This window comes from Phocoena phocoena, chromosome 16 (genome assembly GCF_963924675.1).
Source record: "Phocoena phocoena chromosome 16, mPhoPho1.1, whole genome shotgun sequence".
NCBI lineage: Eukaryota > Metazoa > Chordata > Mammalia > Artiodactyla > Phocoenidae > Phocoena > Phocoena phocoena.
Genome location: NC_089234.1, coordinates 52,836,058 through 52,908,146, shown reverse-complemented (window position 1 = coordinate 52,908,146; position 72,089 = coordinate 52,836,058).

Below are 72,089 nucleotides of genomic sequence, written 5' to 3'. Positions count from 1 at the left end.
TAAATTGTATTCATATAGAAGAAAAGTTAGACATTTGGTCCTCTATTCCTCCTGAAACAGAAGTTGACTTTTTTCCTTTATTCCATTCTTTTTATTGCTATTGAATTAAACTACTATTTCAGGTTAGAGAGAAGGTTAACGCATTTACCCCACCTAAAATTTAAATTAAATGTCTTAGTTTACGATTTTTGTGCATTCATAAAATTCTGTTAAATTGATGTGCTAATTTTTATCTAAACTGTTTTTATAAACATTTAGTTATTGGTCAGGCTTCTTCTATTATAAGCAATGCTTATATGAACATCCTTGAAGAGTGTTTATGCTATGTCCAATAGACACGCAGAAAAAATTCCTACAAAGAAAATGGCAGAATCAAATGGATTTGCCTTTAAATATCAGACAGAATTACCCTCTTTTCCAACAATATTACCAAGAATCTGTATTATCAATTTATGATGTCAGCCAATCTATGACTTAATAATTAGATTCACTGAAATTTTTTTGAATTAAAAAATTATGATCTATTTATATTTTTTTTATATTGTGAACTACAGTTACATGAGTTATGCTGGGTATTTTCTCTCTGTCCCTCCAAATTCACCTTCTACCCTTTTTCTCCATGTTCTATGTCCTGGGTACCTGACAGCTGGGTTTGACCCAAAGGAGGCAATGGCAGGAGATTACAAGATAAATGGTCCAGGTGTTTATTCCCTCAGTTGCCACCCTGATAGGATGACTGGGGCTGGGTGAATTCCTCAATCAAAGACTAAAGCTATTGTCAGAGTATGTTCTCTGCATGGCTCCTCTCTGGATTATAGTTATTGTATCCTCCTCTTACCCATACAGTCCTGGAGGTGGTAACAAATTCGAGCTACTGCTAGCTCTGCTGCTTTTGGTACCCGTAATGCTGCCTCACCTTTGTAAATAATCTCTCTAAATAAATTATAGAATGTGAAGATTTCTTTTCTTTCCTACCAAGTTGCCCATAAATTTGAAGAACACACAGTTGGTCTCTTTGTTGGGAGAAGTTATTAATTAAATTGTGTCCATAAAAAGGTATGTTGAAATCTTAATCCTTCATATCTGTGAATGTCACCCTATAAAGAAATAATGTCTTTGCAGACATAATTAACTTAAGAGAAGAAGACATAATTAACTTAAGAACCATGAGAGTGGTTCCTAATCCAATATAACTGGACTGGTGTCCTGATAAGAAGAGGAAATTGCCATCTGAAGACAGAGACAGAGAGAGTAAAAGGCTGTGTGACAACAGAGGCAGAGACTGAAGTGATGCAGCTGCGAGTGGAGGAATGCCAAGGATAAACTGCCACCACCAGAAGCTGGAAAAGGCAAGGAAGTAACCTACCCAGAATTGCAGAGGGCGCCACTGACACCTTGGCCAAATTTGAAAATTTAGCCAAATTTCACACATACTCATAAAGAACATAGATCTCTATGGTCAAAACACTAATCACCACTCTACCCCTGTGGCTTGTTGGGATAGTTGCAACTCTGTATTTCTTATAGTTAAGCACAACTCTTAACTTTAACACTTGGGATCTCATTACTTTCGTCAATATCAGGGAAAGAGATTCAGCTGTACCATGCTACATAGTAATCTTCAGCTTAAAGAGAACAAGTACCATAGACAACATGAAGATATTCTGCCTTAGAAAATCCCACCAAGATTAGGAACCAAGATGGCGGAGTAGAAGGACGTGCTCTCACTCCCTCTTGCGAGAACACCAGAATCACAACTAGCTGCTGGACAGTCATCGACAGGAAGACACTGGAAATCACCAAAACAGACACCCCACATCCAAACACAAAGGACAAGCCATAATGAGATGGTAGGAGGGGCACAATCACAGTAAAAGCAAATCCCATAACTGCTGGGTGGATGACAAACAGACTGGATAACACTTATGCCACCGAAGTCCACCCACTGGAATGTACGTCCTGAGCCCCCACGTCAGGTTCCCAACCTGGTGGTCCAGCAACGGGAGGAGGAATCCCTAGAGAATCAGACTTTCTAGGCTAGTGGGATTTAATGGCAGGACTTCGACAGGACTGGGGGAAACAGAGACTCCGCTCCTGGAAGGCACACACAAAGCAGTGTGCGCACTGGGACCCAGGGGAAGGAGCAGTGACCCCAGGAGAGACTGAACCAGACCTGCCTGCTAGTGTTGGAGGGTCTCCTGCAGAGGCAGGCAGTGGCTGTGGCTCACCATGGGGACAATGACACTAGCAGCGTAAGTTCTCGAAAGTACTCCTTGGTGTGAGCCCTCCCAGAGTCTGCCATTAGCCCCACCAAAGAGCCCAGGTAGGCTCCAGTGTTGGGTTGCCTCAGGCCAAACAATCAACAGGGAGGGAACCCAGTCCCACCAATCAACAGTCAAGCAGATTAAACTTTTACTGAGCTCTGCCCATCAGAGCAACACCCAGCTCTACCCACCACCAGTCCCTCCCATCAGGAAACTTGCACAAGCCACTTAGATAGCCTCATCCACCAGAGGGCAGACAGCAGAAGCAAGAAGAACTATAATCCTGCAGCCTGTGGAACAAAAACCACATTCACAGAAAGATAGACAAGATGAAAACGCAGAGGGATATGTACCAGATGAAGGAACAAGATAAAAACCCAGAAAAAAAACTTATTGAAGTGGAGACAAGCAACCTTTCAGAAAAAAAATTCAGATTAATGATACTGAAGATGACCTAGGACCCCGGAAAAGGAATGGAGGCAAAGATCAAGAAAATGCAAGAAATGTTTAACAAAGACCTAGAAGAATTAAAGAAAAAACAGGGCTTCCCTGGTGGCGCAGTGGTTGAGTATCCGCCTGCCGATGCAGGGGACACGGGTTTGTGCCCTGGTGCAGGAAGATCCCACATGCCACGGAGCGGCTGGGCCTGTGAGCAATAGCTGCTGAGCCTGCGCGTCCGAAGCCTGTGCTCCGCAACTGGAGAGGCCACAACAGTGAGAGGCCTGCATATCGCAAAAAAAAAGAACAAACAGAGAAGGACACTACAATAACTGAAATGAAAACTACACTAGCAGGATTGAGTAGCAGAATAACTGAGGCAGAAGAACAGATAGGTGACCAGGAAGATAAAATAGTGGAAATGACTACTGCAGAGCAGAATAATGAAAAAAGAATGAAAAGAATTGAGGACAGTCTCAGAGACCTCTGGGACAACATTAAATGCACCAACATTCGAATTATAGGGGTCCCAGAAGAAGAGGAGAAAAAGAAAGGGACTGAAATAATATTTGAAGAGATTATAGTTAAAAACTTCCCTAATATGGTAAAGGAAATAGTTAATCAATTCCAGGAGGCACAGAGTTTTCCATACAGGATAAATCCAAGGAGAAACGTGCCAAGACACGTATTAATCAAACTATCAAAAATTAAATACAAAGAAAAAATATTAAAAGCAACAAGGGAAAAACAACAAATAACATACAAGGGAATCCCCATAAGGTTAACAGCTGATCTTTCAGCAGAAACTCTGCAAGCCAGAAGGGAATGGCAGGACATGTTTAAAGTAATGAAAGGGAAACACCTACATCCAAGATTACTCTATCCAGCAAGGATCTCATTCAGATTTGATGGAGAAATTAAAACCTTTACAGACAAGCAAAAGCTAAGGGAATTCAGCACCACCAAACCCGCTTTACAACAAATGCTAAAGGAACTTCTCTAGGCAGGAAACACAAGAGAAAGAAAAGACCTACAATAACAAATCCAAAACAATTAAGAAAATGGTAAAAGGAACATACATATCAATAATTACCTTAACTGTAAATGGATTAAATGCTCCAACCAAAAGACACAGACTGGCTGAATGGATACAAAAACAAGACCTATATATATGCTGTCCACAGAAGACCCACTTCAGACCTAGGGACACATACAGACTGAAAGTGAGGGGATGGAAAAAGATATTCCATGCAAATGGAAAACAAAAGAAAGCTGGAGTGGCAACTCTAAAACCAGACAAAATAGACTTTAAAACAAAGAATATTACAAGAGACAAAGAAGGACACTACATAATGAAAAAGGGATCAATCCGAGAAGATATAACAATTGTAAATATTTATGCACCCAACATAGGAGCACCTCAATACATAAGGCAAATACTAACAGCCATAAAAGGGGAAATCGACAGTAACACAATCATAGTAGGGGACTTTTAACACCCCACTTTCACCAATGAACAGATCATCCAAAATGAAAACAAATAAGTAAACACAAGCTTTAAATGATACATTAAACAAGATGGACTTAATTGATATTTATAGGCCATTCCATCCAAAAACAGAATACACTTTCTTCTCAAGTGCTCATGGAACAATCTCCAGGATAGATCATATCTTGGGTCGCAAATCAAGCCTTGGTAAATTGAAGATAACTAAAATTGTATCAAGTATCTTTTCTGACCACAATGCTGTAAGACTAGATATCAATTACAGGAAAAAGTCTGTAAAAAATACAAACACATGGATGCTAAACAATACACTACTTAATAACCAAGAGATCACTGCAGAAATCAGAGGAAATCAAAAAATACCTAGAAACAAATGACAATGAAAACACAATGACCCAAAACCTATGAGATGCAGCAAAAGCAATTCCAACAGGGAAGTTTATAACAATACAATTGTAACTTATGAAACAAGAAACATCTCAAATAAACAACCTAAACTTACACCTAAAGCAATTAGAGTAAGAAGAACAAAAAATCCCCCAAAGTTAGCAGAAGGAAAGAAATCATAAAGACCAGATCAGAAATAAATGAAAAAGAAATGAAGGAAACGATAGCAAAGATGAATAAAACTAAAAGCTGATTCTTTGAGAAGATAAACAAAATTGATAAACCATTAGCAGACTCATCAAGAAAAAAAGGGAGAAGACTCAAATCAATAGAATTAGAAATGAAAAAGGGGAAGTAACAACTGACACTGCAGAAATACAAAGGACCATGAGAGAATACTACAAACAACTATATGCCAATAACATGGACAATCTGGAAGAAATGGACAAATTCTTAGAAATCAAGAACCTTCTGAGACTGAACCAGGGAGAAATAGAAAATATGAACAGACCAATCACAAGCTCTGAAATTGAAACTGTGATTAAAAGTCTTCAAACAAGGCTTCCCTGGTGGCGCAGTGGTTGAGAGTCCACCTGCCGATGCAGGGGACACGGGTTCTTGCCCCGGTCTGGGAGGATCCCACATGCCGTGGAGCAGCTGGGCCAGTGAACCATGGCCCCTGGGCCTGCGTGTCCAGAGCCTGTGCTCCGCAACGGGAGAGGCCACAACAGTGAGAGGCCCGCATACCGCAAAAAAAAAAAAAAAAAAACTTCAAACAAATAAAAGCTCAGGACTGGATGGCTTCACAGGCGAATTCTTTCAAACATTTAGAGAAGAGCTAACACCTATCCTTCTCAAACTCTTCCAAAACATAGCAGAGGGAGGAACACTCCCAAACTCATGCTACGAGGCCACCATCACCTTGATACCAAAACCAGACAAGGATGTCACAAAAAAAGAAAACTACAGATCAATATCACTGATGAACATAGATGCAAAAATCCTCAACAAAATACTAGCAAACAGACTCCAACAACACATTAAAAGGATCATACACCATGAACAAGTGGGGTTTATCCCAGGAATGCAAGGATTCTTCAATATACGCAAATCAATCAATGTGATACACCAGATTAACAAACTGAAGGAGAAAAACCATATGATCATCTCAATAGATGCGGAGAAAGCTTTCAACAAAATTCAACACCCATTTATGATAAAAACGCTGCAGAAAGTAGGCATAGAGAACTTACTTCAACATAATACAGGCAATATATGACAAACCCACGGCCAGCATCGTCCTCAACTGTGAAAAACTGAAAGCATTTCCACTAAGATCAGGAACAAGACAAGGTTGCCCACTCTCACCACTATTATTCAACATAGTTTTGGAATTTTTAGCCACAGCAATCAGAAAAGAAAAAGAAATAAAAGGAATCCAAATCGGAAAAGAAGAAGTAAAGCTGTCACTGTTTGCAGATGACATGATACTATACATAGAGAATCCTAAAGATGCTACCAGAAAACTCCTAGAGCTAATCAATGAATTTGGTACAGTAGCAGGATACAAAATTAATGCACAGAGATCTCTTGCATTCCTAAACACTAATGATGAAGAATCTGCAAGTGAAATTAAGAAAATACTCCCATTTACCACTGCGACAAAAAGAATAAAATACCTAGGGATAAACCTACCTAAGGATACAAAAGATTTGTATGCAGAAAATTATAAGACACTGATTAAAGAAATTAAAGATGATACAAACAGATGGAGAGATACACCATGTTCTTGGACTGGAAGAATAAACATTGTCAAAATGACTATACTACCCAAAGCAATCTACACATTCAATGCAATCCCTATCAAACTACCATTGGAAAACAAACAACCCAATCCAAAGATGGGCAGAAGACCTAAACAGACATTTCTCCAAAGAAGATATACAGATTGCCAACAAACACATGAAAGAATGCTCAACATCATTAATCATTAGAGAAATGCAAATCAAAACTACAATGAGATATCATCTCACACCAGTCAGAATGGCCATCATCAAAAAATCTACAAACAGGGGCTTCCCTGGTGGCGCAATCGTTGAGAGTCCGCCTGCCGATGCAGGGGACACGCGTTCATGTCCCGGTCCTGGAGGATCCCACATGCCGTGGAGCGGCTGGGCCCATGAGCCATGGCCGTTGAGCCTGCGAGTCCAGAGCCTGTGCTCCACAACGGGAAAGGCCACAACAGTGAGAGGCCTGTGTACAGCAAAAAAAAAAAAAAAAAATTCTACAAACAATAAATGCTGGAGAGGATGTGGAGAAAAGGGAACCCTCTTGCACTGTTTGTGGGAATGTAAATTGATACAGCCACTATGGAGAACAGTATGGATGTTCCTTAAAATACTAAAAATAGAACTACCATATGACCCAGCAATCCCACTACTGGGCATATACCCTGAGAAAACCATAATTCAAAAAGAGTCATGTACCACAATGTTCATTTCAGCTCTATTTACAATAGCCAGGACTTGGAAGCAACTAAGTGTCCATCGAGAGATGAACGGATAAAGAAGATGTGGCACATATATACAATGGAATACTACTCAGCCATGAAAAGCGAAATTGGGTTGTTTTTAGTGAGGTAAATTGACCTAGAGTCTGTCATACAGAGTGAAGTAAGTCAGAAAGAGAAAAACAAATACCGTATGCTAACACATATATATGGAATCTAAAAAAAAAAAAATGGTCATGAAGAAACTAGGGGCAAGACGGGAATAAAGACGCAGACCTACTAGAGAATGGACTTGAGGACACGGGGAGGGGGATGGAGAAGCTGGGACAATATGAGAGAGTTGTAGTGTATATATGGACATATATACACTACCAAATGTAAAATAGATAGCTAGTGGGAAGCAGTCACATAGCACAGGGAGATCAGCTCAGTGCTTTGTGACCAGCTAGAAGGGTGGGATAGGGAGGGTGGGAGGGAGGGAGACACAAGAGGGAAGGGATATGGGGGATATATGTGTATGTATAACTAATTTACTTTGTTATAAAGCAGAAACTAACACACCATTATAAAGCAATTATACTCCAAGAAAAATGTTTAAAAAAAAACAATCAAGACAGCAAATGAGTTTTGGTATGTATAATCCAGTGTTTTTATTATATATTACCATGAATTGCAGTGGTGGCATTTGTATGTATTGCAATTTACATGGCATCCAGCAGTTTTAATTTTAGAGGTATAGGAGGTAAGGGAAAAATAGATTTTCTTGTTAATTCTTCTAGTCTCCACAATACTTATCTACTATATGTATTTTGATTCTGTGTGTTTGCAAACACAAGAAAATTGAGAATGTGTAGGAGGAAAGTTTATAGCACAGTGAGATAGAAAGTAACTGAGAATATAAACCCTGATTAAATTAAAAATCATGAAAAGATATTTCAGCAAACAGATATTGGAATGAAGATGTGAAATCTCTCTTCAATGAGTACACTCTAATAGGATCAATTACCAGAAATGTCGCAAGTTAGAACACGTCAGCATTTGACAGGTCTGGAAAACAATCTGACAAATTGTCCAGAGTTGGTCTGCATATGACTATGGCTCTCAACCTGTAGGGAGGATCACCCCAGAAAGAATGTCTAACTCCGTAAGTCTGGAGTAGCGTCTGAAAACTTGCATTTCTAACAAGTTCCCAGGTGGTGCTGATACTGCTGGTGCAAGAACCACACTGAGTAGCACTGCTCTATCATGAGCCAGTCATAAGAAGGGACAAAATATAAACAACTGCCCTCGAACAGGGCTACTCTGATTTGCTTCTATGAATACCACTTAAAGGTAATATATCATATTTGACACTGCATTACCCTTCCTATTAAATTATATATATAATGAAAATCTTCTCTCAATAAATTTTTAAATTTTCTGAGAGTGCCTCTGGAGATGTTTCTTTGAACTTGGATGATATAATTTACACAGTCTATTCTGTGATTAAGGTAAAAGAAAGTTAATGACATTATTTTCCCTAAATACTATGTAGGATTTTAAAAATCTTAAGCATTGTTTTAATTTTTTCAATAAGTTAAGGCTGGATTTTTTTCAGAAAGATTTAATTTACTTTACTGAATAAATTGAGAAAATTTTTTTTCTCAATTTTTTTTTTTTTTTTTGCCAAAAAGCCCTCTAATGCTTCAATGCAAATGTACCCTTTCTGCTGCTTATAATCATGGTTCTCACTATTATGAAAACGATTGCTTATAACAGGATAAGCAGAATTGGAAGGGAATTAGAGAAGGTCTTGTATTTCGGAGAACGGAGCTTGGCCGAAATAAGCTTGAAAAATCACAAGACTTCCTGCCACACACATTACATTCCATTCAGGAACAATGCTTTGTAAAGGGTATTTAGACTTTCAAGAAGGATCGAAGTAAGTGAATATTCTAATTCTCTGTCAGCCCAACTCCCAACTCCATGAAAATAAATCAAAGATGACATAAACTCCTATGCTGATACTAGGAAAAGCCGGCATTTACATACTTCAAAGTACACTAGCTTGCCATAATATAATTTAAACCAACATAGAAGAGGACTCAAGACACTTATATTAAATTCTGTCATTGGTTGCACAGTGCCTTGTGCATACTAAATTATGAAATTATAGAAGTCTCCAGTTAGGGTAGTTTATGTAAAGTCTTTTTTTTAATTAGGGTAAAAAAATAATGAGTTTATTATCAAGGCCCGGAGTTGCATTCATATAATATTAAGGATTCAAAATCAACCTGGATTTCAGTTTCTTACCTCAATCTGTTAAACCTAGAAATGCTGAAGAAAGTTCTCACTCACCCAAACAAACTGTGTAATGAGCACGTACTATGGTGGACCAGTTTTCTAAGCTCTGGGGAAAAAGTAGAGAGCAAAAACTTCAACGCACAATCCTGACAGAATTTATATACTAATGAGCTCTGGGGAAGGCGCTGAGGGAAGATATGTATGGAACTAAAAAGAATATCACAAGGCCGGCCTACAAAAAACACCAATTAGATAGAAAGTGATATTCTAAATAGAATACATTCAATATGTCATCTCTGGCAAGACCTGAACCATAAAAAGAGAGCAGTGCAAAGACGGGGGAAAGCATTCCAGATGCAGGGAAGAACTAATGCAATAGTGTTAAGGTCTGAGGTTTTGATATTCACAAAGAAGTCTAGCAAGTCTGAACCATAACAAACAGTATAGTGTGGGAGATGTATCAATAGTTGGGGTGAATTACAAGCACCAAATCACATCGGGCATTACAGGCCATGAAAAGCATTTAGATATTCTTGTAAATAAAATGGAAAACTATTAGAATTTTCTTTAAATAGAAGAAGGATAAGATTTACATTGGTAAAAAAATCATTCTGACCAATATAAAAGGTAGAAAAGAAGAATCATGCAGCCAGGGAAAGAAGCTAATTTTATAATTTATAAGGCATAATTATCATGATCTAGTAGAAAAAAAGAAGAAATATGTAATGTTAAAAAATGAAGAATCAGTTTAAAATAGTATTCGCTGATTTCAGGAAGCTAAAATTCAATTTAGGTAATATGTTTCATAATTATGCTTACCGCAAATATCTCCTTCAACTTTAGAGGTAGAAATTATTTACAGATTGTTAAGACTGTTCTGACACCTTGTGTAAATGAATTTTTATTATGACTGATCTCTGTATAGCAACTGTCAATGCAAAATAAAACCATTATACAGATGCTGACATAATTGTTTTTTATATTTTCACAATTGATAAAGATATCTTTCATAGTAGTTACAACAAATGTTAACCACTAACAACATTTTTTCCAATATGTAGAATTCATTATTTAAGAACTCACTACTGATTAATGATCAATAGGCCAATTTCAGCTTAAACCAATCTTAACCATATTTCACTGAAATTACAAATGAAATAAAGACCTCTATTATGAAGTTGATTTAGGCCTTGTCTATTCTACACTCTCTAATGAAAAATGATGATGATACAGTGTTCTTCCAGTGTATCTTAGAACTAGGAATAAAAGTGCTTCCTAAACAAGAATGAGTTATAGGATTTAATTCCAGCTCTGGCAATGATTCATTGGATAACCTTGGGAAAGTTACTTCTACACTCTTGTGGTTTCCTAGTTGTAAATAGGGATATTAACCATTTGCCACTGAATTCCTAAGCCTGACTTATGCGATAGCAGTTTCTTCCTAAGAATTTTAAAATACAATTGCAAATTTTGTGATAAACTAGATAGTCTATATAAATACAAGTAAACAAACTGAAATATATAGGATAACTGAAAACATTTTAACAAGACTTTAGGTTCCAGGTACAAGGTTAGGTGCAGGACAGCAAGATGATCTCAAGGACATCATTTTCAAGCCAAAAAAATAGGCTCATATGAAAAGCAAATTTATAACATGGTACATGCTATTGAGAATGACTGACCATTAGAATATAAGAGTCATGAGACAGGAGACCTCGTCTGTCTTGTTCAGTGTTTTTTGTCCACAGCTTGGAACAGTGCCTGGCACTCTGGTCATTCAATATTCATTCATTAAGTAAATATTTAATGAATTTCTACCATATACCAGGCACAGTTCCAGAGCTAGAGTTATTAGCATGGACATGATAACAACTCTGACCTCAAACACTTTACCTGCAGTGGGGGAGACAGGCAATAACAAATAAACAAGACACATAATACTAAGTAGTGGTAAGTGCTCTAAAGAAATATAGTGTATAAGATGAGATAGTGTCAAGGACTGCTATTTTAGCTGCTTTGACCAGGAAAGACTGAAGAGGCCACAACTGAATAGTGACCTGAAAAATATGAGTAACTGAAACATGAGAGTGTATGGGGGAATGTCCTCCAGCAAGTGCAAAGGTCCTGAAGTGGGAGAGACCTTGGTACATTGCAGGGATGACAAATTATTTTAGTTAATGAAACATTAGTTTATGGTGAGAGCTGACATTTGTCAAATGCAGTGGGAAAATGTTGGAGGGTTTTGAACAAGACAGTGACATGATCTGACCCGAGTATTTAAAAGATCCCTCTGACTTCCCTATAAAGAACCGATTGTAGGTGAGTAATAATGGAGCAGTGACACCAGTTAAGACACTATTACAGTGATCCAGACAAGGGGCCCTGGCAGTTCATGTGAGAGGCACTGAGGCGGTAAAAAGTGTTCAGGTTTTGCTATGGATTTGATATGAGGTCCCCTGAAGAATGAGGAGTCAGATAGATACCTAGCTTTATGTCCTGAGCAACTAGATGGATAGGCTGCCATTTGGGGAGGATAAGATTAGGGTGGAGAAATAAACAAGAGAACAACCATGGAAATACTGTGATCAAGAAGCTTCTGAAGGGCTTCCCTGGTGGCGCAGTGGTTAAGAATCTGCGTGCCAGTGCAGGGGACATGGCTTTGAGCCCTGGTCTGGGAAGATCCCACATGCTGCGGAGCAACTGAGCCCGTGCACCACAAATACTGAGCCTGCACTCTAGAGCCCTCGAGCCAGAACTACTGAGCCCGCATGCCACAACTACTGAAGCCTGTGCGCCTAGAGCCCATGCTCCGCAATAAGAGAAGCCACCGCAGTGAAAAGCCCGCACACCGCAACGAAGACTAGCCCCTGCTCACCACAACTAGAGAAAGCCCGTGAACGGCAACGAAGACCCAATGCAGCAAAAAATAAATTAATTAATTAAATTTATAAAAGAAAAGAAGAAGAAGCTTTTGAAAAATCCAAGTGTTGATTTGTTATATATAAGTCAGAGGCTCTTTGGGGAGATCAGGGCTAGAGATGTAAATTTTATAATCACTGTCCTATAGCTGTTATTGAAGTTCATAGGACAGGATGAGGAGGAGTCCAGAGAGAAAAGAAAATATAAAGAGCAGGGAAATTTAACAAGAAAGACTGAGTGATCGATATGATGGGAGAAACTCAGCTGAGGAGTTGTGCCCTGGAAACTCAATGCTAAAAATGTTCCTGGAAAACAGTGCAGGCTGGGATTAGACACAGGAGAGAGATTGTCTTTTTTTTTTTTTTTTTTTTTTCAGGAACTCTTCCTTAATGGGAGTAAAGACACCGAAAAAACACATAAAATTCCAAGGATGAAGCAATGAGAGAGGAAACAAGAACAGCAACAAAATTTTAGGAGCTCGAAAGCAAAGAGATGAGAGGCAACTTAGCATACCAGAAAGAGCGAACTAGCATACTGGAAAAACCTCAAATCCACAACAACAGTGAATAAGACTGAAGCAGGCTGTTTTGTACCACAGAATTTTTTTTTAAAAGCTCAGGAATTATAGACAGCAGTCACTTGTGAGAATATGGTGGCTGGCACAGAAAATGGGTAAAGGATTAAAAGCCCTTAGTTTCTAGATTGAGAAGGCATTAAATAGTGGTTAAAGTATTATAAATAAAAAATACACATATCAAATAATCATGATATTTTAGGACCTTGGAGGAAAAGATCATGTTAAGTTTGCAAAAATAGGAAATCGAGAATCAGAAAAACATCAGAGTTCTCAAGAGGTCATTGGATATCAAATTCAGTGGAGCAGGCTTCAGAAAATCTGAGATAAAACCATTTTCAGGGTAGAATTTCTTACCTAGGAAAGTCCAGCCTAGAATCCGGTTAAACTACCAACTTAATTGGTGAGTGTATTAGTTAGGATTTGATCAAGGGAGTAGAACCCCTTGAGTGATATGAAATAAAGGGATACATTAGAAGGATTATATCATAGACAATTAGTAAACAAATTTATGGGGGACTATTGCTTCTATGTCTGCTGGTGGGCCCGAAATTACTATAGGATTGGCAGTTAGGAAGAAAAGATGGACATGAAGCACAGGAGAACAAGAGAAAAACTGGAACCTTCACTGTCTCTCACTGCCTCCAATCTAGATACAGATAACCTACAAAAAATGCTGGTACCTGTTACCTCAGGTAACATCTGCACATGCACCTGCCCCAGGACTCTGAGCGCTGGAGAGATCAGGTGGGAGCTGGCGGAGCTGCAGACCTGGCTGCTACTCCACAGGAACAAGGTGAGCCAGGAAATAAGTGACAAGGTGTGTGAGCTGCAATGGCACCTGACACCCTACACTGACATAGAGTACAATGGCTGCTTTTCACTGTTGCTCCCAAATCTCACACACATATTTCTTGTGGCCAAACGTACCTAGGAATGTGAGGGACATGAATTCTTATACATTGTTCCAGTTCAGTCAAACTGTCCCAATTAGAAACCACCACAAAGGATACACTGTAGGCACTGTCAGACATTCTAGGCCTTAAAAAATCATTTCCCATGCATCCTATTTCCAGAGACATGTGGAAACCAATAAACTGGAAAAAAATAATATAAAATTCAAAACACAAAGGATCAATACATCAGAGAGATGATGAGAATCCATAGGAAGATGGTGGAGGAAATGTTCAAGGACAACATTATATTCTAGAGCATCTAGTCCAGATCGGAGCAGAGAGGATTCTAGGAGGGAAGGGTCCAGGAGAAATATATTAGAACTTGCAAACTTTCCTAATATGTTTTAATTATGTTGAAAGGAGATAGAAATTTTAGGAATTAATTAGTAATAATTAGTAATAAGTACATTAATTTTAGGAATTAGTAATAAGGAATTAATTAGTAATTAGGAATTAATTTAGGAATTAATTAGTAATAAGGTAATAATAAGTAAGTAGTAATATAAGTAATAATATAATAATATATATAATAATATAATAACATAATAATATATAATAAGTAAGTAATAAGAATTTAGGAATTAATTAGTAATAAGTACATTAATTTTAGGATTAATTAGTAATAATTAGTAATAAGTACATAGAAAACTGATCAAACAAGCAGAAAGAGAGAGAAAGGGCTCCTGAAAAAAAACAAAAAGTTATTTAAGAAAGGCAAAATGACTCAAGTGTGATAAATATTTTAAATTCCAGACTAATGTTAGTGAATATTAATCAACCAAAAATCGTGATTTTTTTTTTTTTTTAATTGGCCACACCACGTGGCATGCAGGCTCTCAGTTCCCCCAACCAGGGATCAAACTGCGCCCCCTGCAGTGAAAGCACAGAGTATTGACCAATGGACCGCCAGGGACGTTCCCCAAAAATCATGATTATTTTGGGAAGATAGTGAAGGTGGAATTGTGCTTGTGTGTGTGTGTGTGTGTGTGTGTGTGTGTGGCACAAATAATTACGAAATAGCAAAAGAGCATGTTATTTAGAAACATGGTGGCAAATAGTAGAATAAACAGCTAAAAGAATTGAAAGTAGCCATCAAGGTGGGGCAGTTGATTGCTGCTTTTTGTTAAAAAGCTTGTTGAAAATATTGAGCTGTAAAATTATATGTATATAAGAGGAAAATGGAAAAGTTTCAGAGTTGGTGCCTGTGAGAGAAGTAGTTTCTGCGGGAACATACAAACCAAAGCCAAACTTGTTTGCAGGAGACAGGAGAAGAGAAGAAAGCTGAGAAATTTGGGGAATTTTTACATAATGAGGAGCAGAGAAACAGGAGCACTGTGGAGTGGGAGGTATTTTATTTAATTTTATTTTTGAAACTCTTTGGTTTAGAAGGGAATATTACAACTTGTCTGTATCTTGATGTGAATAATCCTGAAAATAGAAAATAAAAAAGGATAAATACTGGAGTAAATTGCTTGAATTCACAAGATTGGATTGTATTCATGTGGGGTATAAGTATTAGCCCATCTCAACCACCCTTGTCTAATTCATCAAAATCTCCCCCTTGAAATATTACAGTAACCTCAGAATGTATCACCCTACTTCTTCCCCTGTTTACCACAGTCTTATCCCAACACAGCAGGCAGTGATCATTGTAAAATGTAATTTAGATCGTGTCAGTCTTCCGTCTTGAACTCCACAATACTTTCTCTTCTCACTTGGATTAAAGCCCAAAATCCTACAATTATGTCCATGTCTTTTGGGGGTCTAAATCCAAGTTACCTTGCTAATCATTTCTCCTCTCATTCCTGACCAATTATCCTCTCACTCAGTTGACTCCAGCTTCACTATTCTTCTTGTGAAAACCTGAACCTGCCAAACACACCTCTGAATCTTGGCCTTGCACTGGCTCTTTGCTTTTCTTTACTCTCCTCCTGGATGTCTGTATCTCCTTCAAGGCTTTTCTTAGATGTTACCTACTTAGTGAAGCTTTGTAGCATTATCTTATGGAGATCTGCTGCTAAAACCACTGTTACCATTCCATCCCCAATTCCCCATCCTGTAGACACTTATTACCCTTTGAAAGTTGAACCTGACTTGACAGGTTCATTTAAAGTTTGAGGAGAGATTGATCAGCAGCTTTCTTTGATTTTTGTCAGCTATACTGAGGAACAGAGAGGCAAACATGGATTTAGCCAGGACTGAAGTTTGCCAGAAAATAAACAAGAATAAGGAAACAACAAAGGAGTAAGGCTGAAAACAATGAAATGATTGTAATAGTGGATAATCTAACCTAAACTATGTTAGGAGGGTGAGTATTAGTAAAACTGTGGTAGGGTCAATGGAAGTCCTGGTGGGTGGAGAAATTGTAGGTCTTTGAGAGTTGGTTAAAAACAAGAGAAAGTGGTGAGAGACTGACATGTTTTAAACTGAAGGTCTATATTACTTGGTAGTGGAAAGTTCTAGGGTTTGACAGGATAGCCAAAATTAGAGTAGAGGACTAGGGCATTACAAGTACAGTATGGAGGTCCAAGACAGAGAGGACAGGGAGTTGGATGAATTATATCTGTGATATGGAAATAACCTAAATGACGACAAGGGATAGTGGTGGCTAGTGATAAACAGTTATGGAACAGAATGTGGAAAGAAAACAGCCACATAATAAAAGGGACTGTGGAAAAAATAGTGTGTCCCAGGAGCATGCAGGTTTCTGAGAGAATAAAAAAGTAAAAAGATGTTCAGAAAAGAGTTTGAGGATACAGATAAGGTTTGCTAAAAAAGAGATCTATTTCCAGTAAGCACTTGAGACTGGCCAGAGCTAAGTCAGGTTCGAGCCACGTGGGCCCAACATCTTCAGTGATGAAGGCTGACTGGGGAGGCCTGGCCTCCTCTCAGAGTCTGAGGGCTCCAGAGATGTGAGAAATAATGGGATTTGTCCTGAGAGCTTCTTAGGAGAAGGTGGATGCTCAGTTCTATGGTAGCCTCTTCTTGGTCCTTGTCTCTTAGGCAGTTGTTAAGTGATAAGAAAGGGTCTGTTGGGAGAGGCTGAGACTGATTGACTAGGAGCATGAGGGACTCTTGTAGACCCCACTTTCAATTCTACCAATATGGAGCACAGTTCTTGTTCACTCACATTCCTTTGGGAGAATAGAATCTACTAACTTCTTATATGAAGGGAAGGGAAAAGAGAAACTGAAGAGTAAAATAAAGAGAAAGAATGTAAAATATATTTAAAAATCACAAAATATATAGTGACAGTGGTTTGCAAATATTCATAGTATCCACTACATTGGTAAGATGCCATGGCCATTATTAAAAGCAGTTCTTCTGACTCCAATTTGGTTCCACTATCAATACCCTTCTGGCTAAACAGATTCTTGAAGTATTCTCAATGATCCCCAATTAAACTGACATTAAAGGGTTAAACACCAAGCTGGCAAATGTAAAGTATTTCAAGACTCCTTCAGAAGAGACATCTATAAACACAGAAATTATATTGAAATGACTTACAGGTATTATTTTCAAAGAGCATGATTATTTATATAGAAATGTTCTGGCAGAGAACCACACACCACCTGTTCTCCTCTCCTGACAAACAGGGGCAAAATACTGATGTTGGTTTGCAATTAACCACTTTGATCTACTCCCGGCAAGGCATTCTTCATCATCTTTGCATTATAATACAAGTAGCACCTCTGAATTGAAAGCATTTAACTATAGAAAAGAACATAAACACTCACATACTGAGGGACCAATAGCAAATTAGAGCAAATCATCAGCAAACAGTAAGAGGCTGCTTCACAGAATTGAAATACAGCTTGGCTTAAATCAGTTCAACTTAATTTTATTTTATATTACAGTTTAACCCATACTTATTTCAGTCTTAATTTCTGACTAATATTAAGTGATTCTGCTCATCACTACTAATGCCAGAGATGAACAGCACACGGACAAGTTGATAGGTAAATATATTTAATACCCATGTGCAGTAAGTACCTTTGTGAACTAAGAAGAAAATAAAATTTGGAAAGAAGAAAATCAGAAATTAGGCATTCTATTAAAGCAAGGGTAGAAGCAAAAGTGAAGTTGGGGTAAAAATCTGCCATGTTGACTGAAATCAGATCTACTTAGATGAAGTATGTAAAGCCAGGAAATAAGGCACTAATTATTTCTTTAATAATCTTCTAAAATGCATTTCCACAGTAATCAGATATTATATGAAAATGGCATTTGAAATCTAGCCTTTCCACTTCATTTTGCTATTATGAAGAATAAAAATAATTAGGCATAAAGTTTTTAAAATTATGGCTGCTGAAAACAGCAGCCATATACTATATATATATATAATATATATAGTATAAAGTGCTAAAGATGCAAAACACACACACACACACACACACACGCGCGCGTGCGCGGCTGGGTTGGGGGTGGGTGAGAGAGAGAGAGGGAGAGAATGTTATTATAACAGGCAAACAACAAGAGAAAGCACATCACATAAAAAAGGTTTGCTGGAGCTTTCACCTTGAGAGCTTTCCCAGGTGAAATGTGAAACTGGCCCTAGGACAAGGAGGACAAGGAGAGACCCAAAAAGAGGCAAACCACTCCAGACTGGTGGGTGGCAATTTTAATAAGCAAGGCAATTTACAGCTTGTCTTGGGAGGCCACAAGGTGAGTAGATCTCTGTTTCTGCCCACCGGAATCTTAAAGTTACAAATCTTACAGAGGCCTTAACTGGGTTCAGTCAAATATACCATCCAGATGATTTTAACACCTTACTCTCTCAAGGCTGTGTCCTTGGGGCAGCTTCCAGCTCAGGGAAGGCAAGCAGAACTCACATTCCAAGGACAGGAGAGAGAGTAAGGAGATTTTGATTGGCCCATCTAGCTGGGGGTCATGTCATTTCAGTGACCTCCTCCAATAACGTTCCACTGTGATGCAAATTGATACCTTCACTCCTAAATAAAAGCACCCTTTTTTTGGACCCTGAACCCTATCATGACCTGGGATAGTTTGGAGAATATATCGCTTTTCAAAAGCTCTAGATGCACAAGTGCCTTGCACATAGTAGGTACTCAGTGAATAACCTACTTAGAGTCCTCTTTTAAGTATATGTGTCTTTTAAAAATTATTATAATCTAGTAGACTAGATATAGTAATAAAATCTAAATTGTCAGTTACATGCTATGCAAAAGAACTGATAAACATTACCTCTGATCATATGTAGCCATGCATAAAATAATTGCCTTCCGTAAAGCAAACTTGACATCTCACATATTTCTAAATCTTCTCATTCCAAAATCTTCCATTGTGTTTTATGATTGGCCCAGCATAGTGGAAAAAACATAGTGAAAAACCAACCTGCAGACTCACAATAAAACTAGAAGCTTAAAGAATCATTATATGGTCAATATGTGAATGAATTATTAATATTTAACTAGCTCAATGTGAATTTCTCATTAGTTTCTCCTCAGCTAATGTGTTTCCTTATCTGTATAGACATTAAATTAATAATGAATTAACCCTAAGACATGAGAATAAGTTTGTCATAGAACTAAAAACAGGTGTGGTCATTTTCAAAATATACATCTTTAAATAGACTTTAATACCTTAGTTGCATAAGCTAATGACATTTTATTACAAATGTTATTTGGGGAAACATATTTACAGCCATTAGTATCTATTAACATTAGAAATAGACAATAAAATGGAAGTCATCTGGTGTCATACCCTCATGGTAAGTGAAGAAATCAAGGCAGAATCAGGTTAAATGAGTGTCTGTGGTCACAGAATCCGTAGGAAAAAGACCTAAAACTAATACCCTGACCTACAATCTTCTCACTAACTTGTGCTATAAAATAGATTTTTAGATCAAATTTATGAATGCACAGTCTATTATGAATATCATGATTCACTGCTGAGTTTTCCCCCCACCTTTTACATTTTGACTTGCTGCCTTTTGTATAATCTGAAAATATTAAAATCTTCAGAACCATGTGGAAATAATCAAATGAGTGTTTTTATATTCTAGTGTCATGGAAATGTCCCTGATCCTTTGTATTCTAATTACATTTACATAAGATTTGTATAATGTGCATGTAACCAGATGCAGAGATGAGTTTGACTGGTCATACTATGATAGGCAGGCAATTTATCTCCATCTAAAACTTAAAGCTCTCTAAAATTTAAAACTATACATCTAGCCCAGATCTAAATATGCAGTTTGAATTTAACTTTGACCTCATAAAAATACAATAATTGTAGGTTAATGATATTAATGAGTACATAATTTGGTAAATAACTTAAATTTTTAATAAGTTAAAAGACCCTTGTAATACTCTCACAAGAGAGAGCATTCCCCAACTGGTGTATGCCAACAAGGAATTTGTGATTAAATTATAGAGGCAGGTATTTGAGAAGCTTTTTTTTTTTAAGGTAGAATAATGTAACTGATGTTAATATAGAGAGAAGCAATGTGACATGCAAACACAGGACAGATAATTACTGATTGGGAAGATGAAGGGTGATCAGCACAAGAGGTGCCCCTTGAAGTAAACCACACAGGCTTAAGTGGCTAGTGGTATTTTAGTAAGTATATAAATTAGAAAATAGTGTTTGCATGGTATATGGCTTAAAAATTTTATTAAACTTAACTTTTATATTTTATTTTTAGCAAATAAAGCATATACATAATACAATAGGAAAATATTCCTGCATATATATAACCGTTTAAAGTAATCCACTGCTCTATCACCTCTGGATTCCAGTTAGAGGTAAAACGTAAACTCTCTTAATTGTTAATTCTCACTTATTACCATATTCCTAAATAACATATTCTTTTCTCCTTACTGATTGTAATTGTAGGTAATATCTCTTGATTTCTGATATGGAAGATAAGATCAAATTCTTATACTTCCACCTCTATAACAGAGAAAAAGTATATAAACACATATACACAGCACGCTGTTCCATTCTTCAGTATAATTCTATTACAATGTGGGGGTAAGTCAATAAGAAAGACTTGCATATATTATTTAGAAATCTGGCTGAAATCAGACTGAATAAATAGCCAAGTCCAAATCCTAATAAATACAACATGTCTATGCTTGCTACTGAACAGACTGACAAGCTTTTGCCTTCAAGCTGGCTCCCCTATAGAATTTTCTGTTTTAGGGAATTTTATTTTTCAGGTGACGATCAAGTATCTAATTAGATAGATTCACGGTTTCAAAGAAACTTTAAAAGTATAATCACATTTATCACAAGGGTCTTGAAGATGACTGGGAAAGGTAGGAAAGTTAAAGAGTAGAAGAGTAAAATGTGGATGCATTTACAGAACCAGCTAGTAGCAGAGAGGCAAGATAATCTGGAGTGAATCTGTGCCATTCAGGATTATGGGTCAATTTAAAATCATATCTTACTCCTTCCTACCATCCTCCACCACACACACTGCCCCCAATACCATACTACCTGAATTACTCTAATTTTATAATAGGCTTTAGCTTCTGGTATAAGTCCACCACGTTGTCCTTCTTCAGAAAGTTGTCTACTCTTGGCCTTCTATTTCCATCTCTTTATTGAGATTCTCTTTGTGATATGACATTGTCATTATACCTTCTTTTATGTCCTTAATTAAACTTTCCTTTCATTCTATGGGAAAAAATATATATATATATGGTACACTGAAATCTTTTCCTGTTAAATCCAACATCTGGTTGCTCTCACAGGTAGTTTTTGTTGTCTGCTCTTATTCCCCCCACTATATGGGTCATACTTTCCTATTTCTTTGAATAGCTCATAATTTTTTGTTGGAAATTGGACATTTTAGGTAATATATGGTAGCAAGTATGGATACTAGTAATCCCCCAGAACTTGTTATTCTATTTGCTTTTTAATTTTTTGACTGATTGTCTGAATTATTTTAGTGAAAATATTCCCCCCATACTGTTAAATCCCTGATGTTGCTCCTAAACAAGATGCAGCTTTCAGTATGCCCACAGATATCCTGCAGTGACTGTGGTACTGGTAGGGCTCTCTTCCACTCTTTCCCTGAACATACACTCTCTTTACAAAGGAGGCAGTCCAAAGTCTCATTACTCTCTTTACAAAGGAGGTAATCCAAAGTCTCATTACTAACTGCATCCAGCTCTGGTCCTAGTTTTCCAAGTGATATGTATTATTCTACATTAAGTATGAAAGTGTCTTCATTGCCCGGTAACCTTTGAATTCAAAAGGTATCGCCTGCTCTATCCACCCTCCCCAACCAATATCCAGTAGTGGAACAGAGACAGCTTATCTATAATAAATATTCCAGGGAGAAGAATGGGACACACAAAGCAGTATTAGTGATTATTCTACAGAACAGGAACAAGGAGGGGGAAATTCTTTGATTAGACCTTGATTCTGCCTGTCTTGTCCGTTGTTCCTTAAGATTCCAGGCTCCAGCTTCTAGAAAACTTCGTTGTCTACTATCTTCTCCAGCCACAACTAAAGTGTCATTTCTGCGTATGCCTTTTTTTTTTTTTGACACTGCCTAGTATTCTCGGATTGCTTCTTATGCTCCTTAAATAGTCAGAAGCTTGTTAGATAAGGTTCTTGGTTTCTTTGGCATTGAAATGTCCTCAAAAAACTCAGGATGCTTCTTACCTATTTACTTCCCATCAGTTACATGTACCATTAATCACATACACTATTTTTTTTCAACAAATAATCTTCACACTTGCTTAATATCTCATATATATATATATATATATATACATATACATACTTATAATTGTCAAAACTGTAAATCACCCAAATGTCTCTCAAGAGGTTAATGGATAAACACACTTGGTGTAGCCATGCAATGGAATACTATTCAGTAATAAACAGGAATGAAATTTTTTCTTTTTTGCAGTATGCGGGCCTCTCACTGTTGCGACCTCTCCCGTTGCGGAGCACAGGCTCTGGACGCGCAGGCTCAGCGGCCATGGCTCACGGGCCCAGCCGCTCCGCGGCATGTGGGATCTTCCCAGACCAGGGCACGAACCCGTGTCCCCTGCATCGGCTGGCAGACGACTCTCAACCACTGCGCCACCAGGGAAGCCCGGAATGAAATACTGATATACTCAACAACTCGGATAAATCTCGAATTTTGTTGAGTAAAAGAAGCCAGTCTCAAATGGTTCCATAATGCATGATTCCATTTGTAAGACATTTTCAAACAGACAAAATGTAATGATAGAGAACAGATCAGTGATTGTCAGAGGTTAGAGAAGTTGTGACTTCAAAGAATTCTCAAAGAGAGAATATTTTGAGTGATAGGAAAGTTCTATCATGATCACAGTGGTAGTTAAACAAATCTATAAATGTGCTTAAACTAATAGAACTGTGACTCCTCTCATCAGAGAAAGAGAAAGAGAGTCAATGTTAGTGCATATTATCTTTAAAAACTAGAATTTAAAAAATGATATTAATTATCAAGGCTGGTGTGATACATCAAATACTATCTTGGTTAACCAAAATTCTTGACAAAAGATAGGTTGTACTTGCAATTGGAATATATGAGTCATAATATCCTCCGGCATTGAGACAGTCCAAAACAGAAAGCCCCTTTGCAAGTCTTAAAGGGCTGAAAGCATATATAGCTCTGAAGCTTTAGAATCTTTTAGAATCAGAGCAATCTTTGGGCAAATACTTGCCATTTGAGGCCAAATGACAGGACAGTTACAAGCTCAGTGATGCTCTTTGCAGTTATAAATAAACCTTAAATTTATGTGTTAGATAATGCTGATGACTGTCATCTATGTAACTTGTAATTCAACACACATCATTGATTTATACTTTGCTTGGAGCTACCTGTCTCATCTGGGGGAAAAGTGCTTAAGTCTTCAGAGGAACTCTAATGTTGGGGATTTAGGGTGTTGATTGGAAGACAGAATCTTAGTCAAGTTGGCCTTTTGGCTTTCTCAAACCATATTACATATTTCTCTTACATAATAAATACTGACCTTTTTGACAGTGTACAATTGAGCTCATCTAGAAGCATCTTATTAAAAAGGGTCAGAGTTTAATACAGCAGGATTTCACTTCCAAATTACATACTGCCTGATTGGTAATCAGTCCCAAATGTTAGTCAGCAATTTTTTGAAATTGAAAAATCTAAGCCAGCTTAAAAAATAAAATGCAGTCAACATTTTCAAAGCCTTTATTTTAGAACATTTAATTTTAAAAGTTCTAACTACATATTTCAAGGCAATAAAAATTCCTGGTTTTTAAGAAACACTAACTCATATTGTAAAATTAACATGTGTTTATTATAAAATCATTCAAACATTATGGAAAACTTCAAAGGAAAGTAATGACTGCATCCAAGTTACCAGAATATGAAATATCTATACTAGATTATCTATCTCTCTTATCTATCTCAGAAAGTATATTAAAAGGACTACCCAGAATAGTTCTCACAAAAGACTAAAAATCACCTTAATCTAAGACTTGTCACCTTAATCTAAGACTTGATTTGGGTGATCTGACCACACACTAACTGCCTGCTTGTATCAGATATGGCTCTTTATAAAATCTGGATAGACTGACACAGATATTGATAAAAGGAAAGAAGACAAATAACTACTATAACGTATATCAGGGAATAGCAAACAAAGATCTTGCAACAATTAAAAGGATAATAAAGGAATACAACATGACATTTTTTAAATTTAACAACTTAGAAGAACTGAATTCCTCAAAATAAATAAAGTCCAAAAAGCACCAAGAAGATAGAGTGTTGGTCTTATAACTATTAAAGAAATTGAATTTGTAATTAAAAAGCTTCAGAAAAGGAAATCTCCATGCCCAGATGATTTTAGTGGATAATTTTACCAAATATTTAAAGAAGAAATTCACTTCAATTTCACACAATCTTTTCGAGAAAATAGAAGAGGAAACACTTCCCATCTCATTTTATGAGGCCAGTATTACCCTAATGCCAAAACCAGACAAAGTCAGCATAAAAAACAAACAAAATTATATCTCATGAATTTAGATGCAAAAAACCTTGACAAAATTTTATCAAATTGAATTCAACAATGTTTAAAAACAAAAAAACTGAACTTAGTTTTGAAAGAAGAAATAAAATGGTCTCTCTTTTCAGATATTAGAAAACCCCAAGGTCTGTAGAAAACCCCAAGGAATTTACAAAAAAGGAAATCACCTAGACTTAAGAAGTGAGTTCAGTAAGGTCACAGGACACAAGATCAACACACAAAAATCAATTATATTTTTAGATACCAACAATGAACACGTGGAAACAGAAATCAAAATCACAGTTCCATTTGGTTTTTCCAATGAAAATAATATAAGAGAAATAAGTCTAGCAAAACATATACAGGTTCTGAATGAGGAAACCTATAAAATGCTGATGAAAGAAATCAAAGACTGAAATTTTTGGAGAGGCATTTTGTGTTCATAGGTTGGAAGACTGAACAAAGTAAAGATGTCAATTCTAAGTTAACCTAGGAGTTTAATACAATTCCTTACAAAATCTCAGCGTGTAAACATAGACAAAATCTCTACCAGTAGACATAGATAAGCTTATTCTAAACTTTATATAGAAAGGCAAAAGCTTAAAAATAGTCAAAACAATTTTAATTTCAATAAATAGTGCTGAAGCAATTGTACATCTCTCAACAAAAACAGATCACAGATTGAATGTAAAATATAAAACTGTAAAACTAGGAAATGAACAAAGTAGAAATCTTTGAGACACAGAATTTGGCAAATAATTCATAGGCTTAACACAAAAGCAAGATCTCTAAGTGGGAAAACTGATAAACTGATAAACTAAAAACTTTGCTCTGAGAAAAACCTGTTTGAAATATGAAAAGACAAGCTACATACTGTTGAGTGGTAAGGCATGAGAGCTCCCTCTCTGGCCTCCCGACTCCATTTTATAATGAGGTTTCAGTTAATTTTCAAGGTAAATATAACTATTATTTATTTTAGAAATAATGGAGCTGAGCTTTAGAAAGACTGGATAACTAGATTAAGATTTGAGTAGCAGCTCCTCATGTCCTGCTCCAGATAAGAATCCAGCTCTGTCTGTTTAAAACTTTTAACATTAACATTTAATTTCTACAGCAAAATGTGGGGGGTGTTTTTAGATTTTTATTTAAAAGTTATTATAGATTCACAGGATGTTGCAAATAAATGTGCAAGGAAGTCCTCAACATCAATTGCAGACCTAACAGGAAGAGACATACCTTTGCATCTCCAACAGGAAAAAGATTACTACTTTACTATCCAGCAAGAGGAAGGAAGAGTTTCTCCTTGCCCAGCAACAGCCCAGCCAAAGAGAGACTGTCACAACTCAACCAATGAAAAGCCACTACAATTCAAATTCCCAGTTTTCCTCCAATGGACTCTTTATTACAGCACCTCCTAATTCACCCTTCTCCTCTACAAAAAAACATTTCTCCTTTGTTCTCTGGGCCAACATCCCTCAGAGTGTTGATATCAAGGTTAAATGAGATAATGCAATGTAAAACATGTTCGACATGCCTATGATGTTATAAGTGCTAAAGAAATACAAGTTGCTATCATTTTTATCATGTGTGTTGACTTGGCTCTAAGGCCCCTTGCTATCTAACCTAAAGCCAGGGTCAGCAAATTTTTTTCTATAAAATCTCAGACAGTAAAGACTTCAGGCTTTGACGGCCATGCAGCCTCAGCAGCAACTACTCAACTCTGCTGAGGTGAAGCAAAAGCAGACGTAGACCATGATGTAAGCGAATGAATGTGACTGCTTTTCCAATTAAACCTTTTTTATGGACGTTTGGCTTCCTGGCCTTACAAAAAGAGGTGGAAAAAACCAAAAAAAGTTGGAGGGTGGGAGGAAAGGTTTGGATATAAATAAAACCAATAAACTTAAAAAACAATATATCAGTCCAGTCAGTTTCCTGGTAGAATAACCCAGATTCTGAATTTGATGACTTTTTTCCATCCTCTGTATATCCAGTATACCAGTAGGAGGTCCAGAGCTGGAGTGATTGTAGGCTGCTGGGAAAGGCAGTCACACACCCTGCACAGTCACATAGAATGGCCTTAGGCCTTTATTTGCTTTGGTACAGATAAAGAGGCCTCAAAGCCCCTGCTAAATCAGTTTAGCAAGAATCCCTACCCTTAATATAGGATACCTTATCACCTTCTATATCTGATCAAATTCTTCACCCCTTACCCTTGGGTATCTGATCATTCTGGCTTACATTCAGTGAACCTTGTCAAGTTGGTTTAGTCAGAATGCCCTTTTACCCCTGATGTTTCCTCTTAGTAATTTTTCATCCAGGACCCCGACTCTGCTCCTTGGCTGTAAATCCCTTGCCTATGCTGTATCTGGGATTGAATTTAGTTTTATACTGAGGTCTATTTTCCCCTATTGCAGTAGTTCCTGAATAAAATCTGTTTTTACCACTTTAATTACTGTTTGGCTCTGGTTTTTCTTTGACAAACTCTGCTACTTTGAAAAGGGTTTTTTAACTTTACTTCACACCACTTACTTGGGCATTGTAGTTCCATTCAACACAAAAGTCTATCTTTCTCTTCTCCAACTTCAGGAGTTTGAAAGAGTCCAACTTGGGTCGTACTTACTTCTTTTACTTATTCATATTTCAATAACTACTTGTTGCAAATTTCCCATGTTCCAGACACGGTTACTGGAACTAGAGATATAGCAATGAAAAAAAACAGCAAAACCTCTGCCGTCATCCTTCAAGCATTTATCTACTAAGGTATATAAACAGACAAATAAATGAGCAAGAACATTACAAATTCTGCTACGTTTTATAAAGAAGAAGTAAGAACTATTTGTTGATAAGGAATATAAAGTATTATAGAACTGTTTCTATTTTAGGGAATATCATCAGAATTGTATTGTTTGGGGAGATGACATCTGAATAAAAGAGAGGAGAGAGTCATTAAGTTATTTATAAAACAAACAATGATTGCCCGGGGCCCTGGGGCAGAAAATCTCAGGTTGATTGAGAATACTAAGACTGGTCTGGCTAGAAAGAATGAGTCAAGGAGTGTAGGAGAAAGTCAGAAGTAATATGGGAAGTAGGAGATGGGTTCAGTGAGAACTGGGTGGTAAGCCATAAAACGAATTTGGGTTTTTGTTAAGTGTGTTATTTTTGGAAAGTATTGGGCATGGGAGTGATCTGCTCTGATCTACAGTTTTAAAAAATCATTTTGGCTACTCTTTAGAAAAAATATGAAAAGAGAGGCTAACTAGGAAGTTAATTCAGTGATCCAGGTGAGGGATAATGATGGCTTAGAAGTATTAGGTTATGAGAAAGCAGAGTGGTAATTTTCTTTTGATGTGACTTTTAAAATTATTTGTGGTAGGTGTGGCTGGTTTTAGAAATAGGCTTGGATTTTCTCATATGCAGAATACTTCTCTTAACTTCAGATACTAGAATATCGTTCCCTATTTGACAAGTTTTCATGGACATTTTCAAAGAAAACTTGATAGTTTGATGTTAGATCTCTCTTGATCTTTCCTTTAGTTTATCCTCTCTCTGTGTCTCTCTGTCTCTGTCTGCCTCTCTCTACATATAAATATATATAATTTATTTCTACTCCTTATTTTTAAATATCATATCGTATTTCTATATGTCAAGGATCTGGAGTTCTTGTGTCTCCACCAAATGCAGGCTCCCCTTTGCAAATTACCACTGAGCAATCAGTCTTATTAAAATAATAATTACACCTGCATTTGGCTAATTTGAGGAGTAATTGCCCAATTTCAGCCATAATTAGTCACTTAGCTCTATTTTTCAGGCAGAATTTCATTGTCATGAGAAACAAACAAACAAAAATCTGTGGTAGTTGTTCCTTCTACAATTTGCCTACTAATGAGCCTGCCTTCTGAACATACTTTCTTCACCTGAATACTTCAACAAAGTATTTTGAGTACCTTCAGGAATTTCCTGGACTGGTGCAAGAGAAATAATTTCCCTATGTTTGAAGATATATAAAGGTTTTCTAAATAGCTATAGTTCATTTAAAAACACCTTATTGAGTCTGGAAAAAAAAAATAATGAAACTTTTGATTCTGAAAATGTCAGAATTATCCATTTATAATTAATCATCAGGTTTGTCTATTTCTCCACATCATCAAGACAAATGATTACAGAATTCAACAGTCAATACTTAAATATGTCTCTGATTACGTTATACCACATACTAACAGATGACATTGGGCTCTACCTGAATTCCATGTTCCTGGAAAACAGCAAGAGTTAAGAAATGCCCCCACATTTTTGTGCTTTGGAAACCTCCAATACCCCAACTCTCACATATTCCAAGATAACGCCTGTTTCCATCCTTCTTTGTGACTTCCACAAGATAGGCGAATGATTCCCTTATATACCTGCCTTTATAGATCTTCAGGCCCCTCCTATTCTTTGAGATATTTGTCATTAATGAACATTCATCCTACCGCAACAGCCTGAATAAAACCAGCTCCTTAACTGTCTGGTGCATTTGTTCTTCACATAATAAGTGGAAATCTGTTTCTAAACCTAGTGAACTAAAGTAGGAAAAATTTTAAATCTTACCATTAAAATAGAAACATTGTTGCTTACAGATTTATATGGATTGTTAAAATTGTGAAAAGACATATTTAATGATGACATTTAAAGAAATATCTACATATATTCTATGTAGAAACATTATTTGGGGTATTTTATATAGCTACCAAAGCCAGATGATGATAATAGTATTTTCATTCTTATGATGAAAGCCTGTTTTTATAGATTGAGAGCTTAGGCAGAATTATGTGTCTCCGTTTAAAATTTTTTAATGAATGAAGTGTTACATTTTAACTATTTCCATAAAAAAGTTTTAAAATGAATATTTAATAATGGGAAGCAATACAGAAATACATAATAAAAATTCAGTAGAAATGCTAACTAAAAATTTTAAATATCCACACATATTTATAAAAATACATTTTAAGTTAAAATAAAAAGGCAAACTATTACCACTGAAAAATATTTGCAAGGATGTAACACTCAGGATTGTCAATATCCTTTATAAAAAATACAGTGGAAAACAATCAATGGTCAATACAATGAAAGGGAAGAAACAATAACAGAGGGAAAACTTAAATAATTATTTAACCGATTGAACATATTCAACAGAAATGTAAATTTAAGTAATAATGAAATATTTTCCTACCTATTAAATTGCTGATCTCCTCTCCTCATTTGGCAGACTAAATTAGAAAAACTTCCTGAAGAATAATTTTTAAGTGTAAGTCATCAGATTTTAGCATTTTTAATAGTTAATCCACTAATAGCCATGCTAAAAGTCTACTCTGAAAAAATAATCAAAGCTAAAAAAAATTTTATGTAAAATCAAGTCTTAGTGTAATCTGCAACAGAGAAAAATGAGAAACAAACCGAATATCCAGCAAAAGAGTAAGATGGTTAAATAAATTTTACGATACTTATAAAGATACAATGTGAAACTTTAACAATTAGGCTGTTAATGAATTACTAACATGGAAAAGTCTCAATATGTAATATTAATTAAAAAATAAAATATGTCTGTGTGCATACACATACATGAATTAAAATGTTCAGAATGATCTTGAAATATTAAATTTTGGTTACTTTGTTACATATTTTTATTTTATGCATATCAAACGGAATAACTAAAATAAAACTGTCTCATAATAGATTCCTCAAATATTTAAAAGCCTTAACTGAGTACTTATGAATTCAGGAATAAAAAGAAACGTTTGGTTCGCTTACATGAGGTCTACTCTGACCCACTGAAAATTGCACTGTATAAGACTGGATTTAATAGAATAATTATTTCCTAAAAGTAAGCTGTTATTGAGTGAGTCTCTGATTTTTCTATGAAAAAAAAAAAGTCAAACTAGGCCTGAATCAGAATTTTCAGGTTTAATTCCTAGATTCTATTTTTTAAACCTTAATTCAGTCTTGTTTAATAGATATATCACTCATCTCACTTTTAATTCATAAAATGTAAAGGAAACATAACATAGATTATCTTCTTTGGTTCTGACGGAAATGAGAAACTTGAGTTTAAAGACACTTCTATAGGCTTTCTGCAAGCAATTATGCTTAAATGCAGCATAATAGACAAGAAAGGACATAACTGTGCTTGTTAAATGTCGTCCCCATTTAACTATCAAAGAAGAGAGTAGAAAAGGAAAAAAAAAAAAAAGGTATTGTCAGCCATGGAGATATTTTCAGACAATCACAATAATCTGCATTACAATATTCTCTCCTATGAAAAGGAACATAATACCATTGCTCATGAGCAGCAGCAGTTCAATGATAACTACTCAGATTTGATGCCTTAAATGTGAACATCTGTTTCTATCATTAAAGCTATCAGAGTGCTGTTAATTACTTGTCTTCTTCTATTTTCAGTATCTGTAAATAGATATTTAGGATCTAGAAAAGTAACTCCCATTATTTAAATGATTAATTCCAGCACCTATTGCCACTAAGTTTACCATACATGCACATTAAGTGGCTACTTCCTTCTTGCATACACATGTACATAACTAACATACAAAACCTGTTTCTCATTGAACATTTCCTCTTTTCCCACATTCATTGTTATTTTATATACACATTATATGTGTATGTACATACACACAACACACACACACATAAATTTACAGAGTAAAAGACAAGTATATTTTTGAGTATTCCTCAATTGGAAATTATTATAATTTAACTCATTAAAAAATTCTTTGAATTCAAAGACAAAAAGCCTAGGACCCTTGAATAGACACCCTTTTTTCCTCTTTGTATACATACATACATACATGGGGAGTGAACTCACAATTCTCTGAATACAGGAATGTAAAACCAGATGTTTTTAAAGATTTCTAGACAATGTTCATAAGTTTCTCTTATGTTAATATTATATATTTTACACTATGGTTGGTATAGCATACTTTCCACAGTAGGTGGAAAATGACATACAATATAGTAGATCTCTCCAATAATTCTGTATTATTAGTTGTTAACTTGAGCTAGTCTAGGAAAGAAAAGGGGAAAGAAATGCATTAGAGGGAGTATTATAATGCAAGAATGAAGGAGAAAGGAGGCTTGAAGGTGTATTAGAATAAGGATCCCTAACATTTGGAATTTGTGTTTTCCCTTTAGATTTTTTACTAACTTAGCTCTCAAAAGCTAACAGTTCCTCAGTCTTTTCAATATGCAGAATTAGGTGGGGTGATAAAGGCCAGTCTCCATGGAGGACTGCACAGCAGTAACATGACCGAAATGAGCCATCTCTGTAAGAGTAACAAGCAGCCTAGAAAAATAACCCAAGTGGTTTCCACTATATTAATCACCTTGGTTTGACAGGACAAACACCTTTCTTTTTTTGTAAGTGATGCCTGAATCTAAGGAGATGCAAAAACAACATACAGATTCGGCACTACCCTCACTGAAACTCAAGGACACAAGGAGCTGTTCTCCCTGAGGATGACACTGTTATCAGACTGCAGAATCTCAAGTTGTATCCATTTCCTTCTATATTCTTTGCCATTCTTCTGAGATCTAGTAAATTAGCAAGCCAACAGAGGGAAGAAATGGAAATAATTATACTTACTGATCAATTAGAAGGCAAGAAAAGACAGAAAAAGAAGCACAGAATATGTAATATAAAGGACAGGGGCTTCCCTGGTGGCGCAGTGGTTGAGCATCCGCCTGCCGATGCAGGGGACATGGGTTCGTGCCCCGGTCCAGGAAGATCCCACATGCCACGGAGCAGCTAGGCCCGTGAGCCATGGCCGCTGAGCCTGCGCGTTCGGAGCCTGTGCTCCGCAACAGGTGAGGCTACGACAGTAAGAGGCCCGCGTACCGCAAAAAAAAAAAAAGAGCAAATAACATCGTATTTTAAACTAAATACATCAATGCTTACATTCCATGTAAATATTCAAATTAAGAACAAGTAATGTCAGTCTGACTATATATAGTTTAATACCATATATACATATTGTAGTGTCTATATATATATGTATGTGTGTGTATGTGTGTGTGTGTATATATATACATATATAAAATCAACTTATGCAGTTTAAAAAAGACACACTTTAAATGTAAGGACATAAAATAACTGAAAGTGAAATAATGGACAACTCTTTTCATGAAAATAGGGCCCAAAGTAAATCACTGTATAATGCAAAAGACAATCCCAGATATAAAGAGGGACATTTTATAATGATAAAAGGGTCAATACATAAGAAAGTTATAACACTTCTGAACTTGTTTTCTCTTACGAAAAATAATTTCTAAAGATTTAAATAACTAGTGAATTAAATGGAGAAACTGATAAATCAGTAATCATCATGGAAGATTTTAGCATATGGAATACACATTGTTTTCAAGTGTACTTCACTATCTGTAGATTTATATTCTGACGTCCCATTTATCTCTTTCCTTACTTCACTGAAGTTCAGATTTATGTGCATTAGATTTATAGAGATGAAGACTCTTAGACTGTATACCTGAAGATTCCAATTCATCTCTATTTGGTGTCCAAGAATTTCCATTTTTTAGTAAGCAGCCTGGGTGATTCAGGTAGTATTGTTGGGTTTCCCCACTGGCACATCCCTCCTTAAGAAATAAAATATTTAAGTCTGCATAGGACTGAACTGCAAAATGTATGTTAGACATATAGCAGGATAAACTTACCGAAGCTTAACTGGTAGAGTGACTCACCGAGAAATTAGGGAGATGAATAGAAAGGCTTATCAGGAGGAAAATGAAGTTACCAAAATTTGCTCCCTACCCTCTGACTTCTCCCAGGGAAAATGTAAAATGGGTGTCTGTGCATCTCAGGCCTGAGATATTCCCAGAGTCACGTTCTGTCATCAAAGACAAGGAACGAAGGGGTTACTTTATGTTTGCTATTTTCAAGGGAGCATTCTAGGGTCCTCAAGAGAAATAGAGAAGGAATAGCTAAATAACGTTTTAAACTTGAGATTACCAATGACAGCCTCCCTAAATTTCAGTGGAGTGGAGTCCATTGGCTGTGAGAAAGTTCCATGCAGCAGCAGGCCTCACCATCTCACTCAGAGTGAATCCTCACCTGAGAGACTTCTTGCCCCATCTGGCCTTTAGGTGAGTGGGCCCATTACCTTTCTTGTGCTTTGATATTTATCTTTCAGTATCTATGAAAATGTTATCTTCTCTGTCCTCACCTGCTAGTCATTTGGTCACAGCCTGAGATGGCAGCTCAGTAAAACCTTAAACCAGTTTGTAAGCTTTCGAAAAGCACTGAGCCCTTTACCTGAGGTAAAGGAGGATCTTAATTGTCACTACTTTGGAGATAGACTAGAGCTTATGGAATCACTCTGACCTAGGTAGAAAGGTCAGAGCTGTTTAAACTGAATCTCTGTATAAGCCAGATGTGTCATGAACATAATAACTTTTCTATGGTATACTCAATCGTATCTCTGTTGCGTTATAGCATTCATGTTAGAAAAACTGATCACTGAAAATCTATACAAGGAATGGAGATCAGCTGTCTTTTGCTAGTAATACAGAAAACCAGTAGCTTGTCTGGGGGAAGAGGGAAAGTGGTAAAGCAATGGATTTCAACATTAACTTTATATGAGGATCTTCAGGGGACTTCCTAAAAATTACAAATACCTAGGTCCTACTCAGAAATTTGATTTCAGTTGCTGTAGGGAGGACCTGGTCTTTTGTAACTTTGTCAGATATTCACAGATGATTCTGATGTGCATCCCAGGTTAAGATTACTACGGTCAAGATGATAAAAGGAAATCTAAGTACACTGGAGAGACATGAAGTTTAGGGCTTTATGCACTGAAAACTCAGAGCAGCTTATGTGATTTCATGTAAGGAGCTCAAGATAATTTAACATGAATATACAATTCCTAAATAACTAGGGTAGGAGAGATGGGCATTGTTTACAGTTTGTTATTCCTTGAAATACACTTCTTAAAACAAGAAAAGTTCCTTCATTCCTGGAAGGACGGGTTAACTCCTTTGCTGATGCCATGGTTTTAGTTAGGAATGCCTCTGTGGTCAGAGGAACTCTCTCACTAGCTCTCATTCCTTTGTTGTACACACAATTTTTTGAGCAGCTGCAACGTGTGATGGATAGTTCTGATAATGGAGTGAAAGAACAATGAACAAACCAAAAAAAGCTGTCTTCTTTTGGGAGAAGACAAGCAATAAGCAAGTAAATATATTTCATGTTAGAGAGTGACAAGAACAAAACACAGAACAGTATAAGAATGGGCTCCAAGCTTACAAAAGAATGATCAGAAAGGTCATACAGAAGAGATGATATTGGAGCTGACACCTGAAGGAAGTGGGACATGAGAAAGTGAGCCATGAGACTTCTCTAGCATGCTTTTTAGTTTTTCCGTGTTCATAATTCTTAAAGTTTAAAAATTTTAATCCCATTCATCCATAACTTTTCTTTGTTGATTTTATTTTTATCTTAAAAATGCAAAATCTTCAGTCTTAATACAAATTAGAGTTTTTCTTATGTTTTATTGTTTCTTAGACTAAAATAATTTCACAGCAGGATATTTCCTCTGAATCCTAAGATTCCTCATTTTCCTCCTTAACTGTATCACATGTTTACTGTTTTTACTCAGTTTGCACAACTGTAGATGGGAAATGGGAAAGCTGACATTTACTGTACTTTTACTTGACTAGTCTGTAGATATTCTAGATGGCTGTGAAGAACACAAAGGGAGGGACACACAACTGGGGAGTCCACTGGTTTGCCAACCATGCCTGAGTTAGCTGAGAACTGTTCATCTTCCTTTAAGCCTTTAGGAGTTGGTTGTAGCAATCTTCAGTGTTTACTTCTATTTGTGCTAAAAGAATAATTACTATGTGTGCCAGGGTAAATTGGTTTGTTGTTGATGTGGTACAGTCAGGAACTGTTCAAGTTATTCAAGTTACCCTCAGCTCACCACCCCAAAGTTTCACATGATTCTCAGCTCCTGCTGATTCCCATTTTTTTCTTTGTGTTTGCTCCTATGAACCTAGATCCACTAGGAACTCCTTTAATTTCCTTTCCACACAGTCTCGTTCTGTGTTATGCTATGTAGTGGGTTACCACTTACATTCAATTCCTGAATTTGGAACCTACTGTTTGATGTCTGAAACCCTTCGTTATTAACAATACCTATTTCTGCACATTTATTTCATATTTTTTACTCATTTCACAAGAACTGTGGAAAAAAGTTTAATAAATGAGCTCAAATTGCCTTGCAGAAAGTGACTGCGATATTTACACCCAAACTTTGTATCACTAGTTGCTAGGAGAGCAACGAGACCCTCAGTTCCCTATGCACCCACTCCACCAATATCTCCAACCTTATTGTTCTATGGGACTGACTCTAGAGTTAGCATCTTACTCATGGAAATATCTTAAAAGACCTACAAGGAGAGATAATGCACACTTAATAGTTACCATATATTTCTTTTAAAATAACAGGATACCAAAAATGCCAGCATCTTACATTCATATTGCCTATAATATATATGTTAATAGAATAGGCAAGACAATTAAAATAAGCAACTCATTCTTAGGATAGTTATTGCATTTGACATGTTCTTACTGTTTTCCCATAATTCTTGCATCCTCACAGCTCACGTGTAAAATACATGGGCAAGAAATTGCTTTTTGCGTTCAGATCATGGTTGACTTTTGTCATGTGTCTTAGGCACCCTTTCAGGAATTATGCAAAATGAGTATCAGTCAGTTACCTTGTGAATTTGAAATTTAGCTAATCAATTTCTTATACATCAGGAGAGAGCAAATGTATAACACTTCTTCATTGCCCAGTGCAACATTTAATATCTGGATTTATACACCATTTATCTTGAGTTTCCAGCCTCACATTACTCTTTTTTAATTTAATTTAGTCTACTGTATATATGTGCAACAAATTTCCATTCTCCACAGAGAATTTTAATGTCTTCAGCAGAATACAAGTGGGTAAATACAGATTTTGTCAAGTTGAGCTATTCATAGTTTAGTTATATTCCTGATTCAGCAAACACTGTGGCTCTGGGATATTTAACCCTAAATAAGAATATGAACATCAAAATAGTGTTTTGCAAGAAATTAGAGCTATAAGCCAAATCCAAGTGCTAATATGTGGCTGAAAAGAGATTAGTTGATGTGTGAACTCTCAGCCATTTTACATGCAATTTTAAAGGCTGCTTTCCCATGAACCAGAAACTTAGTAAATCAGGAAGCTACAACTCTAGAAAGAAAATAAATGAAAGAACTTTAAGGCTGCTTATAACTTCCAGTTGCCCACTGAATAAACCTGAAACTCCACTCTCCAGAACTGGGGCCCATATTGTCTTTGCAGGCTCATCCTGAGTTTGCCCCACAAGAACAAGCTATGTTTTAGCCACACCTGATTCCTCCAGGCTTCTAAGATATACTGCTCTCTTCCCTGATTTTATTTTTCTAAATATGTTGTTTATACTTCCTGGATGCCTTTTTCTGATTGTCCAGATGGCGAACTCCTGCTTTTCTTTTAAGACCTAAGTCAAATATCATCTTTCCTGTGGCTTGCCCGTGGCTTCTTCAACTTCATAACAAATTTCATCTCCTTCTCTATGTTCTTGCACCACTTTCTGCACACCTGAATACTGTGAATGAACTCATGCACATGTCACCATCGAAGGACTATGAGCCCCTTAAAAACAGTGTGCGTATTTAACTCATCCCTTGATCCTCAGCAACTAATCCAATGCCTGGTTCCAAGTGGGCATTGAAAATGGTCTTTAAAGTGGGCAAAGAAAATAAGATAAATTACAGAATGACATCATATGGTGGTATGGCAATTTAGTAGTAATGAATACATTAAACTACAGTGGTTAAATTCAAAATTTTCACATACTGGGACAGTGGCAAAAACAACAAAAAATTTACTTGTAATTTCACAGCCATTATTAGTTTATTGAGAATTGGGCAAGTCAGCATTTTTCTGTATCATCAATCGTGGCTCTTTTATTGAAATAAATTCTAAAGAAACAGAATTATACTTCTGAATTTTCACCAGGGGCCATTTGTGTACTTATTTGTTTTATGAATATTTATGGAGCACTGACTAGATCCTATGCTTTGTGTAAGGCACTCATGATACTATAACAAGCAAGACAGACGAGGTGCCTGTCCTCAAGCAATCAAAAAATGAGCAACTGGAAAGAGTACAATTAGTGTTATGACTATGAAAGTACAGAGTGTATGTGGTGAAATAACGTGTGGTCTGGAGTGAGAATACATCAGTCCCCGCACATCTGTATAGCTCCTTGCGATGAGTCTCATTGTATTGGAAAGGCTGGTGCACACGTCTGTGTACCCAAGGAATCCAGGGTCTTCAAGGGCTGAGAATGGGACTTCTGTTTTATCCTCATCAAGTAGCAGAATTCCAGCACATATTAGGTGATCAAGAAATATTTCTTGAATGACTGAATTAACGCATTTCTTTCACATCCATAGTCATACTTCTACTTTATTAAAATAACCCTTTAGCATAAAGAGAATGGAGATAGTAATGCCTCTTTTTTTGGTAAATCATAAAAACAGTGTTGATCACACTTCTCAGTTCATGTGACTAACATTGGTCCACCAATGGCTTTTCACAGTTCATTTATAATCCCTCTTTTTAGGGCTTCCCTGGTGGCGCAGTGGTTGAGAGTCCACCTGCCGATGCAAGGGACACGGGTTCATGCCCCCATCCGGAAAGATCCCACATGCTGCCAAGCAGCTGGGCCCGTGAGCCAGGGCCGCTGAGCCTGCGCATCCGGAGCCTGTGCGTCCGGAGCCTGTGCTCTGCAATGGGAGAGGCCACAACAGTGAGATAAAAAATCCCTCTTTTTATATCCATCTCCATATGATTTGCCACCCCCCCCCAAACATAGGGGGTTGCTATGTGTTTTGCATACATGCTTGAATTTTAAGCTATCTTTGTCAAATATGAAGTCTTGTTATTGTTGTTGTTGTGTTTTTAAAGTATACAATTATCGTAGATCTTATTTTCTTTTTTGTTCATACAGGCCTATGTGTTAAATATAAATTCATGTTACTGATTATACATATACATGATTGCTACAACTGCTGCATACACATTTTATTTATCTGCCTCATATGAACTCAAAAATTGTCTCCAAATCCAGGCACTTGGAATACTACTGGGAAAAACCTAACACATACTCGTTTATGATCAGTTTGAGAATTTCCCTGGAATATATATATATCCAAGAGTGGTATTTCTCAGTAATAGTTTGTGCCTGTATCCAGGTAGCTTAAGTACTTTAAATTTGGCTCTCAACTGGAGTAACCAGTCTGTATTCCCGTCATCACTTTGCAAGATTTCCTGTTTGCCCATATCCCTGACAAGATTTGTGTGTGAAAAAGAATTTGTCTTGCCTTTTCCCTCCATTCCCAGGAGGTAAACTCTTAATCCTAGGAATTTTCTGAGTGATAAGAGTATCTGTTATTTATGGTGGGCCCCTGGGACCACACCTGATAATTTATGCTAACAAGATGACCTGGGATGGGGACTGTCTACCCCAGAAAGATCATTCATGTGACTAGAGGGTTGAGATTTTCAGTCATGTGATATCAGCCCAACCTCCAGGAAGAGGAGAGGGGCTGGAGATTGTGTTCAGACTCATGGTCAATGATGCAATCACCTGTGCCTAGGTAATGAAGCCTCTCCAAAAAGCTCTGGACTCCAGATCTAACAAAGCTTTAATAGAGATCTTCTTTAAGAAGTTCTTTCCCACCATAAAATCATAAAAATGTTATCCTAAGTGTCTCTATTCAATTTATATATATATATATATATATATATATATATATATATATATATATGTTTTTTATATTTTGCTTTTTAATCCATCTTTGTGTCTGGTGTAAAGTTGTAATCATTTATTTTTATCCTGTAGTGAGTTAATTTATTGAAAACTATCCTCTCCAAAGAATTTTAAAATTCTGAATAAATTACCTTTATTATATAATTTAAATTTAATTCTATCATTAAAAATAAAGGTGATATTATTTTTATTATATATCAGTTTCCAACATATACTGATCTTTCTCTGGGTTTTCTATCCTTTTCCATTGGTTTACATGTCTATACTTGCACCAATTATCTACTGTTTTCACTACTATGACTTTGTAGTATGTCTTAATATCTCATAGACTTATCCCACCATTTTTTTTAATTCATTTATTTCCCCATGGGACTCTAATCTTCCATGCCAATGTGTGGGTAGATACGTACGTGTGTGTATTAATATATATATGTGTGTGTATACATAAATATAAATTTAAATCTATATATACAGAGTTTTAAAAAATTAGCTGATTGTGATTGTAATAAATTAATAAATTGGAGAAAAGTAAACATTATTAAAATATTAATGCATGCCATATGTAGTGCTGATAACTATTATATTGGCATTTTTTAGATTTTTTTATACTCTTTAAAAGAGCTTCAAGTTTGTCTACATGTATCTTATATACTCTTTAAGGTAATTCCAAGCTACTTTACATTTTTAGTTAATATTACATATGGAATCATGTATCTATATAATTTTCAAGTTGATTATATCTGGTAATTTTAACAGTACTACTGATTCTAAGAAATGAATACTGTGTCTGCTGAATGCATAATTTTCATATAATAGTCACAGTTTTTGTCAATATATTCTACTGCTTTTATTCTAAGTGAGTAAAAATAAATGTCTATATCTCACCTTTCTATCTTCACATATTTTTATTCATTTTTCTTATTTTATTGCATTGGCCCAAACCTCCAGGACAATGTTAAGGATATAGTAAATGCCCTCATTTCTGATGTAAAAGAAACTATGGGGTTTCCCTGGTGGCACAGTGGTTGAGAGTCCGCCTGCTGATGCAGGGGACACGGGTTTGTGCCCCGGTCCGGGAAGATCCCACATGCTGTGGAGCGGCTAGGCCCGTGAGCCATGGCCGCTGAGCCTGAACGTCCAGAGCCTGTGCTCCGCAATGGGAGAGGCCACAACAGTGAGGGGCCCACGTACCGCAAAAAAAAAAAAAGAAAAAGAAAAAATGCTCCCTTCAATCTTCCACTCTCTCTTTCCCTCTCTGTATATCTAAATGCAGAGATCTGGGAGAAGGATTTTAAGAAATCCCTTATGGGTCCTAGAGTCAAAAGGTAGAAGGAAGCAGCATCTCTGGTAGGGTCTCAGGATAATAGCTCAGGAGAGTTGGCCAATTCATATTAGTATGTGATATGACCAAAAAATAAATTTTTATTATGTTTAGCCCCTGAGATCTTGGAGTATTTGGTTACTAAGTAGCCTAAAATACCTTAATTTGCAGCACTTACTATATTTGTTGTGTATCTCCAAGATTTAACACAAATCAAATTTTTATATCCTCTTGAAATCTTAGCTAGCAAAAATTATTACCATAAATATTCTGTGAACTTTATCATGCTTTTTTGGATTTAATGAAATAGACAATATTTTTTCTTCTTAGATTTATTTAAATTGTAAATTGGATTTATAGACTTTCTGATGTTGACCAACTATTTTTGTATTCAGGGGATGATCCTATATGAGGATGATCTTTTAATGCACTGATGAATTTACACACACATACACACACACACACACACACACACACACACACACACTGATAGCGTTTTGCAGTTTCTCTTGTCCCTCTATAGTCTAGTAACCTAAATACAGCCAGAATGATCCTTTACAAATATAAAAACATACCAACCAACTTTTTACCTCCAATTCTTCCAATTGAGGCAGGAGACAGATGGGCCTCAGGCTGAACAGCTTAAGTTTCTTCTCTGTGGACAGAAACTCCATAACAGCTGGAGTGAGAGAGGAGGCTGGGCCCTACCCAGATAAGAGATAAAAAACCACATATTCCTCATTCTCAAAGTCAAGGAGACCTTCCCGACTACACATGCTTAGAAAGGCTCCTTGGAGGTCAAAAAGGGAGGGAGTGCCACCCCATAGTAAGTGAAGTCAACTACCCATAGGCCTCTTTGCTAGAATCCATCTTGGCTAAGAGATGCGCAGGCATACATGGGGGACCCTGACATAAACCAAATACAGACTCAGAACCAGGCAAAGCAAGATGATTGGTCAAAGGACACCCAGAAGAAATGACCCATAGAAGTGATTCAAACTACCACAACGGTGCAACTCTCTCTCTGAGCCTGCCTGTGTGTCTATCCACACGTACTGTACTCTTTTTCCTCCTAATAAACAGTTTACTTGTTTCACTACTTTCCATCTCTATGTGGAAATTCATTTCTACACAGCTGACAGGCCAGGGCCTTGTCACTGGCCACTATTCTCTGGTTGTGTAGTGGCTAGGATTCAGTACTCTCACTGCCGCTGCCCAACCTCAATCTCTGGCCGGGAACCTAAATCCTGCTTCAAGCCACTGCAGGCTAAGGCCACCTGAGATCACAATCTCTTCCCAAAATTATTTGGTTAAGTCTTTCCAAAGACCTGCAAGGCCATTTTTTTAATACTTCCATTTCCCATTTCACTGACTCTGCTCTAGCCACACTGTTCTTCTAGTTGTTCTTTTAACATAAGTTTTTTCACCTAATTTACTTGTCATTCTGTTTGGCTGGTATACTCTAAACACACAGGATTCTTTTCTTTTCCCCTTTGTTCAGGTCATAAATCAAATGTTCTCTTTTATATCAGTTTCCTAAAAGTAGAGAATGAGACAGGCTTGTTTGAGTTATTTCTTGAGGATGTTCTCTCAGGAAAAGGGGAGTGAAGGAAGCCAAATAAAGATGGGGAACATCTAAACAAAGATATGGTATGAACATGAGAATCCTTTCAGTTTGTTCCCACATTGTTTTGGTTTCTTGGAAACAGACTTTGAGATGAAAGCTTGCAGAAGATTTATTGGTGTGTACTCTCAAGAAATAACACTTCTAAGAAAATGAAAGGTTCAAATTCAGGCAGAGAGGAAGAACGTAATCCACACTATGATTGCAACTAACCCCTCAGCCCACCGTAAGAGGAACTCTGGAGTGAGACTGGCACTTCATATTTGTCCCAAGTCGAGGCAGAACACTACAGTACCCACTTCAAACCAGGAAGCTCTGTAGCACAAATTACTCCATAGAATCAGTCCCGCCTTGAGAGAATGGGAGCCGTTCTCTCAACTCTGTCTCAGTTAGTCATCAGCTAAAGTCCTTCCCTGAGAACAAGGGTTGCCTCTCAGACTCGGTAGCTCACATCTGTTTAAGAGAAATTGTCCAGAAAAGAAGGCAGCTGTGAGTTGTTATTAGACAATATTAGCAGTTGGGGGATGTGCGCACCAGTTAATAAAAGGAATATTAAGAAATCACCAACAGCATCTAGTACTATCCACCCCTTGCACTGCTCAGATATACCTCCTATTCACATCACAGTAAACTGCTCCTGGAGAGAGGATAAAGTGAACCTATCTGGTTGGTCACATCTTCTGGGAAAACATACAAGACCACTGTTAGTGGGATAAACTACAGCACTTACTCCAAGAGTTGATCCTAAGGCCATAACTGACACTCATCATTTACTTTCTCCTCTGCCTAATCACTAGATTGGGGATTAGTGTGTGGCACTAACAGCATCAACTTCAACATCTAATCAGCTCGTGGTAAAACAGAAAAACCAATCCTTTCCCTGGTATGCTTATTATTCTGATGTATTTTTCTCTATTAACTTTTGATTCCAACAGATGCATACTTACTGATGGTTTATTATTTGTTTTCTCTCATTAGATTTTAAGTTCCACATTGAGAAGAATTTGATCTTTTTTTTAATTCAATGCTTTATATTCAGAGCCTAGAACATTTACCTACATGAAATATTCATTCAATAAATAAATATTCATTCAATAAATTAAGATCTTTACATTTTTGTTAGTAATTAAATTTAACTTTCAGTTTCTTTCTTTTTTTTTTTTGAAGACTTCAAGTTTTAGAATAGTTGTAGGTTCACAGCAAAACTGAGAGGAAGGTACAGAGATTTCCCATATACTTCTACCTGTACACATGCACAGCTGCCCGCAGTAGCGACGTACCCCTACCAGAACAGTACATTTATTATAATGAATGAACCAACATTGACACATCACTATCACCCAAAGTCCATAGTTTACTTTAGGGTTCACTCTTGGTGTTGTACATTAAGGGTTTAGACAAATGTACAATGACATGTTTCCAACATTATAGTATCATATAGAGTAGTATCAATGCTCTAAAGATCCTCCACCTATTTATCCCTCTCTCCCTCCCTCCTAATAACCTCTGTCAACCACTAATTTTTTAATGTCTCTATAATTTTGCCTTTTCCAAACTGTCATGTAGTTAGAATCACATGGTACACAGCCTTTTTTAGACCAGTATATTTCACTTAGTAATATGCATTTAAGGTTCCTAAATGTCTTTTCATGGCTTGATAGTTTTTTGGGTTTTGTTTGTTTGGTTGGTTGGTTTTGTTTTGTTTTGTTTTAACACTGAATAATATTCCATTGTCTGGACATACCACAGCTTTTTACCTAAAGAAGGATATCCAGGTTGCTTCCAAGTCTTGCCAATTAAGAATAAAGCTGCTACAAATATCTGTGTGCAGGCATAAGTTTTCAACTCATTTGAACATATGCCAGAGTGTGATTGTTGGAACATATGGTAAGAGTATGTTTAGTTTTGCAGGAAACTGCCAAAATGTCTTTCAAAGTGGCTGTACCATTTTTCACTCCCACCAGTGAAGAATAAGAATTCATTTTCTTTTTTATATTTTTACCAGATTTTGGAATTAAAGTTACATTAATCTTTTTGAATGAATAAGGCTATTTTATGGTGTGTTTATGGTATGTTTCTTTTTAGAATGAGTTAAAAGTACCTCACCTATGGAATCATCATGGTCTGAAAATTTAGAGAAATATTCTTACCACTAAAATATCTTTAAATATTAGAAGCCAATTATAACTTTTCAATTAAAATTTAGGCAATATTTGGCAATTTATATTTTTCTAAATATGTATTGATTTTATTTACATTTTAAAATTTACATTATATAGTCCAGTCTTTATAATAGTTCTTTATCATTTTTTATGGCATAATCTTTCTTTCTTTTTTCTTTTATTTCTTTCATTATTTTTGTTTGTTTTTGTCATCCCTTCTGCTAGAGTGTCTTACTAAAAATTTCAAAAAACAGCTCTTGATTTAATTTTTCTAATTTTTCTTCTCTGTATTATTAATTTATAATCTCATTTCTTTTAATCTGTTCTAAATTTACTTGAATTTCTGGAACTTATTCTGCTATAGATTTAAATTCTCATCTGGTCTGCAATTAATCCTTCATTTCTTCATATTTCTTTTTATACTTTTTTTTTTTGGCGGTATGAGGGCCTCTCACTGTTGTGGCCTCTCCCGTTGCAGAGCACAGGCTCCTGATGCGCAGGCCCAGCGGCCATGGCTCATAGGCCCAGCCGCTCTGCGGCATGTGGGATCTTCCCGGAGCTCTCAACCACAGCACCACCAGGGAGGCCCCTCCTTCATATTTCTTAATGAATGTATTTAATTTTCTCTCTAAACACTGTGTGTTTCTTACAAACTTTGACACGTGCAGAGCTTAATATGTAATATGTAATTTTGATTCATGTCTGAATATATTGTAATTTCCTTCACTATTTATTATCCTTAATGATTTTCTTAAATGTTATTTAGTAGCTTATGGTTTACTTTCCAAATATATAAAAATATAAAAATGATATATAGAATTATAAAATAATTGTAAAATACATTATTTTATTTACAGACTTAGAACATAGTATTATGATGTTAATTATTTGTAACTTATATAGGCACCCTTTGTTGGCTTATATGTCATTGAATACTGTGATTATTCCATTTGTGGTTCTATGGAATGTTTTTATTTTCCATTTAGATAAACTATTGTTGATAGTGCAGTAGACACTCCTTGCCTCATAGATACAGGAGACAATCTACCAAGTTTTATATCCTACTTCCATCTATAATTCATGGGTAAGTTTCTCATTTATCAGCAGAGATAAAAGCCATTATGATTTTAGAGGGCTGTCATGGGGAGTATATTAGTTAGTCCAGGTTAAATATTAGCAGGCAGTCTTACTTATATTATTTTGAAATACATTACTATGCTCCAAAAGAAACTAGCTTTTAGTACATCTAAGAATATCCAAGTCATCTATTTTCTTGATAGCAAAAATTGAGAAAATGAATTTTTTAATTGTAGCCCACAGACTTAGATAATTGAATTACTCATAATCCTCGGGTCTTTCCTTTATTATTGATTGTTTAAGTTTGTTTACTTGTATTTATGTATGTTATTTTAAAATAACATTATGTTTTGGACTTCTGTGTCTACACTCACAAAGTATTTAGCTTCTTTCCTCTTTGTAGACATTTAGGATGTTCATTCCAATTTTTTCATATTATATACCATTTGCCATTATAGCAAATTGCTGTACATATTTATGATTACTCTCTCAGGATAAGTTTCCCTAAGTAGACTTGTTAAGTAAAATTACAAGAACATTTTCAGAGCCTCTGATAATATTTCTAAATTGAAGTAAAGTTAAGTTTCTACCAATTAACATGCTTGTCAGCTGTGATTTCTCAGAGTGCTCATTTCTCCTCACCTTCCACCTGGTGGATTAGATTTTTTAAATTCTTTTCAAAATCAATAGGCAAAAAATTGGTTTGCATTCTTGCTAAAATTGCATTTTTTGATTGCTAGTGAGTTTGAATATTTATGCCTATGTCCGTTTTCCATTTGTATTTATTTTAGTAAATGGCTTATTATAGTCTTTGTTAATAATTCCAGTTGTGTTTTCATCTTCTGATTAGCAATTTTAAGAGTGCTTTATTAAAACTCTATCCTCTATAAGATATGCTCCATTTATTTACATCTTTATTTTCATTTTAAATTTATCTATGTTAATTTTTGAATTACAGATTTTTTTAATTGGAGTAGCAAGATTTATCAATATTGTCTTAATATTATCTGTTTTTCATCTCATGCTTAGATGTGCTTGTGGTGATTTAAGTATATGCCACACCATTCTTTTTTTTAAGACTTTAAAAATTGTCTTCTTTTATAATTTTCTTTTTATGCTTTCCATAAATTTCTTATTGTATTTGTAACTATGTACTTTATGTTTTTGTTTTAATAAAATAATCTTACTTTTATTGAAAACATCTTCCAGAATAATTTCAAGTCATTTTTACTAGATTATATAAAAAATGTTGACCTTCTAATATATATATTATACATATATAGTTTACCATACCATTTAAAATCACCTAGCAATTTCTAAAAAGGTCTCAATTTATTTGATTGGATGTTCCAGAAAAATAATTGACTATATATAATATCTCCTATATATAATGGATATTGAGTTACCTCATTTAAAATTATAATTTTTAAACATTTTATTTTCGTTTTTTATTTTACAGAATAAGAGTTCTAAGATCTGTCAATGTACGAATGGATAAAGGAGTGGTACATATATACAACGGAATATTACTCAGCCATAAAAAGAAACAATATTGAGTCATTTGTAGAGACATGGATGGATCTACAGACTGTCATACAGAGTGAAGTCAGAAAGAGAAAAACAAATATTGTATATTAATGCATATATGTGGAACCTAGAAAAATGGTACAGATGAACCAGTTTGCAGGGAAGAAACTGAGACATAGATGTATAGAACAAATGTATGGACACCAAGGGGGGAAAGTGGCAGGGGTGGTAATGGTGTGATGAATTGGGAGATTGGGATTGACATGTATACACTGATGTGTATAAAATAGCTAACTAATAAGAACCTGCTGTATAAAAAAATAAATAAAATAAAATTCAAAAAAAAAAAGTTCTGTCAATGTATTAAAAGTTCCTTGGATTATTGAAAACATATGGAGATATATAGAACATGACTCCAGAGAGTCATTGGTTCTGTCAGTACTGTACCCAAGACTCGAGGTTTTTTTCGTTTTTTTTTTTTTTTGCAGTACGCAGGCCCCTCACTGCCATGGCCTCTCCCGTCGCGGAGCACAGGCTCCGGACGTGCAGGCTCACCGGCCATGGGTCACGGGCCCAGCCGCTCCACGGCATGTGGGACCCTCCAGGACCGGGGCACGAACCCGCATCCCCTGCATCGGCAGGCGGACTCTCAACTACCGCGCCACCAGGGAAGCCCAAGACTCAAGTTTTTGATGCTCCACTAGGGAAGCCACTGATTTAGGCTTTCTAGAACAGTATTATACAATAGAACTTACCTTGTACCTGAATTTAGATCTCACCATGGAATGCTTTATTTAATGTATTTGGTTATTTAAATAAAACTGGTAATTTTTAAAAATTAAAGTCCCACTCAAATACAAATATGATGTTTAAATATTTGATTAGCAGTAGATTATGTAACCTCTCCTTTCAACTAAAATATTTACTAATAAAAAATAGAAGACACAAATACAGAGAAATAACTCATATCAATAAACTATCGTAAGAATCTAGATGAAATCATTAATTGCTATAAAAACATAACAGAATTGAGAAACATTTCTGATGACGTTTCACTCATTAAATAGAAACTATGTCAAAATATAGAAAGTAGGAGAAAAATGGATCAATGGTTAATTGATATCTAACTCTCTTGCTATCCCAAATCCCTAAAATAAATTTTAAAAGAGGAAAAAAAGAAAGATATATTCCTGAAATATTAAAAATTACCAGTTATATCAGTTCACTGAGCCTGAAGGGAATTAATGCATTTTTATCTTTTTCTCTGATCAATCTAAGATAATTTCCTTTTGTTTTCAATAACACAAAAACATGTATATAACAGGCATTTAGTCCTATTAGTATTTATTCTTAGCATTCCCTTAATAGTCATTGAAGAGGCTTTAGCACAGATTTTTCCCCAAAAAATATTTCAAGGATGAAGTAGCTTAATTACTTTCATTAAAATCCCATCACTGGATAGCTCTTCAGTTTCTCATATATTTACACATTTAAACATTTCAAACACATAAAATTAACTTTTTATTATACTTAAATGTGACTTTGTTCAAAACAGTGACTACTAACTACTCAGGCTGGCTTGATAGAGTTGAGACTTGTTGAAACCCTCTCACAACAGGGAGGCCATAAAAGCAAGGGTGATTTTTTTGTGGCTGTTGTTTCCATTTTGTTTCTGAGAACATTTTTCTATCCTTCTAGTTGTGCCAGAACTTAAAGGAGCATTAGAAATCATCTTATTCAACTCCTTAAATTAAAAATCCAAGAGCTAGTGACACAGGGAGCAGAAATGATTTGTCCAGGTCACTCCAACCAAATGGGGGAGGCAAAAACCAGTACTCAGGTCTTCTATCACTCAAACCCTTGTTCTTTCCACTATTTACCTGTGCCTCCTGTATGGAAACAGACAACAAAAAAATGGATCAAAAACCATGCTTTAGATCTTGTAAACATAATCTGTGGCATAATATACAATATCTTAATGCATACCAATCAAAAACTCTATTCATGCTCCTTCAAATATATTCCTGGTCACTGAATTCTAGACCAAGCCCTACATTTGTTTTTCTGACTTGACTTCTTAGTGAGAAAGAGCAAGTTCACCACTTTTTATCTATTTTTCTCAGTATAATATTTTAACTGATCACATACCATGAATTATCTAGTCTTTTATATCAAGTACAATATTTGGATGATGCAGAGATAGAAATTATGTATGGGTAGTAGAAGGAATAATGGACTTATAAACCAAAAGAGATGGGTTCCATTAGGGGCTGATAGCGTGATTTTGAATGAGGATCTCCACTTCTCTAAAACAGTTAATTTTTAAGAATCTTGAAGAAATTAAATGAGACAGTGTGTAGGAAATGATTGAGGGGGTCCAGATCAAGATGGTAGAGTAACAAGATCCTGAACTCACTTCTTTCTATGGACATACCAAAACAGCTCCACATAGGACAGCTATCTCTGAGAATGACCTGAAGACTGGCAGAAGAGATTTCCTACAACTAAGGATATATATAAAAAAGGTCATACTGAGACAGGTGGGAGAGGCAGAGACAGGGTCTAGCCAGAACCCACACCCCTAGTGCAAGGACCCAAAAGCAGGAGGGATATCACAACCATATATGTTCCTCATGAGAACTGAAGGGTCTGAGCCCCACTTCAGGCTCCCTAGCCCAGGAGACCTGCACTGGGAAGACAAACCTCCACAATATCTGGCTTAGAAAACCAGCAGGGCTTATGTCCAGGAGAGCTGGATGGCTGTAGGAAATCATGACTCTTCTTGAAGGGATTTTGCACAAACTCACTTACTCTGAATCTTAGTGCAGAAGCAGTAGCTTGAAAAATGCCTGGGTCATATGAGAATAAGATTAATTGACTAATTTTAGGATGTGTGCCAAAGGGGTAGGGATCTGATGGAATTTTCTCTGGGGAAAGAAGCATTGGAAGGCACTTTTTTTTTTAACTCTCCACCTAACTGGCCTGACACTGGCAGGCACCATTTCTGTCACTCTCCATCAACCTAGCTAACACCTGGCACCTCTGCCCTGGCATTCCCTGAAGGAACCACCCCATCCAACCTTTTTGTCCTGACTAGCCCCTCCAAAATGGCTCCCACCCTGCCCGAACTGGGGGGCAGCCCCAGAATGGACTGGCATGATATGTTCAATGTACTGAAAGGAGAGAACTTAAAACCAAGAATAATCTACCTGGCAAGGTTTCCATTCAGAATGGAAGGAGAGGTAAGTGTCCCAGAAAAGCAAAAGCTAAAAAGTTTATCGCCACTAAACCAGCCTTGCAAGAAATGTTAAGGGACTTCCTTAAATGAAAAAGAAGAGGCTATAACCAGAAACAAGAAAATTATGAAAAGAAGAAATCCCACTGGTAAAGATAAATATACCATAAAGGTAGTAGAGCAGCCTCCAGTAAAGCTAGGATGAAGGTTAAAAGACAAAAGTAGTAAAATTAACCAAAACTACAATAATTAGTTAAGTGATACACAAAAAGATGTAAAATATAACATCAAAAACATAAAATGTGGGTGGGAGAGTTAAAATGTAGTGCTTTTAGAATGTGCTCAAACTTAAAAAACCATTCATTTAAAAAAGACTGCTGGGCTTCCCTGGTGGCGCAGTGGTTGAGAATCTGCCTGCTAAGGCAGGGGACAAGGGTTTGAGCCCTGGTCTGGGAAGATCCCACATGCCATGGAGCAACTAGGCCCGTGAGCCACAACTACTGAGCCTGCGCGTCTGGAGCCTGTGCTCCGCAACAGGAGAGGCCGCGATAGTGAGAGGCCCGTGCACCGCGATGAAGAGTGGCCCCCGCTTGCCACAACTAGAGAAAGCCATCGCACAGAAACGAAGACCCAACACAGCCAAAAATAAATTAATTAATTAATTAATTAAAATAGACTGCTAATTACATAGATTGTTATATATGAACCTCATGGCAACCAGAAACCAAAAACCTGTAACATATATACAAAAAATAAATAGAGGGCTTCCCTGGTGGTGCAGTGGTTCAGAGTCCGCCTGCCTATGCAGGGAACGTGGGTTCGTGCCCCGGTCTGGGAAGATCCCACATGCCGCAGAGCGGCTAGGCCCGTGAGCCATGGCTGCTAAGCCTGCGCGTCCGGAGCCTGTGCTCCGCAACGGGAGAGACCCCAACAGTGAGAGGCCCGCATACCGCAAAAAATAAATAAATAAATAGAAAGGAATACAAACCTAACAGCAAAGAAAGTTATCAAATCAGAGGGGAAGAGAACACAAAAAGAAAGGAACAGAGAAAAACTAGAGAAACAACCAGAAAACAATGAACAAAACGGCAATAAGTAAATACTTAACAGTGATTACTTTAAATGTAAATGGACTACATGCTCCAATCAAAATATGGGAATAGGGCTTCCCTGGTGGCGCAGTGGTTGAGAGTCCGCCTGCCGATGCAGGGGACACGGGTTCGTGCCCCGGTACGGGAAGATCCCACGTGCCGCGGAGTGGCTGGGCCCGTGAGCCATGGCCGCTGAGCCTGCGCGTCCGGAGCCTGTGCTCCGCAACGGGCGAGGCCACAGCGGTGAGAGGCCTGTGTACCGCAAAAAAAAAAAAAAAAAAGTGGGAATAGCAGTTCTAGTCTGAAGCTTACATGAACTGAAAAATATCTAAAAACTGTATGTTACCGAAGCTGAATCAAGAAGAAATAAGGAACAGGATTAGCTCATTGTGCATTAAAAAGTTTTAATTAGTATTTCAGACAAAATGCCCACACACAAACATACCCTCCCACACAAAAGTAGTTTAACTGGAGATTCCTACCAAATATTTATGAAAAAAAAAAAGAAAAAAACCTTCTGCTTTACATAGTTTATTCCAAAAAACCAGAATGATAGAACAATCCTTAACCAACAAAACAAACACAGCGAAAGATGCTCACATAGCAAAAATACTCACTGGTATCTTAGGAATTCTATATATTAACATAACAATTAAAAACAAATTCCTATTGTAAATATGCTATAAAAGTGGGTGGAAAAATCCAAGATTATAGTTTCTATTATATTCTTTATTTCATGTTTAGTTTCCCTTTTCTTTAAGTGTTTGTAGCTGTATATTTCCCAGGAAAAAGATAAAGGAAGTAACATTAATCGAGTGCCTTTATTCTTCAAATACTGTTTGGTTATTTAAATTCAATATTTTATTTATTTAACACAGTATCTCAATGTGGGCATCATTACTTCCTTTAACAATATGAATATTGATGGATTTTTTAATTTGTGCAGTATCATAAAAATGTTCAAATAATTGATAATCTACACAATTTTGATACATATCAGCATAATTTATATTCTGGGGTAAAATGATCTTACACACCTGTCAGAGAGTTGCTGAAAATAGATGATAATTCTTTACAGAAACAACACATACAACATAATTTAGTATGAACAGAAATTTAAATGAGAGAAAGTGTATTTGCATTTGTTAAATAGTAGGTTGCTGCTTCCTGCATTGGTAAATTAGGCTGTGCTCTATAATCAATGTTAGCAATACATTTAGAAAGAAAGTGAAGTGTGTTACTCACCAGGTAGGAGAAAATTTCTACAAAACATACACCCACTATGTTATTTATTGACTAAATAAAACAATAAAAATCAAGCAGTTACTGCATCCACATCAATTTACCACCATTTATCTCACAATCACTGTGATTTACTAATAAGCTACACTGAAATCACCAAAGCAGAGAGAAATTTTCGTACACAAATGTGAATCACTTACTCTTTTTAATTTGACAAGGAGTTTGATATACTTAAGTAATGTCAAGATTTTACAGATGAATTCGTCTTATACCTTCTACCTCAGATTGCAAAGTCACTCGGTCCACAATAGCTGATTGTCATTAAACATTAGTATAAGCACCATAACTATGATTTTCAAATTCCATTAAAAACATAATTATTTCGATCTTGCTAAATTACTGCAAGTGGTATAGAGACTCAGCTTTATGTGTAGAAATGTGTTAGCACAGAGTGAGGGGTAAGGTGACTCATCTATTCCTTCTATGGCACACCACCACTGGGTAATATTTGTAAGTCAGAAGTAGAGCTAAATACTGGTTTGAAAGGATGGGTAAACTGTCTTCTGATTATAAATATTACTTGGTTCATATCAGCTGCTCAAGAAATATTTGCTGCATGAATGACTATACCCAGACATTGTGGTCAGCAAAATAAGTCCAAATTAGACAAGGCACTTTCCTAAGCCAATATCTTTAACACACACAAAATGTACCAACTAGGCATATAAATAACATGCCCATAGAACAGAGAAGGATGTAAATAGTTTTGATAAGAGTTGTGAAGAGATAGGGGAAAAAAAATCAAAGACTGTATTGTAGAGAGAATTATTCTGCTTAATCTTGAAGAATGTATTAATTCAGACATTCACCCTTTTAATAAACACATCCTAAGTACATATAAACATGGGCACATAGGCACTGTCCTGGGAGAGTATAAAGTATGGTGACTCTAAAGTGATGAGCAGTAACACAAACATGTTACCTGACCTCATGGAGCTTACAGTATAATAAGGAAGGGTAGAGCATCCAGAAATCACCCAAATATATAATTTTAAAATACTAAAATAAGTCAGGGTAGGGGGAGACAAGAAAGTGAGAAGGCTTACTGGGCTTTTCAGACAAAATGACTGATCCACCACGTACAAAAGGTGAAAAAAACACATTTCGAATTCTGGGTTCCCTATCAAGTGTCAGGTTCATTGAAATGAGTGATGGGAAGAGATACTGGAGGGAATAGCAGAAGTTAAATCCTAATTCGTCATATATTCCATTTTAAAGCATTTAATTTGGAAATGACAGTGAGTTTAAGTGGTCCAAGCATTAAATAAGTTAAGGCTTTTTCAAAGAAACCAACAGACCATGAGCAATGGGTCCAAAGCATTGAACCAAGCAACCTTGAAATTTTTTTCTCTTACACAGACTCTGTCAGTCAATGCAAACTAAACAGGTAAAATAGACTTTATTTAGAGTTGTCATCAGTGCTAAAAACAAAGCCTCCCCAAACCAAAGCTATATCCCATAGAAGGAGAGCAGGAACGTTCTCACTGGGTTTGAGTCCAAGTATAATGTACAGCCCAGACTGATAAAACAATAACTAGGATATATTTGTAAAGCAGTAAGAATATGGAATATACATTTTGAAAGTCCTCTGCAGTAAATGTAAGCAGCTTTGTTGTTTTTATCATGGACTGGCTGTTTTCTCTAAGAAAGGTCCTAGTAAATGGAAAGGTCTCTTTTATGCTCATATTTAATCATTTTAATTACAGAACTGCAAAGTTTAAATGGATAAACACAACTCCAAGGATTTGCTAAACTTTATTGCTATTCACAGAATTGCAAAATGTTTCAACTTGGAAATAATTTTAATATAGTCTTTTCTCACTTGAAGAAACTGAGGCACGGAGAGTAGAAGTAATTTACTCAGAATCAAACAGAGAAAATGACAGTCTAGAATATGAGCTAGATCTCCCTACATCTCAACTGCCTGCTGGAACATTAGATCATGAAAAAAATAAAACAGGGCTTCCCTGGTTGGCACAGTGGTTGAGAGTCCACCTGCCGATGCAGGGGACACGGGTTTGTGCCCTGGTCCGGGAAGATCCCACGTGCCGCAGAGTGGCTGGGCCCGTGAGCCATGGCCGCTGAGCCTGCGCGTCCGGAGCCTGTGCTCCGCAACAGGAGAGGCCACAACAGTGAGAGGCCCGTGTACCGCAAAAAAAAAAAAAAAAAAAACAAAAGAAAAATAAAACAAACCAGATTTTATCCCTATTTTAAGAGCATACGTTTAAAGTTCAACTTCCAAGGAACATAATCAAAGAATAACTCTTCTAAAGAAGTGACGTGGTAAAAAGGGCTTTGGTTCAGGAACCATAAGATCTTTGGTCTTTTTTGTCTCAGTTTATCCTTGTAATATTAGGGAAGTTCTTTCAAATGATCCCCAGTTCACACTCTTTACATGATGGGTATGAGCTATGACGAAAGGGAAGAGAAATATATATACAGTTGACCTATGAATAACATGGGGGTTAAGATCACCTACCCTCCAGAGAGTTGAAAATCTTACAGTCAGCCCTCTGTATCCAAGGTTCTGCATCTGTAGATTCACCCCAACCACAGACTGTGTAGTTCTCAATATTTACTATTGAAACAAATTTGTGTATGACTGGACTCACACAGTTCAAAACCCATGTTGTTCAAGGGTCAACTGTGTGTGTGTGTGTGCGTGTGTGTGTGTATATACATATAAAATACCTATACATATATATACATATATATGTATACATACACATATATATAATACACATACATATATACATATATATTGTTCTTCATATGGTGTTTAGCTTTACATATATATGTTTTACTACATATATATGTTTTACACATGTGTATATACACAAGTATAGCATTATACAGCAATATATGTAATGCTAAACATTATTTTAGGACATTTACATCCACTTAACTGTGTACTCACCTATATCCATTTAACTTTTACAAAACACCATGACAAATGAAGCACATCTAAGGTGTTGATGATACACTCTGTGTGTTGGGGTGACAGATGGCAAGGGCAGAATCAAAGTGACAAGTAAGGAGGCCAGTACAATAATCCAATAGACAGATAATGGTCCTTAGATGAATGTGGTAGAGTGGAAGTGATATCAAATTACTGAAGGGTTGGAGTTTCTACATTTTGAAAACAATGCTGACAACTGGAGCTGATGGATGGGCAGCATCATGTAGGATATATCTCCTTTCTAGACCGCCTGGTAGCTGTGCTAGAATGTGAAGCATGCAAGATTAGAGGCAAATGGTCCAAGCTTCTCCACGCTTCCTGTGGACACTTGTCACTTAGTATCTTAGTATCTCTGGTGTTATTTCCCATGGAAAATTTGAAAGATAATTCCTGTATCACAAAGTTACTTGTGAATCAAATGAGATTACGTATAAACAAGTGCTTTAAGCCCCTTTTCATAAAAAACAAACAACAGATAACATTTATTAGGTGGTGAGCATGCACCAGACAGTGTACAGGTGCTTCACATATAATTAAATCCTCAAACTCTTTCAGAAAGTTTCTGCAATTATCTCTTATTTTATTCACAAGGAAGCAAAGGCTTTAAGATTTTAATTAACTTGTCTAAGACCCTATAAATTATATATGGTGTGACTAGAGATATTTAACACTCTACACATGGTAAAATTCAATGTTATAGTCCATTTTCTTTAAAATATAAAACCACAGAAAAAGCAGTACAGAAAGGCAAGAGATATATAGCCACAAAACAAGTAGATAACACCAAGTGTTTCAGAACTAGTCATAGGCTTGAGAAGCCATTTTATTTCTCAAACTCATGACTAGTTCTTCACAAAGAAGAGGCTACAAAAGAAATGTAATTGATCCCAAAGTGCATTTCCTGACCATGTTTAAATGCATCCATAAGGAATGTGGACATCGTTCAAGCAGCACAAGTAGAGAGGAGTAAGGTCCTTGCCAAGGGACCTGGAAAGTTAAAGAGAATCTTACCCAGCAGGGACTTCTGATAGAGGTTAACTGATTATTTCGGTATGCCACTGACTCTACTCATTCTAGGAGAAGGCACCTGAATTCACTCTACGAAGACAAAGTTCATAGTATGTATCATTTTCATTCAGAAATGTTTTTAATAATAGCCAAGAGCAAAGCCTGACAGAGATGATCATTAAAAAGATGAAGAAGTGAAATTTAATCTGACTAAGAGACATAGGGTGGATTCAATGTTGAACAACAGACACAGAGTTTTGGTACATAAGATAAGGAATTAATGCCTTAAATATAAATACTTATAGAGATTTTCCTATTTTTTATAGTATTTCTTTAAAATTCCATGTGGCAAAACCAATACTGTGAACTAAATTTAAGCTGCTGTCAATGCAAGAGGAATGCTCCAAACTGAGGGCTTCAGATCTTGGATAAACAATCCAATCAATAGTTCTTTAGTTTTTATTTTTTTCCCCCCATCAGTACATATAAAGGAAATCTTGACCAGAAGAGAAGGCATAAATAATAGTAAATTTAGAAATGAGTGCATATAATTGTGTTTGTGTATATACAGATACATATGCATTTAGATGTATGTATATAATTATATACCCATATGCATGAATATCTAATCAAGATATGCTTTTATCTCAACTGTGGCATTTATTCATACTTCATAGCTTATTTTATATGCAAATATATGGTGAATTCTATTTATTTCAAGGAAAGCAACTACATTTTAACCTAAGGATAAACCTTAGCTTTCTTATGGCAAAGTAAATTAAAAGCTTTGCTTGAGCCACGTAAGTGGCTATTATCTTAAACTATGCAGGTTTTCTGATGAGGCAGAAAAATGGGAAAACATAGATGAAGGAGAGAAAAACTAAATATTTCTAAGGTCCACAGAAATACTCATTATAACAAAAAAAAATTTTTTTTTAAAAAAAACCTCCAATAATCCCAGTGGAAATAAAATGATGAGATAAACTGAACAGACATCATGACTTCATTATCTGGCATTGAAAATGTAATCAGCATTGCATGAGTTATATATATTTTGTTTGTAAACAAAGTGAAACTGGAAATTGAGACCAGTTTTTGGACACTGTATGTCAAGGACAATTTTAATAGGTATACAAAAAATGGAAATAAACACATTTACCTTCATCTCCTAACTTACACTACACAGGTAGATGCTGTTAAAAATAGTCATTTGTATGTTCATCAAACAGCTGACTTGCAAATTCCATGAGAAGACATACTCTTGGCAGAACCCACATGCTTGCTGACTGACCCCCCAACCTACACACACAGAGTTCTGTCTGATGCACAGTCAAGGGTAACCCTGGGAATGTGTCCTGCTGACAGACTCTCTCAGGTCCCAGGCAATGGGACTCACCGAGGAAAACAGAGATGGCTTCTTCCTACCATCAGGTCCTCTGGGCAAGCAAAAATCTCAAGCCTAGCCACAAAAGAACACTGAGAGAGCATGAAAGATGTGCAGAAGTGTCATGTTTACTGTTTATTTCCATATACATATATGTGTATATATATGAAAAATATATACATATTTTTAATTTGGGATATTTCTTAAGTATGAGCAAATACAAAAATTCATACCATCACTAGTGGGTAGGGATTGCAAGCCAGATGTTAACCCCTACTCAACAGATTTTCAGACTATGGGATGCAGATATCCTAGTTGATACATGGTATTTATTACAGAATTGCTCCCCTCTCCTTCTCAAACAACACTTTAAAAGATGCCCACGAATTCTGAATAAATATTGTAATTTGGATACATCACCTTTCCTTCCGGAGTCCTGGTAAAAAAAAAAAAAAAAAAAGGATTGTAAAATATGAAACGTTTCATCAGCTACAGATCTGGGCACCACACACATGCTGGAAATTTTAAGGCATTTCTAGATGAAGAACAAATAAGAACTGAGTAAGAAGGGAACACTCAGCTATTTGATGCAAGTGGAAAGTAGTTTCCCTAAGAAGTAAAAAGAGACTACTTACCACAAGTAAACTAGAAACTAAGGTGGGCACTAAAGATAATAAAAGAATTCTTTCGAGGTTGTTGGAGAGGACACCAGCACTGTAAGCCACAGGACATGGGATGCCACCGGAGACTTTCAACAGCTGATTCTTTTTTTTTTTTTTTTTTTTTTTTTTAATTTTTATTGGAGTATAGTTGATTTACAATGCTGTGTTAGTTTCAGGTGTACAGCAAATTGAATCAGTTATACATATACCTATATGCACCCTTTTTTTAAGATTCTTTTCCCATATAGGCCATTACAGAGTACTGAGTAGTTTTCCCTGTGCTATACAGTAGGTCCTTATTAGTTATCTATTTTATTTACAGTAGTGTGTATATGTCAATCCCAATTTCCCAATTTATCCCTCCCATGCCCCTTACCCCCGGTAACCATAAGTTTGTCTTCTACATCTGTGACTCTACTTCTATTTTGTAAATAAGTTCATTTGTACCCTTTTTTAGATTCCACATATAAGCAATATCATATGATATTTGTCTTTCTCTGTCTGACTTACTTCCCTCAGTATGACAGTCTCCAGGTCCATCCATATCAACTGATTGTTTGTTTTTTTTTTTTAAGAAATTTGGAATATTTTCCTGTTCAGAATTTCCTCATTTTTTTCTTTTTTGTTAATTTATTTATTTTTGGCCACACTGTGTGGCATGTTGGATCTCAGTTTCCCCATCAGGGTTCGAACCCATGCCCCCTGCACTGGGAGCACGGACTCTTAACCACTGGACAGCCAGGGAAGTCCCAATATCAGCTGATTCTTGATAAACACATTTGTGATGCCCCCATCATCCTCACCTTTTGCCTTCTGGTGTTCATACCCTTGTGTGTTCCACTCCCATTAAGTGTGGGTGGGACCTGTTACTTGCAAAGATGACAAGATGTATGTGATTATGTTACATAAGATTGCAGCATCTGTCTGGTTGAAATCTTTCTCTTTCTTTCCATGGCTGGCAGAAAGGAGGCAGGTAGCAATGTTCGGAAACCCCACATGGCAAGGAACTGCAGAGGGTGTCTAGTTGCTGAAGGGGGCCTCCAGGTGACAGCCAGCAAAAAACCAAAACTCTCAGTAATGCAACCACTAGGAACCGAATGCTGCCAACAACCACACAAGAAGGGAAGCAGTTCCTTCCCCAACCAAGCCTCCTGGTGAGAACTCTGCCTTGACCAACAACTTGATTGCAGCCTTATGCTACCCTAAACAGAGAAACCTGCTAAACTATGCCTCTCATGACCCTCAGAAACTATGAGATGATAGATGTATATTTTTAAAATCGCTAACTTTGTGGTAGTATTGATCACAGCAATAGGTAATTAATAGAAGCAAACAACTTTAGACAACTGCTAATTTGTAATCTCAACATTAATAGGACAGCATTAATGACACCAGTTTAGTCATAACAAATAAACAGTTTGAGAACTTGACAGTTCCTGAAACTTCATAGAAATGGCACAATTGAGACATTAAAAACCACAAATGATTTTGAAATAATACGAAAATTTGTTCAGGATGTATTCATGAATTTACAAGCTATCTCTATCTATCTATATGAATAGAAAGATTCTGGGAATATATGCACTACCAGTTGACAATGCTTCTCTCCATGGTAGGAATATAAGTGATTTCTCCATTGGCTTTTATATTTTTATCAAATTGAAAGATACATATTTCCTTTGCAGTTTCCCTAACTTCCTGATTGATTTTTGTTTTTAATTTGTACACAATTAAAATTTCCTCTTTGGGGTATATAGTTGCATGGGTTTTTACAAATGCATTTGTCATGTATCATGGCCTTTGTAGTCAACACAGTCCTACAACTCCAAGCTCTGGCAACCACTTACCTGTTTCCATCCCTATCACTTTCATTTTGCCTGAAAATGAAATGCCTTTCATTTTCAGTAAAATGCCTTTACGTTTCATCTATGGTGTTCGTAAATAAGTAAATAGACTATTAACTACTAACCTAATGGTTTAAAGTAGCACACAGTTTTTTAAATAGATATCAGAGGTCCAAAATGGGTCTCACTGGGCTAAAATCAACATGCTAGTAATGCTGCATTTCTCTCTGGAGCCTCTAGGGGAGAATCCATTTTCACTTCAAAAAGCCACCCACATTCCTTGGCCTATGGCCATCTCCTTCCCTTTTCGAAGTCAACTATGTCAAGCTGAGTCCATCTCACACTTGGTAGTTCTCTGGTCTGACTTCCAGCTTCTCTTCCGTTTTTATGGACTCTTGTCCATACCATCAGCCCACCTGGATAATCCAGGATAATTTTCCTATTTTAAAGTCAGTGCATTAGCAACTTTAATTCCATCTGAAACCGTAATACCCCTTTGCCATGTAAACTACCGTATTCACAGACTTCAGGCATTAGGATGTAGATATCTTTGGGCAATTATTATTCTGTTCACCACAGCGCTGTTTCCAGTTTTTGATGATCATAAATAAAGCTGTGTGAACATAAATTTCAGAATTCACTGGGTTAATACCTATGTGTCAGATTTGGGTCATATGACAACTATGATCTTTAAAAGATAAATTTGATGTTGAAGTACTAGCTTTAAAAAAAAAAACTACCAAATTGTCTTCCAAAGTGACTGTCTCATTTCAAACTCCCATTAGCAATGCATGAGAGCTGCTCCCCATCCTCATAAACATTTGATATTGCCAGTTTTTAAAATTCTAAAACATTCTAATATGTGTATAGTGGTATCTCACTGTGGTTTTAATTTGCATTATTCTAGTGACTAATGATATCAACTATCTTTTCATGTGCTTATTTGCCAAATATATGTAAATGTCTGTTCAAGTGTTGTGAATATTTTTTATTGTGCTGTTGGTTTTGTATTATTAAGTTTGGGGAGTTTTTATATCTTCTCAGTATAAGTAATTCATCAGATAAGTGATTTGCAAACGTTTTCTTCATTCCACAGGTTGTCTTTTCATTTGCATAACAATGTCTTTCAAAGAGCAGAATATTTTAAAGCTTGATTGAGTCCAATTAATCAACATTTCCTTTTATGGATTATGCTTTTGATTTCTAAAAGTTCTTTAATGAACCCATTGTAACACGGATTTCTCCTACGTTTTCTTCAAGATTTATCATTTTATATGTTATATTTAGATCCATGATCTATTTTGAGGTTTTTTTTGTTTGTTTTGCTTGTAAGGAATGAAACAAACTCTTTATTTGAAAAGGCTGTCTATCCTTTCTCTATTGAATTCCTTTTACACCTTTGTCAAAAATAAGTTGAGGGCTTCCCTGGTGGCGCAGTGGTTGAGAGTCCGCCTGCCGATGCAGGGGACACGGGTTCGTGCCCCGGTCCGGGAAGATCCTACATGCCACAGAGCGGCTGGGCCCGTGAGCCATGGCCGCTGAGCCTGCACATCCAGAGCCTGTGCTCCGCAGCGGAAAAAGCCACAACAGTAAGAGGCCCGCGCACCGCAAAAATAAATAAATAAATAAAATAAGTTGAATATATTCATATGGGTATACTTCCAGGCTCTTAACTCTGTCTGACTGATCTATGTGTCTATCCTTCTGACAATACCACGCTGTCTCATTTATAGTAGCTTTACAGTAATTCTTAAAATTGGGTAAGGTGGGGCCTATGACTTTGTTCTTCATTTTCAGAATTTTAGAGTCTCAGAATTGTCTATTTTAGTTCCTTTCTTTCTCTTTCCATAGAAATTCTAGGACTGGCTTTTCAATATCTAGAAAAACTTTGGTGGGGTTTCAATTGAGAGTACCTTGAATCTAGAAATCAAATTGTTAGAGATGACATCTCAACAAAATTGAATCTTCCAATTAATAATCTCTTAATTTAGGACTTCTTTGATTTTTTTTAATCAGTGTTTTGTAATTTTCCACATACAAATTATGCAGATAATGTTAGACTCATATATAAGCATTTAATTTTTGGTGCTATTTTAAATGGCATTTTTAAATTCTAATTTCCGCTTATTCATCACAGTTATACAAGTATACGGTTGTGACATATATACATATATATTCTACAATACGGTTAAATTCACTTATTAGTTCTAGGAGTTCTTTTATAGATTATTTGGTGTTTTCTGCTTAGACAATTCAATTCTCAGGACGATTTTTTAAATTTTTTAATTGAGGTAATATTGGTTTATAATATTATATAAGTTTCATATGTACAACCTTATATTTCTACTTCTGTATATACTTCACTGGGCTCGCCACCAAAAATTTAGTTTCTACTCGCCACACGTAGTTGATCCCCTTTAGCCATTTTGCCCTCCCCGCTGTCCCTTACCCTCCAATAACTGCTATGCTGTTCTCTGTATCTAACTGTTTGTTTGGTTTGGTTTGGTTTGTTCATTTATTTTGTTTCTTTGTTTGCTTGTTTGTTTTTATTCCACATTATGAGTGAAATCATATACGGTATTTGTCTTGCTACACCTGACTTATTTCACTTAGCATAATACTCTCAAGATCCATCCATGTTGTTGCAAAGGGCAAGATTTCATCTTTTTTATGACTGAGTAGTATTCCATTGTGTGTGTGTGTGTGTGTGTGTGAGTGTGTGTGTGTGAGTATACAGATATGATATAGATATATACCATATCTTCTTAATCCATTCATTGAAATATACTTTTGAGTTGGTATTACTTATTCTTTAAGTATATAATAGACTTTACCATGATACTGTTTGGGCCTGGAGGGTTTTTTTTTAAGATTTAATTACAAACTTTATTTTATAATATACTCAAAAAGATTCAGATCCTCTCTAATGAGATTTTAAAGAATATTCTCAGGCTCAATTCATTGATTCCATTAGCAAATATGTACTATATTCTGTTCTGTTGCTAATACTGTATCCTATTTACAACAGGACTAAGAGAGAGTCCCTCTCTTCCAAATTTTTGCATATATTGTATGAAGAAAGATCTACTGAAAATGAAATATTTACAGTTAAAGAATATTTCCAAAATGAGTACTATATTTGCTGATACCAATGGCCTATCGATCCTATGATCTTGATAGGAAGAAAATAAAAGTGTGTCTAAAATGATACAGAAGGGATTTGGGATTTTTGAAATAGAGGAAAGGAATTGACTAAGTACCGATTCTTTCCAAGGCACTGTGATGTAAGTGGAAGTTAACTGCTCAAACAAAAACAGAAGCATAGCCAAAACACTGAGTTACCTCCATTTCACATGGAATTCCAATTCCTAAGCTATTTAGTAATTTGCCCTAACACCACAAAACCAAATAGCAGAAAACTGAAGCTTTAACTTATTTCAGTAGTGTTAAAGCTCCTGCTCTTTACTTACATGATATTAGCAGATTGTTTCTAAATGGAGAAAATTAATTCACTTCTTAATTCTATTTGCCATTACTAAAAGAGGAAGCATATCCACACCCATGTTACTCTATAGAAACTGTGACTGAAGAATAGCTCAAGGCTATATGCATGTGGTCTCAAGTTAGCACAATGACTGTGACAGGAAGATACCTTCCTGCTTCACGTATGTGCCTCCATCATGTGTGTGCTTTGATGCCTTCATGTCAAGTAGGAGAACCAAAACATGCCAAACTGGCCAAGTTTTATTTCTAACATATTTCACTACCATAAGCCAAAGTATGAAAGCATTCTGAAGAGATTTTAACAGGTTTTCAATTGTGAGCAAGCGACTAAGTGTTTCAAGATCTCCACCTTGACTGCCCAGAAGGCAAACCTTAAAAAGAATATTCAGTAATTGATCATTGAAACTGAGTATTGTACACTGCTGAAATAATGAAAATAACTATAAGAATTGAAAAGTTACTTCTCTGACTCAGTTTGCATCTTTTCTGTGGAGATCACTCAGTACGTTCATTTTTGGTGTGTGGAACTGGCTAAGAAAGTTAAGTATAGTTCAACAGGTGTAGGGATAAGTTTCACAAAGAAGTTAAAACAATGTTTCAGAAACTCACATCTACACATTCCAGTTACATCAAGCACCTTAACCGTATTTTTGTGACATTCTCTTACTTCTCATTTCCCATACCAAGCACAAACTTTAATTTCAAGTTTTTCCATTTTGAGGTATATGTCTGTGACTTGGATAATGACTAAAGAATTCTAAAATGCAGTTGTCCTAATTAAAGTTAAAAGCTTTTGCACAGCAAAGGAAACCACTGACAAAACAGAAAGACAACCTACTGAATGTGAGAAAATATTTGCAAATGATATGACTGATAAGGGATTAATATCCAACATATATAAACAGCTCATACAACTCAACATCAAAAAAAGACAAACAACCCAGAATCTCCCAGCAGTCCAGTGGTTAAGACTCCACAACTCCAATGCAGGGGGCATGGGTTCGATCCCTGGTCGGGGAGCTAAGATCCCACATGTCACATGGTGTGCCCTCCACCAAAAAAGAAAAAAAAGATTAAAAAATGGGCAGAAGAACTGAATAGACATTTTCCCAAAGAGGACACGTAGATGGCAAACAGGCACATGAAAAGCTGCTCAATATCACTAATCATCAGGGAAATGCAAATCAAAACCACAATGAGGTATCACCTCATACCTCTCAGGATGGCCATCATCAGAAAGAACAAAAATAAGAAAACGCTGGTGAGGATGTGGAGAAAACAGAGCCCTACACTGTGGGTGGGAATATAAACTGGGGCAGCTACTATGGAAAACAGTATGGAGGCGTCTCAAAAAACTAAAATTAGAACTACCAAATGACTCAGCAACTCTACTCCTGGGTGTATATCCAAAAAAACAAAAACACTAATTCGAAAAGATACATGCACCCCAATGTTCATAGAAGCATTATTTACAATTGCCAAGATATGGAGGCAACCTCAGTGTCCATCAACAGATGAATGGATAAAGAAGATGTGGCATATATATGCAATGGAATATTACTCAGCCATAAAAGAGAACAAAATTTTGCCATTTGCAGCAACATGAATGAACTTGAAGGGCATTATGCTAAGTGAAATAGGTCAGATACAGAAAGACAAATATTGTATATCACTTATCTGTGGAATCTAAAAATTACAAAGAACTAGGGAATGGAACAAAACAAAAGCAGATTCACAGATATAGAGAACAAACCAGTGGTTATCAGTGTGGGAGGGAGGGGCAATATAGGATGGGGAGTGAGAGGTAATAACTATTGGGTGTAAGATAGGCTCAAGGAAGCATTATACAACACAGGGAATGTAGCCAATAATTTGTAATAAATGGAAAAAGTCCTTTAAAACTGTATTAATTAGGGCTTCCCTGGTGGCGCAGTGGTTGAGAGTCCGCCTGCCGATGCAGGGGACGCGGGTTCGTGCCCCGGTCCGGGAGGATCCCACATGCCGCGGAGCAGCTGGGCCCGTGAGCCATGGCCGCTGAGCCTGCACGTCCGGAGCCTGTGTTCCGAAACGGGAGAGGCCACAGCAGTGAGAGGCCCGCGTACCGCAAAAGAAAAAAAAAAAAAAAAAAACTGTATTAAATTTTTTTTAATTTTTAAAATTAATAGACATACACAGAAAAAAGTGCAGCTGTCTAGAGAATGAGCTAGCTTCTAACGTGTTAAATAAATAAGAGGGAGTGAGAGGTAGACTGATTTAGACTACCAAGGTGCTCAGAAAAAGCATTGATATGTTGACTCCATATCCTGTCAAGCTGAACATAGATACAACAACTCCAGTCAGCATTCTAGCCAGCAGCTCACTCTTAAAGATACAGAGCTAAACGCAATGGACTTCTGAGGGAAATCTCCAAATAAAATGAGTTTAAAATAAATAAATAAGCAAAAGAGAGAGTGTTCAGGAAAACAAGAGAGAGAGAAAGGGATTTCAAAGGAATTTATATAAGTGGGGCAGACCTACATTAGGAGGATTTTGAAAGAGGAAGTACCAGGAAAAAGTGCACCCATATTTGACATAATAGGAAGTCAGTACCTAAGTCTAACATTAATTACTTGAGAAATGCTAGTAAAAGCACATTCCATATGTATTCAGGAAAATGTCAGAAAAATAGCAAATAAAAGTTGAAAGTGTTTGTTTAAAGGTAGTTGGATTATGATATAGAGGAGAACTCCTGTCATCACTCTGAGTCTTTTAATATGATTCAACATTTTTAAAATATTTCCATGTATTATTCTGAAAACAATATTTATCTCTGCATAAATATTAAGCTCTGGCTAGAAATGTGACTGAACTCTCCTGAGTGGTTGGGGATAAGAAAGATATTTTTTGGTTTTGTTGCCAATTTTTGTGCCCATATAATGTACACTCAATAAAGTTGACAAGGTATGACAGTCCATGTTATAAAAAGTTTGCAGTCTCTAATGGGTATTCAGGGTAGGAGTCAGGGTAGAGGTAGAAGGGTGGACAGAATTTAGGAGATTAGGATATGTAAATGTTATAATAGACATATTTATACCTATAGAAAAAACTATATATGAATGTCATAGGATGTCTAGATTTCTAACTTGGACAACTAGGAGGGTAAGTATTGATAGATATCCATAGAGATGAGAAACACAGAATGAATAATATAAAAAGAATCAGGAGACATATCATGGTGTGTGTAGGGAATAGGCACTTGATCAGACTAGAATCAATCAAAACTAGTATTTGAATTTTGAGTGAAGGCATAAAAGAAAAAACTTATAATTAAAATAGAATGCATACATGTATTCCCATGATGATGTCTTTTTGAGATTAATTAATTCTTGCTTGTGGGGTCGCTGGAAATTCGCTAAGCCCTGCCCATGTCCCAGCCTGTTTTTCATGTCTACCATTTGATTCTGCGTCAATCAATAATTTCACAGTAAATTATCTTTTTTCCTAAGTCAGCCAACATCGATTCTTATTTTAAACCAAAGATCCATAATAATAATACTGTTAATACTAACAATAACAATCGTCTACATTAGTTCAGTAATGCAAAGGATATTTTTAAAGTGACATCTCGTAAGGGGTATTTTCAAAGGCATTTTGAATTCCTGAAATTCATGCATTTCCAGATTTGTGAAACAGCAAATGAAACACAAATAGTTTGGACACTCACATTTCAGGGAAGAAATTCTATATGATTCAATTAAGTTCAACAAGCTCCTACTGAGTGACTGTTGTGTTCTTAGGTGCCAGACTGTGTAGACACCAGTCCTGTGTTAAGGGAGAAAAAGGTCTGGATTTGAAACACTATACTTTTGACAAGTCAGACAGAAGCCAATAATAATTTGCATAAAAACCTTGTTTCAAGGAGGAAAACTGTTCAACAAGGAAGAATATGTGGCATGTAAATGGTGAATAACAGAATGAATAACCAAGTCAAGGGAAGAAAAGTTGCAGGTAGTACTGGAACAGAGACACGAGCATGTCACATTTTAGTGACATTTAAGAACATCAGAGTAAAGGGATTATTTGACATCTAGTGTCACCTACGCCACTCCCTGATTGGGATACATTTCTCATTGGTACCATAGTGAAAAGGTATTTGTAGATGACTCCAGAGATGAAATCATTATTTCTAGAAGGGTAAGGAGAAGGGCCTGAAACTAAGAGAAGAATCTGTTGTTTGGAGTCACCGTGGAGGTGCTTAGAATGGTCGATAGAGTATATCCTGTGATGAGTCAACCTAGAAGTTGAGGGGTCTAGTCCCCTGTCCACAATACAGGTCAGCTATACAGGTGTTCTGGCTTCAGAGCTCTCTGTGGGTTTGGATGAGGCTTTTGATGTTCACACAACTTAACTTCTCCCTCTGCCCAATCCTTCTGTCTTCCTTTCCTGTACATGAAGTTGATTTGAAGAGTACTCCCTAATAAACATCCTGTTCACCACCTCAGAATCTGCTTCCTAGAGAACTGTCCTGCCAGAGATGGGATGCTTCTCCAAACTGGAGCAGAAACTTTTCCAAGGTGGTCATTACTATCTTACTAGACGATCAGTACAAACAACACGTTTCAGAGATACTGTCACCCACTTATCCTTTGTGCTTACCACCAGAACACGGCTACCTAGCTTAAGTACTGACTACACTAATAACTCGTATCCCTACGCTTTTAAGTACTGCCTCCCTGAACAAGCCAACCAGTGGAGAAAAAGGGCTAGTTATATTCAGTTTATGGTGCATCAGAAGTGATCATAATTCTGAACCCCTGATAAAACCAAATGCCCTCGGAATGAACTGGATGCAGTAAACTGACAGTTTTAGAAAGCTTTTGCTCTCAGAGATACTCTCAGCTGTTTCTTCAACAAGTCTGTCAAAGGTACTAAACTGCCTACAAGTTTGAAACCTTCAAACAGGTACTGACAGGAACTGGTAAGGTAGAAATACAGTTGCCAGGGGAACGCCATCTGCTGCCATTTTCCTCACTGCTAATACTTACACAGAAAGACCAAGGAATCTGGTTTATGAGCCAAGATCTTGATGGTTTACAGTGCATGTTGCACATAATTACAGAGCACCAACAGGGTAACAAAAATCTGTGTTTTTCAACTGTTGGAAGTTCAAGAAGTTCGAGCAAGAAAATGTATTACCAAAATGTTCAGTTCCTTCTTAAACTTGATGAAAGGATGCAATCAATGAGGTCATGATAGATTACTCATCAGCTAACTAGAGACTTAATAAGACACATCGTAGAAAAGAAACTGAAGACAGCAGTTAGATTATATATTAGGAAGAAGTCTAGCTGCTATATCAAAGAGAGAAAACTGTTACTTAAATGATATAGCGGTTTATTTTGCTCTCATATAACAGTCTGACAAGGCTAGGGTATTAGGGTCATCCTACTCCTTTTGGTCATGCAGGGACTTAGGATTCTTCTCTTTCCCTGCTTTGCTAGTTTTGCATTAGTTATATACATTCTTGTTAGTTAGCCCACCTGAACATTTGTTTCCTAATTTTAAAATGGAGATAAAGATTCCTCATTGGGATGTCATGAAAATTAGCAGAAATAGCTTAAACAAAGCCTGTAGCACAGAGAGTATGCACAGGTTAATAAATGTTAATCTCATTTACCCTTAGAGATATATTTCTACTAATTATAAGTATCTGAGATATATTTCTACTAAAACCTATTTCAGGGCTTCCCTGGTGGCGCAGTGGTTGAGAATCCGCCTGCCAATGCAGGGGACAAGGGTTCGAGCCCTGGTCCAGGAAGATCCCACATGCCGCGGAGCAACTGAGCCCATGCACCACAACCACTGAAGCCTGCGCACCTAGAGCCCATGCTCTACAACATGAGAAGCCACCACAATGAGAAGCCTGCACACCACAATGAAGAGCAGTCCCTGCTCGCTGCAAATACAGAAAGCCTGCGAGCAGCAACAAAGACCCAACATGGCCAAAAATTAAATAAATAAAATTAAAATTTTTTTAAAAAACCTATTTCAAATGAAAATTTCTTTATGAAACTTTCTCAGACTTATCTTTGCCAATGTGTTTGGTACCCTTCTGATTTCCCATAGTAATTGGCACAGAACTTTTACATACAGTTGTTGTGTGTATGGGTTGTACACAACTATGATTTCCTGGAAGGCAGAGTGAATGCTTCAGGAGTCTGAGCATCCTAGGCAAATCCATAGTAAGAATATAGATAATATTTACCAGGGCATAAATAAGTCAAATAGGAGAGCTAAAAATGATTCAACTTGAATAATTCCTACTATTTGACAGAAGTGCCTCAAAATGCAAAACTCATCTTTATACACAAAGTAAAGCATTTACTGTTTTCACTTGGAAAACTGATTACAGCCACTTGCCAATTACATGGCTATAAGAAAAAAAAAAGCAAGAATGATTGTTACCAAGGGCTACAAAGGTTTGCAAAACTTTGGTTGTTGGCAGTGTACAGATAGCAAAATATTCGCTCTTGGCGTGATGTAGTGAGAGATTTGTTTAGTGGCAATGCTTATTCCACTGAGTGCAAATGGATCTCACAAGGAGGCAACCTGTACTTTTAGAGATTGGACCTCTGCTGCCTTAGATGCTCTGCCAATCCCTGAGAGCTACCCAGGGCAGGAGGCCTTTATAAACCAAAAGTGTCATATATTTTTGGTTTTCTTGATTGCACACTTATCACAGTATCTGCAAGAGCCACAAGTGGTGAAATTTGTACATTTCCATGATTTTTAGTTGTTTCCATTCCTCTTTGGCTGAATTTCTATTACCTCTCTGATCAGCAGGTGGGTTTTCCCCATCTGTAATCATTGCTGTCAGAACCCCATCAAGTGAGAAAGGTTCCCTATGCCTATTCACAAGGAACTTCCACTGAATAGCAATGTATTGCTTAACGTCATCTGTTTTTAGTGACAACACAACTTTTCTCAAAGTGTATCGCACTTTGGTTTTTACAAAGCCGCATGTTTTCTTTGACTATTTTAAACAAAAACAAGACAATATGCTATTCATTAGTATGACTTATTTTATTGTTCTGGTGCTGTTCATATGGATCTTTTGTTATTTTAAGGAATAAGGATTTTTTTTGAGTGTCTTTCTTCCAAAATATTTCATTCTAGGCAAATAAATGAAAGCTTCTAAGGTGAGCTGGCAACAAATAGCCAGCATTGCTGCTCTTCCTTTTAGTCACAAATATTTCTTTTTTTTTTTTTTTAATTTTATTTATTTATTTATGGCTGTGTTGGGTCTTTGTTTCTGTGCGAGGGCTTTCTCTAGTTGCAGCAAGTGGGGGCCACTCTTCATCGCGGTGCGCGGGCCTCTCACTATCGCGGCCTCTCTTGTTGCGCGGAGCACAGGCTCCAGACGCGCAGGCTCAGTAATTGTGGCTCACGGGCCTAGTTGCTCCGTGGCATGTGGGATCTTCCCAGACCAGGGCTCGAACCTGTGTCCCCTGCATTGGCAGGCAGATTCTCAACCACTTCCGCCACCAGGGAAGCCCCAGTCACAAATATTTCTATTTATGGTTAAGGCTTAATGTTTTTTAATTAGCTCTAAGGACACAAAAACAATATAAGAGTTCTTCCTGTTGCATAGTAAGTTATAACA